Below are 72,089 nucleotides of genomic sequence, written 5' to 3'. Positions count from 1 at the left end.
AGTGTCTTCATGGCGAGAAGCTCCACAAGGTTTGAAGAAGAGTTTGAGATTGAAGAGCACCTTCATTACGTGGCTATCTCTACAGTCTAGACATGTGAATGGTTTGAGAACACTCTCCAAGGGACCAAGTCAATGATAGAACAAATTCCTACAAGGTATGTAAAGTTCAGATCATTTTAGAGATTAATTTCAACTTATGCTACCTAAAAAAATGTTTTCAAGCCTTCAATCAAAGCCCTAGAAGCCAAAAACCAGTAAGTATCTGCCATCTATATTTGTTTTAACCAGGGATATTGATCCATATCTGTCGCTCCAGTTTATTGTTTATTGGCCCCCATTTCTAGTGAAATCAGTGGTAGTGTTTCATGAACCCCTATTAGCTCCTCTCAGTCCCTATGTGATCCATAGTCACCTGGTGATATCAGAGCACCAACTAAGGTAATTCAATTATAAAAATTATTATTTTCTACTAGAAAATGTCATACAAATATTCATACTTCTAAAAATTTAGATAGATTAGGTTTAGTAGAAAAAATAATTTATCATGTCCCAAGAAAAAAATTGAATTTAGTTTTCTTCTTGTTGTATTAAATTATATATAAGCCCTACAAAATCTAAAACTACCTAAAATATCTAAATATTGGGTCTTGGAGTACCTTCTCTCTATACATTTGATCACCGCTCTGTGATGAAATGAAATATATCAGTATTTCTTATGAACCAGAAATTTTAAATGTCATTTTTAACCTTCATTTCTGGTAGATTATGCAAATATGTACATAACACCACCTTGATTAAAACAAAAAATAAAATTATAGCTTAAATAGAATGTGATGTAGTTCGTGATGGAATCAAATATGTCATTCATCGTTCGTTAATAAAATCAATTCATTCATATTGAAGTTTGGTAGCTATAATATAGTCTGAAAGTATATGAAATGATGAGTGAATTGAAAATGATATGCTATTAATCTTACTTAATATTATTAAACACACACCCTAAGTATTATTATTTATATGAAATTTGGTAAGTACATAGAAGTATCTGGATTGAACAACACTACTACCCTACTGTACTTGCAATGAAGAGCTGGAGTGACAATGGGAGACACATCTTGGGTTCCCCTGCCAAACCAGGAGCGGTGAAAAATTTATGGCAACTTGACGAGCTTGTAACTCATCAAGTTGAGGGAAGCTAGAATTTGTGCCAGCCAAAGGAAGACATGAGAGACATACACCAAAGTCAAGGGGCAGTCGCTGATAGTAAACTATGATCTCTTATTCAGTTCATTTTTACCCTTTATCCCTAATTAGTAAATTGAATTCTACAAATTTGTAATTTTAGAGTATCTTTTTATTCAAATTCAGTGATGTATTTTATAAAAAAAATTTACGGCTTATTCAATTTTGATTCAATTTTATGTGATATTTTGTTTGATTTTATATTAAAATATACCATAATTACTTCTCAAATACAAAAATTAATTCTTATATTATTCAAATAAGATAATATACCCCTTTAGCTACTAAATCTACCTATGCTTACATACAATAACCTATCTATCAATTATAAATAATAATAACCGTATTACGTACAATGAATATTATTGTTCCATTTTTTATATTTCTACTACGTTGGGAATAAAGTTCATTGCATCATGAACCTGAAGTGGTCTCCACATAATCCAATGGTGGATGATACCTTTTTTACCACTCGATCGCCTTTGTGGACATGTTTTTGCATCCAAGCTAAGACTGTTAGGAACTCATCGGTCATTGTCAAAACACAACTGTTCATTCAGGTATCAGGTCTCAGGATCATTCTCATAACCATGTCATGAATTAAATGATTGAGATTTAGGAATAAGATCATCAAAGGATTCATACCGATCAATTCACTGAACTATTTGCCCCTGAAAATTGCCAGCATCATGATTTAATATTGTATTGATCGTAATTGGATTATACTTTTTAAAGAACAGTGATTATGGTATTATGATGTGATTATAATTCCTGAATCATTGCACATAGGGTTGGGTTCCTTATCACTTGAGGGTAATGAATTCCCATCAAGTGTGGACGTGCAGCTGCCTTTCAGGCCATACAGCTTCATTAAAGATGTGGGGGTACATGGGAAGCATAGGTAGACCATAATGATAGGTTACGTAATAATGATACAACTTGAGACTATTTAATTAGCATTCAATTTCTTCTTTGCCTAGTGGTAGTATCTAACTACTTTTGGGGCATAGTGAAAATTTATTGCAGTGCATTGGCGAGTATATATTTATAAAATTCAACATCAAAATATTACATGACTTGATTATGAAGTGAGACCTCAAGGCTTGAATTATGTGCTCCACCACAAAACAAAACTGGAGTGGAATTGATACCCTTGAAGGACTCATTTGTCAAATATTGAAAGAATCAGATTATTTTATCTCTATAATTTGAAATCATATTTTAAAAATATGAATAAAGTATAATATCATTTATAAATGTATGCATTTTTTGTTGTTTGGTGTTTTTGAATTCTAGGAAATCAAAAGACATTTATTTGCTATTATCCGATGAATTTTTTTGTATATTTCTGTTACAACCATATCCGCGAACATAATTTTTTTATGAAACAACCAAATTTACCCAAATTCCCATGATTGACTTTGATACCATATTAAACCAAGTTTAGTTCATCATTTTAGACCATTAATTGGAATATTTTCATTAAAAATCGTTTCTGGTTGGTGTTATTCATTAGAATTTGATATTCGCACTTTTATTTTACAAGTTTCCTAGCCATCTCAAAGAGGCACAAATTGGCATAAATTCATTATCAAAACAAATTGGCATAAATTGGGCTTAAAAATTATAATTGTAAAGTATTCTACACTATTTCATAATTAATAGAAATAATTATGATATAAAATTTTCTTTTAAAAGCTTCTTAAAACATGTTGTTTTAAAAGACATTAAGTGCAGACACAACAGTACGACATTTGCATCTAGAAAAACTTTACTGCATCATATCATTGAGTTTCAAATAATTGATTTGATAAATGTTTATTATAAAATAAATTTTAAATAATGAAATAATAATTCTATTAATTTACCATATTAATGATTAAATTTTTCGAGGCATGCTCTTACCTTATATTAACTTGAATTTAAAGGTATCCAAAATTTATGAATTATTGTCCTTCTATGAATAGTTACATTCTTGATCAATTTTATTATTGTTTAAAAAATATTACCATTTTTTATCTTAATCAACATTTAAACTATGTGTTTATGAATTCATTTTCTGAAAGTTATTTCTGGAGTCATATAATTTTCATATTATAAAAAATATTTCTATCCATACAGATATATATGTATGTATTTATCATTTCTATTGTAATACATGATTTACATAAAGTATCTAACTAGCATTTATACAAAAATACAATGAAATAGAAACGCACTTACTTAAATCCAATATATACATATAAATATGATTAAATAAGTATTGGTATTTCTCACTTTCTATGAAATTAATATTATACTAATTTCATTATAACACAGCTACATGAATATAATGATTATACATAATTATAAATGAAACTATGCCATTATTCTTAATGGATGTCACTTGAAGTATCATAAAAGTCGAGTTCTTTAAATGTTATTAGACGTAGAATTACTAGGTTGAATAATGGATCGTTGTCTAAGTGATCCTTAGACTCCATACACAAAATACATCTTATGGATGGAGAATTTTGCTTTGTATATGACATATCTAGGTGATAACAGCATTTCTAGTGCCTTATATTATCATATTAACGTGTTTTTATGCATTAAATTACTCATATTTGCATGCTATCCAGCTTAAAATGATTAAATCTATTTTTAGAACATATTTCTGAATTTTCTGTACTTTTTAGGATTTTTATAACAATATATTCTAAAAGAATATAACTTTTGAGACTGAATATGATTTTTGTAGAATTGTGTGATATTAAACTTGGAAAGATATGATTTTTCTGAGTCAATATATAATTTATACGTATTTTTTTGGGCTTTTATTTTATTTAATATGAAAGTTTAAGTATTTTGGTTTTTTATGGCATAGGGTGACGTGGCACGCCAATGCGCCGCCACGTCAGCCTCCAGAAAGAGATTTTTTCTTTGTTTTTTCCCTTTTGTCATGTGCATGTGGCACAGAATGCAAAAAGCCACGGAATGCGAAAAGCCATGGAATACAAAAAGCCACGGAATACGAAAAGCCACAGACTACGAAAAGCCACAAAATATGAAAAGCCATGGAATACGAAAAGCAATGAAATACGAAAAGCCACAAAATACCAAGTGCTTTGACTTCTTAATAGGCACAAAACTGATGACATTGATGAGGAGAGAGAATAAATTAAAGTCTAGGATTGCTTCAACTTCCAACCGCCATAACTTTTGTTCTTCCCCTCCTCTTTCTATCCATACCCTCTGATCTATAAATAGAGGACTGGATCATTGTAAAAATCATCTTGAACTTGCATCCTAGTCTTGTGGGCTGATTGAAAGATAGTGAGTTTTGAGATCCATCAAGAGTGTTCTTGGTGTCTTGGGTTTGTGTGAAGAGACAAAAGAGAAGAGGGGGAGCTTACCAGCACTCGCAAATCGTTGTGATCTTGGAGGAACGTAAGGATCTAAATAAGTGTCTTCGTCTTACGTTGTTTCTCTCCCAACATCATCGTTGTCATAGTTATAGTTTTTTGTCATCATTTAATTTATCACTTCACTTACGTCCCCCATCTCTCATCTCTCCATCCTTGCCATCGTACAACTCCATATCCAACCACTATCCTCGTTCATACCGTCGTTCATCGTCATATCCATCACAATCACTTACTCTTTTCTTTAAGTTAAATTAGCTTATAATTACGTATCTTTTATCGATATCACTAGCTCACGCCCTCAAATCTTGCTTTCGTCGATCCTCTCGTCCATCATCACTAGTATAAGAAAGTAATTCCTTAATCATAGTTCCCTGTGGAGACGATCCGTACTCATCACTAACTAAGTTTTTTAAAGTACGATTAAATATATTTTATTGAATAATCTCAATCACCAATGATGAATTTCAACCCTAAATCTCAATCATAAAAACACGTTAATATGATAATATAAGGCACTAGAAATGCATGTTATCACTAGGCATGAGATTACAAATGCTCCTATCTCATGTGGAACAGTAAGTCCACAAAGATGATTATATGCCCAAGATGGGATCTTATATCCTTGTTTTAAGATCCGCTGACTCAAGGAAGAAGATGTATTAAAATATCTGGAGAGGCTTGTAGAAATATTAGAGTGTCTTTTGATGATTTGGCTATGCATCAACACTAAATAGAATGACTGATAAAGGTTTGATAATTAACCATATCCTCAGTCATCAATTTGTCTCCTGCAAATGAAGTCTTGTACATAAACAGGAATTGATGATGAAAAATGTTCCATGAGAGATTTGGCAAACTTCATCATATATTCTGGAGCACAATAGGTAGCTTCACACTCCACATATTGACAATGCAACCTCTTTATTGGTTTCAATTGATTCATAATTAATCAATTGATGGATAATAATTAGGTGTCTAATTTGATCATATAATTTTAAATATTAATTTATTTTATAAAAATATAATTTTTATTTATTTAGCTCACTCACAATGTGTATTGATGAGTGAGGTCATCTCCACAAGAACTGGTACATAGAAATGGATCTGATGTATGAGTAAGGAATAGGGGATAATATTATAATATGATAATAAGTAAATAAGAGTTATTGATAACATAATAATCTGACAGACTAAGATAAGAAATATCAAAATTTTGGATTAAGGGCAGGAGTTTTCTAAAATGCTCCAATTAGGCTGTTCTATGAAAGTAGATTCAAAATATTATTTCACATGTGATTGATCTAAATCTTGGCACCAATCTAAGCTTGAAAAGTTAAGATCTATCAAAAGGTTTCTAAGGAACCAGAATTGCCTTGATTCAGATGATCAAATAGTGGTGTTGATCATAGCCCCCTGATTTCAAGGTGCATCCTAGCTCACCCTCCTCCATGCTGCCCTAGACTTGGATATTTATGAAGATTCTTTGGAACCTAACTGAGATTGTTGAGTCACAAGAGGGTTATCACCACTCCTGATGAGCTAGGAAAACTGCAGGGCACATCTCATTTTGTTCCTTTTTTTCTACTCTAGAAGGATCCTCCTACATGAGGAAAAAAACATTTTAGAGCATCATGAACAGCTTATATCATCTAGGTATAATGTGCTCCATCTTAGGGGGATGTTCTAAGCACCATAGGATCATCAGGAAACCTTTCCCTTGCTCAAATCTGGTATCTGACCGATGACCATGATGGCTGATGAACCAGAAGTTAGAGTTAAAAAATGTCATCTAATTATTCTAGTTTATACAACAATGTTTTTAAGTTCTCTTATGACCATAGGGTGGGTAAGGGTTGAATCCACAATGACAAGTATTAAATAAGTGAATTTTAATTTTAATTTCTTTTTTTTGTTTTCTCAGTAATTAAATCTTATTGGATGATACATAGAGATATTTAATTTAATTGGAATGTTATTTCTTCAATCCATTAAACATAGAGGAACACAAATACTGAATCATGTCTAGGAAACATTGTATGTATAAAGAGGAAAAATAAGGAAATAAAAATAGAGGGCCTATCTTGGATAATATTAAGGCAATAACTGGATTTTTTATTATGAAATATAAAAACAAATTTTATTTTTCATATAAGACCTGAAGCTGTCATAGCCAATAGTTTCACCATAATATCAAAGGAAAATGGTAAAGACAATAGGTATCCAAATTCAAAATAGGTAAACTATCAGTTACAGGGAGGGCTAGTTATAGACAGGAATCAGATACCTGTGTTAAACTCATTTTTTATCTGTTTCTAGAGGAGTTGAATGACCAAATTTAAAATTTATGGTGTTTGAATTAGACTGAACTATAATATTTAATGTATTTAATATTTTTTAGGAAGAATACCAACCATATATAATTATCATATAAAATTTTGATTAAATTATCATAAAATAATGTTTAAAATGTGCATAAATTTCTTTAGTTAGAGATGTTGAATTTATATAGATGGATTCTCAGTAATGTCTGGATTATATAGAGATATAAGTGTAAATATATTAGAATCCGGTAGCATGAAGGTTTATAGATGGAGTCAGAATATTAGGCTCTAGAATTCACTACATTTTAAGATTTAAAGTTCTAGGAAGCTATTTGTAATGTTTGTTAAAAAAAATTAATGTAGTAAAATAATCATTGATTCTTATATGGAAGGAAAATTTATCATATTATATGTTGATAGCAAGATATAATACTTTATAATTATTTACTTCTGTTCACCGTATGTCAGGTGATTTTAAACAGAACGTCAATTAAAAAGAGCAATAAAATTCAGGTTTTGTATCTTTTCCATTTATCTCTCTTCATTAAAATACATATTATAATTAATTGATTTTAATTATGGATCAATTCTTAGCCTTAACCAAATTGTGCCTAATTTATCTGTTAACCGGAATGTCATTAGTCTATTTATGTTAATTGTTTTACATTCACTGCAGATTGTAACTGGCTCATTCCCATTATTTTATTCAAGACCTAATGAGTAGGCCACATGCTTATAACTTTCCCTTCCTAACTCATCTTTCAAGTAAGTGACACAGGATATCTCACTTGTTAGCCAGTTACTAAACCAGCTCTAACATAAACAAGAACCTTTTTTTCAGAAAAAACTAGCCATTACTGACGTTCTTCATCAGCATTGGAGAGGAGTATAGAGGAAGAATCAGCATGAGGTTATTCTGAACTGGGAATTATATTATGTAATGATGGTACTTTTTGTGCTCTCTCTAGGATGATATCCAATGTATTTTGTGCTTGATTAAATCACTCTGGATTCTCAAGAGACCATTTTACAGTTCACAGAGAGTGTAAAGGTTCAGTTTCATGTGGATGAGCGTTAACCCCTGTTATTGGTGTTTCTAGTTACTTTTCATAAGTTTAATGGGTATTTATCTATTAAAGAGATATTTTTATGGCATCGTTGATGAATCAGACCTCATCCATCCAATCATATGCATGTTAGGACAATTTATGAATAATTAGGAAATATGTTTTTGTGACTTATTTTTAGGTTCATACTTTGAATTGTGCCACTTTATTTATGAAACCAACCCCAATTAGCTCATCGTAATCAAGCAGATATTTTCTCGCATATTCTTTGAGTTTATATTAAAAATTGGAACTTGGGTGAATCAAATGATAATTTTGGGATATAAATGGGAAGAAAATATAATTGAAGCCATTTGATAGATCGGCACAGAATACCTAAGCCATAAATAAAGTCCAAACGGAGAAGAAGTCCATTTTCAAAGCCCAATTTAGAGCTGGGTAAAATAAAGTCAAGACTTGTAAAACTTACCCATATTGGAATTTGGAGATTCAGTTTCTAAATATTAAAATAAGGGATGCGAATACAGGCTGATGTCAAATAGTCCTAGTCCTCAAAACCCCTTGAATTAACTCTAAAGCTATTGGATATAAGTCACTTCTATTGATCTCTTTCCTCATCTCTGTGAATTTCATCTTGGATTTCTGCTCTCAACATATTTTTGGTGGCCTATTTATTTGATAATATTCTCATTTTAAAAGAGTGTGGGAGTTATATTTTTAATTTTATCAAGATTCCTGTAAAAAAGATATGAATTGACCCTTAGAGGAAGTAATTCTGAGGTTTGTATGATCTCCTATTTTTTTATTTATCTTCCTTTTCTCTATGGAATCATTATACATGATAGCCTAGACAGAAAATATTTACAATACCACAAAAAAGGTCTAAAACATCCGTATGTAGTGCAAGTTGTAGCAAATTTATGACACTACATGCCATTGTCACTCACCACTGCCAACCACCACTCGACCAGCCTGTAATACCTCATCATTATGTTTTAACATGAATTTGGTTGGAAGGCACAACACATCATGTCATCTCCCTTGACACGCGGACGGAGTGCTCATACTCACACTCCTCTCTTGTGCTACTTGGATACCTGCTGTTCATCTTTTTGTATCATACAAAACACACCCTGGAATCATAGGCACAACATTCACACTTAAGTCTCTCTAGATCTGTCACCCTATGCCCAACATCTAGAGGCTTCAGTACTAATCATAGGCTGCAGTACTAGTGAACTCATTGGGTACAATAATATATTTATGTCATTATAATAAAGGAAAGTAGAAAGATGGATAGTGGAATAGACTATTGTAAAGAGGTAATTAAAGGTAATATACATAGTAGGTAACATCTTTATGATGATTATTATTAATTAGTAATTAGGTTATATTTAAGATTTATTAGATAGATATAGTAATTAAATAATTATAAATATTAAAGAACATAATGAATAGGGATATTTTATTTTAGTAAAAAATACGAGGAGCAATTGAGATGAATTTAAGTGAGTAGGAACGGGAAATTAATTAGTTATAAAAATGAAATGAAGTAGGATTATATATGTTCCAGGAGTTAAGGTTTACAGAGATAAGGAGAAGATGGATGTTAAGTTTTATCATAATTTAAGTGATCATAAAGAGAGAGAATACTCGAAGATAGTAGAAAATAATAAGATGGATTAGGTGGTATTTAGACAAATTAATATATTATTAAACACAATAATAGACTAGTTGATTTATGCGTAATAAGTAATTTTTTCTATTTTAAAAATTTGAAATAGGAAGAAAATGAGATGAAATTGGCTAAAATGTTTTTGCCGGTAGGCGTTTAGTAAAATGCCTCAAAGAAGATGTACTAAATTTGATCCAAAATCCAAATCCAGCTTAGAATTAAGCTGAACCATGAATCAAATAATGATAAACACATGAAGATCGACAAGATTTTGTCTTAGATTTCACAAGTTCCACCCTGTGTTGAAGACTACGAATGGGGGAAAATCCAATACCATCCTAAGTCTCTTGAGCTCAGATGAGGTAGTTGCAACCCCAGGACACTCCAAGCTGCTTCAAAAGTATCTCTATATTCTTCTTCTCCTACAATAAGAGATGATAAAATTAAGACCAAAATAAGTGTGCAACAAGATAGAGCTCTCTCAACCCCAGATTACATGCACCTGGTCCAATGACTCTCTGAGGGCTATTCGATTGGAATACAGTCTCCTATTGTCAGCCTCCACTGGGAGAAAAGACAAGGATAATGATCAAGGGGTGGAGGAATACAAGTCTCCCCCCATCCAATTTCTATAGCAAGGGATCCACAACTATAGTTAAGCCTCAGCTATGAACCCCTTTTTTAATTTACTCCCTTGCCATGCCAGCCTCATACTCATCACCGAGCATCAAAAAATGAACTTGCTGCATGTGTCACCTCATCATCCTCGACCAATCAGACTCCTACAAAGGCCGCAAAAAGATAGAAAGCTTAGATGGTAGATCGGACGATTCTATCTTCCTAAAGGTCATCCAATAGTCAAAATTAGATAGTTACTTATTAAATGACACATTATGACATGGGCATTGATAACATCAAATATGTAGCGATAAATATATGTTTTTATGATTTATCTTGCTTTTATATCAAGAATAGGCACAAAAATGATCACTTATTCATGTTGAAAATGAAATTAACACTCAGTTTTGTAATTGGTCCTAATTAATGGGGTCTAACAATTTATGAACTAACCCCACTTGATTCCCTTGAATCAAATATTTTATTTTTCTCATGATTTCCTTTGAGCTTAATTTGTAACACGACTCAGGTAATTGGAATATTAATGGAGAAGAGAGGGACCTAAAGCACAATGAAGCCCACTATGGAGCAGACCAAATCTGGATCCTAAAAGGAGCATACTCCCAGTCAAAGGAGAGGCCTATTATTAAGGAAAAATTGAAGTGGGTGGTTGCTATTTCTTTCCTAGAAAGGGGGGCATGAAATTGACTGGCCAAATCGCCAAATCTTGGCCACACATTCTAGGTTTCTCACATTGAAAATCTAGGATCCATATTTATACCCCTTTTTTTCACAAATTGTAACTATCCTTGAAAAATTGAGTTCTGGCAGCCTTGAGTGCAGCATTGTTTCTTGGATCCACTCTGTTTGAGTGTTAGGTTGAATGAAGAAGGGAATCAGATCATCAGGTTTCGAGGAAACTGAAGAGGAATGCATCCTTGGCCTAAAAGGGAGTGACACCAGAGGCTCATGCATTCTCAGAGGTTGGTTATTACAGGGCGTGATAGCCAAGACCCAGGGCTTTGCAACCCCACAAACGGTGCTAAAAAATTTGCCCTACAGCTCTAATTTTGCATTTTTACTGAACCTAAAAACAGGAGATCCACCACACATTTTTCAACGCCAACACGTCAAGTCTGGGGCGCTCTTGTGGGAAACCTTGGCGCCCTCTAGCAAAAAAATACTTAAAGTTATTCTTAGTAATTGTTAGTTGATTTCTTAATATTACACTATTGAAATAAAGTTTATCTTTGAAATTTATTTAGGTTTTCCTTTATTGCATTTGTGTAAAAAATAATAAAACTATTACTTCTCTTAGGGTTAGTTTTTATTTTTATCTAAAAAAAAATATAAATATATAATCACATGGAAAAATATTCTAATTGATTTCTAGCTCTCTGTGTTTCGACCCTTACTCAAATCTATACTTATAAATTTGTTGTCTAATCAAAGAATTAATGACGACTTATACTCATTTTCCGGGTTATCAGGCATCAAGCTGGGTTAAATCAAAGGACATGTATTCTTTCTATTTGGTTTCTGGAGGCTGCGGTCCATTGGGCCTCATCCTACCTCTGTGGTCGACCTAGCCCATTTCCAACACAAAAATAAGTATGTAAACATATATCCCATATTAGAAGTATTCAAAGTTGTTGTTGCCTTATAAATGCCCCTAGTATGTTTGGGCCCGCACTGCTTGGTTATTTCAACTTCAACAAGATCTTGGGCATTTTTGTTGCCTTGGTCTGCTGTCTGGGCCAGCTAGTGCACTAGTGCTCACTAGCCATTGGTTGGCTTAAGCACTCTAAACTCATTTGCATTCAATCGACTTGAGCACTGTTGTGTTTAGCTAGTGCGACTAGCTAGCCAACATTTTATTCTTTTCTCCTTTATCCTTTTATTTAAATCTAAATTCAGACCAACAAAATATAAACAATGTACTCAAGAGAAGAATTACTCCCAAAATATGTTCCACCTCTTAAAATCATGATGTTAATTATTCGGCACATATATCATGCAAAATCATAAAAAAATTAAAATTAAAAGGTTGACCAATGACTGGATGAAATGTAATTTCATATTAAAGTGGATTCGGAATTAGTCGTAAAAGATGTAGGATTCTATGCATCAAGATGGATTCATCATCACACACCCATGTTGCTGCTATAATTGGGTGATCCCTCCACTTCACATAGAACTGTATTGTTTAATGTTGGAGGTATTTTGCCTCCCCATCAAAATCCTTTTGCCCCCTTGGTATAATTGGGCCCTAATGTTGAATGGCGTCATCTTTGATTTGTTCTGCTCTAGGCCTTTTAGATGAATCTTTTACTTATCTAGGACATATACATAAAGCACCTTATGTACTAGTAGCCTAAGAATACTTTCAAGTGGTATGCCACATGTCCCATGTGTTTGATGACTTTTGATGCCAAATCATATCACGGTATAAGTATCGTATGCCACTCACTCAGTTTGACATTCTTCAATAGTCGAGTATTGAGGTAATACAACACCAGGGGTTTGACTTAGAACTCCACATCTCCCTAGTTCTGATCAGTGCTTGCTTTCAGATGATGAGTTGTGTGCTCCACCACTTCCCAGGCTTTCTCAATGCAGGAGTTATTTCATATACAAATTAAAAGGCCAATGGGTAAGGTTTCTTACTTTTCTACTTCAAACATGTGGAGGGAAGAAAGGTTGGTGGCTTTTCTAATATTGAGTAACAAAATATCCATCGTCGAACTTGAGATGCTGTTGTGGGAGAATTGGGTGCATTCCAACAAATCGACACAATTCTCTTTCTAAGCTAACAATAACGCCTTAGATGCTCCTTGAGCATCTTTTTTACTCACTTTATGTAATCACCCATCTAAGGGGCACATTTGTTGAGAACTTGAGCTTCAAACCCATGTACTTAATAATGAATTCTAAAAATATCCTTCAAACTTTACATCATGGTCCCTAATGATGTCAAAAGGTAGCTTAGTATTTGCAACATTGGTAATAACAAGTTGAGCCTGCCCCCTTCACCTCAACTATCAACTACATTGGGGTAAATATTTCATACCCTAATAAATGGTCGGCGATAAGCACATCAGACTCCATGGGAACAGTGAGGCGGATGAACTCCAGTGCTGGGAGTTTTGCCAGTAGAATTGACCGTAGGAACCTGAGTGGTATTGGCCACATTCATTTTAGTTGATGCTCAATCAACCTACAATGACTTTCTACTTATTATCTTGTCATCTCTATCTTCGAATCAAGAAAAGGAATTACTCAGTATGCTGAGAAAATATATATCCGCCATTGCATGGTTTATTTCTGATGTCAAGGGCATTTGTACATCCATATGCATTCAAAGAACTTTTACTGATGAAAATGCCACACCCACTAAAGAATGCCAAAGAAAATTAAATTCTATCATGTCGGATGTAGTTAGAAAAGAAATATTAAAATGATTAGAAGTTGGATTTAGTTACTCCATTTCAAATAGTCCTTGGGTAAGTCTGGTGCATGTAGTCCCTAAGAAAAGAGGAATTATTGTAAGCTGAAATGATCAAGGGGAAGAAATTCAAACTAGATTACCATCTAGTTGGAGATATGCATCGATTATAGAAAGCTCAATACAATTACAAAAAAAATCACTATCTGCTACCTTGATCAGATTCTAGAGAAATTAGGAGGAAAAAAATATTAATTTTTTCTATATGGATATTCAGGATATAATCAAATAGAAATTCACCTTGAAGATTAAGAAAATACTACTGCTACTTGCCTATTTGGAACTTTTGCATATACGAGAATGCCTTTTGGACAATGTAATGCACCAACTACATTTCAAAGATGCATAACAGCCTTGTTTTCAGATCTAGTAAGAGATTGTATAGAAATTTTCATCAATGATTTTTCTGTCTTTGGTCAAAATTTTGACACATGCTTGGCTAACGTAGAAAAGGTTTTGCAGATATGCATGGAGAGACGGCTAGTGCTCAGTTGGGAAAAGCCCCACTTTGTGTTCCAAGTGGGAATATACATATGGCACATGGTCAACAACCATGCATTAGAGGTGGACAATTCCAGGTGAAGGTGATACAGAACCTTACAATCCCCACCAACAACAAGGAACTTAAAGGGTTCCTTGATCACACAGCCTTCTACAGATGGTTTATTAAATATTTTGCTAAATTATCTATGCCCTTGACTAACTTATTGGCCAAAGATATGAATTTCACATTTAACAATGCAAGAAAGCACGCCTTTCTATAGGGGCAAGAATTTTACATCTCCAAAGGTGAAAGCACCAGCTTTGCAAAATCCAGACTAGAATCACCTTTTTTAACTCATGTGTGATGCTTTCGATTTTGCAATAGGGCGGTGCTTGGTCAACGGGTTGAAAAGAAGCCAATGGCCATCTGCTATGTTACCATGACCCTAGGATATGCTCAAGTACAGTACACTACAATTCAGAAGGTATTTCTAGCTATCAAGTTTGCATTAGCTAAATTTAGTACATATTCGTTTAGTATTAAGACAGTTATCTTTTCTGTTCATGCAGATATTTGGTATTTAATGAATAAAAACAGGCAAAACCCAGGCTGATCAGATGGATACTATTAATGCAAGAGTTTGACCTAAAAATTAAGGATAAACATGGGTCTAAAACAATTTTTTTTGATCATTTATCCCGACTAAATGTTAGTAACCTAATTCTGATTGTTGAAACCTTTCCGGATGAGCATATCTTAAAGATTAGCACTTGAAAAATGCCCTGTTTTGCACACATTGTGAACTATTTAGCTTTAGGAAGAGCCCTAGAGGATTAAACTGAACAAGAGAGGAAAAATAATTACAAGAGGTGTCCAATATTATGTTTGGGAAGATCCTGATCTATTTCATTTAGGGGTGATCAATCTTTTTGGAAATGCGTCCCAGAAGATGAACATATGATAAGCCTAAAAATGCAAGTAAATATGTCGTTGATTTGGCGTTTAGACTTAAACAATAAAATTTGTACTTTCCCTTAATCACTAAATATAAAATATAGAGCAAGCAAGGGGTCGAACCACAGGGAGGCAACAAATAAGAATTTTAATCCAATTTCAATGAATTAATTCAAAGATGAATAAAGTTTGCAATTAATAAATTTTAATTTTGCTTAATAATGTTTTTAATTAATCAAAATCAAGTAAGACTTAATTTTGATTTTAAATATTTCGGTCAGAAAGCTCAAGATAGGAATATTTTAATTTAAAGATCAGATTAATTCAGATTATTAATTTCCCAATTATTATAAAATTTTAAGACAATTTTTATGAATTAAAATTGGGAATTAAATAATCAACAAAGGGATTTTTAAATTGGACTTCAAGATGGATGAATTTTCAAATAAAATTTTATTTTTAGGTTTTTTGTATATTAAATTAAATTCATAAATAATAAAAATCGAAATCTAGAGAGAGAAACTAGACAAATTGATCTAGAGAGAGAAAGTGAAGAATTTGGGGAAAAGATGAAATCTGACCCTAAATTAAAAATCTAATGAAGCAGAAATGTTCTAAATTGATGTAGAATTAAAGATTAAAAATCAGATCTTGAATCAAAATCAAAATGCAGTGCTAATTTCATTCAAAACTAACTTCTAGGGCATGTACATTTTGCCCATGCCTTGGCGTTTTAGAATTGTTCAAGAAGAAGATTGAAATACAAATCAGAAACTTACAACTTTGAGTACAGAATCAAGAACTGTCGAATTCCAAAGCATCCCTTGTGTCCTTCCTGGCCAATTCCTTGGAGAGAGCTTCAAAAAGTGATTTTGCCCTTTTTCCTACCTCTATTTAAAGATCCAACCGTCTGGATTGTAGAGGGAGAAAAGACGAACCTACCCTCAAAATTTCAGCCCAATCGGACGTCTAGATCTCAAGATATCAAGGTTTTAGTGAGGAAAAATCTGGGCCGTTGGATCTCTTTATCTTCTTAAAAAATAGGAATTTTCTATTGGCCGGCATTGATTTTCTTGTTTTCCCCATCCTCGGATCACGTGTCGACACGTTGTTGTCCACGTCGGGCGCCCGCAATGATTGGAGATCGAAGCTCCTTTTGAATTGCTGAGAGGACGCCACGTCACCTGTCGGCGCTGTTAAAAAAATAAAAAATAAAAAGTACAGCGTTTAAAGAATATTTTCTAATCGATTTCCACGTGCATTAAATGCACGCCGAAAACCAAAAAGCTGCCGCCGCCATTTGTTTTTAAAAAACACGTGGTATCGATTACCGTGTGCATTTAATGCACGTGGCTACTCGATTCCGCGTATGAGGAATATGCAGAATTGATTCCCACGTGCATTAAATGCACGCGGTTATCAATTCCATAGTCAATGATTACCTCACCACCCATGCTGCGTAATATATATATATATATATATATATATATATATATATATATTGAGCTAATGATTGGCTTTTTATGGCATCGCGATTTGCGAAGCCATAATTAGCGAATAATGGTTATTATTTTCTCTCTCTTCATTATTTAATAATAAACATCCACTCATTCGCCCGAATTTCGGGCGAATGACGTGGATGCCCCTTAATATATATTATTAAATGCCAAATAAATTAAATATGTATTATTTAAATACATAAAAATCATTTCTTGGCTTTATAATGGTTTAAAAAAGTATATAAAAATATGGAAAAATTCCAGAAAAATTAGGAAAGCCCTTACCAACATTTAGCCAAATATTTATGGCCCTGTAAAAAATATTTCTTCACTGAAATGAGGTTAAATTCCATGTAAAAAATGGCAAAAAATCATAAATAATAGTAAAATCAAAATGTAAGTGTTTTACCTTCATTTTTATATGATAACATGCAAATATAGTCATTAAAACACATAAATATAATATAAAATTCATAAATTAATCATCTTAATTTGCAGGTTATCAACATAGAAACATCTTAGAATTATGTAGCTGGTCATTTATCCTGATTAAATGTAAGTAACCCAATGCCAATTGTTGAAACCTTTCCATATGAGCATATGCTCAAGATTAGCACAAGAAAAATGCCCTGGTTTGCATGCACAGTGAACTATTTAGCTTCAAGAAGAGCTCTAAAGGATTTGACTGAACAAGAAAAGAAGAATTTATGAGAGCGCTCCAATATTATGTTTGGGAAGATCCTGAACTATTTCATTTAGGGGTGACCAAATTTTGAGGAGATGTGTACTATAAGATGAACATAGAAACATCTTAGAATTATGTCATTCATATTTTTGTGGTGGACATTTTGCATAAAAAATACTGCTTCAAAGGTTGTTCAGTGTTGGTTCTTTTGGCCTAGGTTATTTCAAGACTCCTATGATTTTTGCAAAAAGTTGTTAAAAATGTCAATCCATCATTAATCTAAAAAAGAAGGATGATATGCCCTTACAACCAATCATATAAATTTAGATTTTTTAGTTACCGGGCATAGATTTTATGGGACCCTTTCCACCATCTTTTGGACATGAGTATATACTGATGGATGTGGATGATGCATGTAAGTGAGTTGAGGCAGTCCCCACTCGGATAAATGATCATAACGTAACACTAAATTTTTTTACTCAATATATATTCTCTAGATTTGGATGTCCCAGAGCACTAATTAGCGATAGTGTATCCCATTTTAACAATTTTCATTTCAGATCTTTACTTAAGAGGTATGGAGTACATCATAAGATGACCACATTGTACCATCCTCAAGCTTAGGGCCAAATTGAAGAAAGTAATAGAGAAATGAAGAAGATTATGAAATGATAATACGGCCAGATGATAAAGATTGGAGTGAAAGATCACCTGATGCTTTGTGGGAATATAGAACAGCCTATTAGGGACCCGTCGGGATGTCCCCTTCTAGACTCATATTTGGAAAAGCATGTCATCTTCCTATTGAGATTCAACATCAAGCTTATTAAGGAAATAAAAAGTGAAATCTAGTCATGGAAGATATAGGGAAACATCATATGTTGCAGCTTCAATAATTGCAAGAGTTAATAAATGATCGTACAAAAATTCAGTGATTTATAAAGCCAAAATGGAGTTTCATGAATGAAAAATAAATAGAAGAAATCTCCACAAAAAATAAAAAATTCTGGCTTTACAGCTCTCGTCTGTTAATTGTTTCCAAGTAATCTTACTTGGCATTTGAAGGAAATAAAAAAAATTCTTCACAGCCTGGTGGAACCCATATTGATTGTTCTGTAAATGTGGTTAAGGTGGAAGATATTGAATCTATCGATAAGGAGTTGTTCTAGAGGTTGGTGGGGAAATTAATTTACTTGAATCATACAAGTCCAAATATTTCCCATGTGGTTATTTCATTTAGCCAGCTTATGAATCAATATTTGAGAGCCATCTTGATCCTACATTGTGTGTTGGGGCCTATCTAATAGTTATAAGGTACTATTGTCAAGAAATAAAGGGTTGGCTACTGGGAGTTGTGGCCTTGATTTACTCAATAAAAACTTGATTATGCTCTGTAATATTGAATCAAAGATGGATCTGAAAAAAAAAAAACACAGGCAAAACCAAAACAACACCTTCGTACAAATCAAATTCCTGATTTGTTGGTTGTATGAATGAGTATCTTCAAGTTGCTCAAATATTTGACCTCTAGAATTATGCACACAATCTTTTAAGCACAGATCTCCTCTTCTTCCCCTCAAATTATGCTTCAATAAACTCGATTTCCTCTCCATCTAAACTCATTGGAAGGAACAACTAGGAAGAGGAACACAAGAAAGAGGAGGACATTCAAAAATGACTCACACAGGTAAAAAAACAGAGTGAACCCCTCAATTTATAGAAGGAAAGTTTTCATAAAAGTCCTCTAACAATTTCCAAAATCTTATGATTGTGACCATCCAGGCCAATGTATCAGTCTAGTTTACAACTTAGATGACCCAATAACCTTTATTGACCAACCTTATTAATTAACTTTATCAGCATATATATATATATCAATTAATCAAGGCTAAATTTTACCTAATTGATAGGTTGTGTTGCCAACTCCAAGGGTGCCAACCTATATCTCATGCTTTATAAGATACAAAAGGAGCATTTCAGCTCTCTCACTGAACCTTTTGCTGCCATCTTCTATTATGTATCTATAATCCTACATACGTGAGTGATAAACTGAATCTTTGAGTGATTAAGATGCCTTAGTCACTGTCATTGTCAAATTCAGATTATGCAATTCAATTTATAAATTTACCCCAATACTTATATGTAAAGTGTGAATATCAGGGATCGTCCAAGAGAGGCTTAGTAGGTAATGAGATGTTCAATCTGATTAGTGGACTTTGAGCTGAATTTGGGAGAGGAATATATAAAAGATAATAGGATTTCTTGATATTGTCAAGAAGATCAAGAACCTCAGGATAGGGAAAAAAATAAATTAGGATTGTATTTGTGAGAAATCTATTTAGGCTTCTTGATCTTGAAATCAAGATCAATAAATCATAAATAGAGTAGGGACTAAGCTAATGTAAGTGGGAAAGATAATCTATATAGGAGCTGATTCAATTTTCTCAAGAGTTTTAAGGAGCTGTCTAATTTTTAAACTAGAAGGAAATGAAAATCTATCTAATTTTTAGTTCATTTTTATTTTCAGGGCTCAATATTCATCTCAAGAAACTCAGATTCGATTCCTAGAAAGGGCCAGAACATTTCACCCAAGCCAAGGCGATTTAGAAGAATACAATCTAGAAATGAAGACCAGAAAATGCAATGAAATAAACTCAGAACCTTGTTTGATCCAAGAACTTCCTCCTCTGTCTTCTCAGCTGTGGATGGAAGACTCCAGAATGGGTGGAGAGAAAAGAAAAAAAAGGGTTTAAGTACCTTGGGTGAAAGGGTAAAGTCCTTTCCCGTTTGCCCTTGGTCGTCCCTTCATTACAAGAGTTCTAGAGATTTTCTGGCAATTTCCACCGTTGGGTTGAAAGTATATGAAGTTAACAACTCACAATCAAAATTTTAGTGTGATCCAACGGTGGAGTTGCGAGATATGAGGGTTCAAAGTGGGCTGTCTCCCCACTTTATTATTTTCTCTCTCCTCCGCCTCCTCGTGTTCTGTGCTCATTTTGGCTCTTCTTTCTCCGAATTTTTTGCTCCAAAATCATCCAATCTCCTGCTGAAACCTATCACCTAATAAGCCTTTTGACTCAAATAAGCCTTTTGTCAAATGTATAAATATATTCAGATATCAAAATGTCTTGGAAGAATACCCAAATAAAATCAGAAAAATCATATACTCACCGAATTAACTTCATTTTGATTTAGTGCTCAATAAGTGGTTCTAATGCAGATAAATGATAATTCCATATGAGAATATGCATTTAAATCACTTTAGTACCCCCAGATAACACATATTTATATCATTTTACAACTGAATTTGTGTGTTATCATGTATCTATAATCCTACATACGTGAGAGACTCCCAAACAACTAAGTGTATGGTTAATTTTCAGGCCCTAATAAATCATTCTAGTCTTTATGGATGCATTGAAAAACCATCAGAGAACACTTTTCTGAAATTTTAGTACCATGGAACTGATTTAATTACCTATTTTTCCTCTCATACTAAGGATATATGTTTCCATCTCGACCACAAATTACCTTCATGGACTTGTTGAACATGACCTAGGAGTATTTGAAACTCATATGTCATAGCCAAAACTCAATCATCTATCCACATGGTGTCTTTGTTGTCTCAGGTCTAAGGACAACTTCCTCAACCATGACCTAAATCAACCTGGTTAATATCAGGTACAATACCATTCATATGAATTCACATGGATCCATTCTAAGCAACATCTATTATCTTTGAGTATATTGCTATTTCATTTAGATATTTTGGTGTCATTCTTGAAAAAATGTCAAGAACATATATTTAAAGATTAGTGATCACCATATTATGATATCATTATAATTTAATGAGTCATTCCATGGATTTATGGACTTCAATTATAAGCATTGCAATCACATTATTATAAAATTTATGTCATGAGATGTGGAATATGAGATTGGTTTTCATGCCATATAAAATTTCAACATTAACAACAGAAATATACTCGAATTTTGATTACTTTGGACCAGCCATTGATGGAAGATGAACTTGTGGTCACTATGCCTTAATTAGGGGAGTCTTGTAGTAAAGATAAGAAGCAAAATGTAGTAACCTTTTTAGTGTCAACGCTGATTTCAAATGCTGGCCATGGAATACATGAGGCACTAATGGACCAAGGGGTATCTAGAAGAAATGTAAGTATATGTCGAAAATATTACCATATCGTATTAATATATCAATCAGACTACCATAGAAATCTCAAAGACTGGTTCATCATGGTAGAATAAAAAAAATGAGACTAATGGACACTAGATCAATGAGGAAATATAAGCAAAATGATTGAGCCTATGTCGGAGGAAACCATAGAGAATGTAGTAGATATCTTCGTTGAAGGACTACTTGGCCCATGATTTCAACATATGGTTAGCAAGATGAGCATAATTTATATTAATAACCAACTTCTAGGGTGTGTTAATTTTTTTAAATGGGCTAAGCTTTATGACTAGCCCATGTGATAACACCCTAATTCTGTGTTTAATTCTAGTAATTAGCACAATTTTATCCATTTAAAGATTTTAAAATAGGGTTGTTATCATATATTTACATGCTAATTGATATTCCAAGTGAATTCTGATTTTACCCTGATTTCTGTAAATTTATGAATTTTATAGAATTTATTTAAGCTTAGAATAACTCTATTTAAATGGAAATGGCAGGTTTAACAATTAACTTTAATGTTAATTGATGTGGTGATGAATTACTGAATTTTCTAGATTTTTCTATAATTTTATAGACTTTTTTGGGAAATTATTCAAGGACGAAATGAATTTTTTACATAGAATTTTATAGACTTTTTTACAATGAATTTTTCCAGCCAATCAGGAAGCGACACGCGATTGCGTTTAATGCAAAATTTGAATGAAATAAATGAATATTGATCCACCAGCTTTGATTTGTCAATATTGATTTATTAATAACTTGAAGTGAGATTGAGCTCAAAATTCATGGGCTTGCTCATCTCGACCTCCTCTTTCTATCTGTAAAGTTGGATCATTCAGATCAAGCCTACATTGATACATAAAAATTAATTAATTATTGGGGGTAAAATGATAGTTTTACCATTTAACCTAAGTATAAAACATAAATTCAATTTGAGGAGGTCATTCTGGAGGGGGCTCTTTCACAGCTACAAGAAAGAGAGGAGAACCAGCGTGGATCGACTGCATTTGGTATTTTTTACTTCATTGTATTTGGGAATTTTTTAGTGACTTTTTTTATTATTCTTCTTGATCTTGGTCTGAAATTATAAATCCCTTGGCTTGAGCAACATGTACAAGCCCTTACTATGATTAAGAAAAGTGAGTATTGAATTGATTTAACTATTCCACTTGCAAATTAAAAACAAAAATAAATAACAAACTAAAAAAGATTTTAATTTCCATTGAAGATTAGATTATATTTATGAGATAGTAGGGAGTTAGTTTGAATTCCCAGTCTCACTAAAACAAACTAAAACCAATTTTTCTTCTTAATCCCTGTATTTGTCTGCAATGATCCTTTTGATTGGATCAAAGAAGTCAATTTACAGAATCACTAATTCTTCTATTCTTCATGTATCCTCTATCCTCCTTTCTAAATTCTCCATATCATTAGGGTAATTTGATCTTTATCAAAGATTCAACTAAGCCTAATTAGGGCCAGATAACTTAATTGGATAAATAATTGAATTGCCTTACTAGCCTCCTTTGGATGATCCCTATAATCTTCATTATACATCTTAAGTTTAGGGTTTTATAAATTTTATTGCATAAGTTGAAATCAACAACGATAGGAAATTAAAATTGGATAAATTCGCCCCTTATTTTTGGCTTATCACCTTGGTCATTCTTTGATTAAAGATCTTTTGAATGGGCTAGATGATTATAACTAGCAGGTCATTCAAGTAAGTGGACCCTAGATCTATAATTTTTATTGGTACATAAACTATTGGGTTTTATGGCCTTCATTCGGATGAAACTAAAGCGATTCACATAGAGGAAGACTTTGAACATAATCATAAAAACATTCAGAACCTATTGATCAAATTAATTGTGCACAGATTGGATTTGAGATTTCTCGATTTCTCAAGAGAGATGTGATGAGTTGTTGAAGGTTGCTGCCTCTAGGCATTTCCAGGTGATTCCTAGCATCTTAAATCTTCTCCTTAATCTTGACAAGCCTTTTTTTCCCTCTGTCATCATCATTACGATATCCCAATTGCATCAGCAATGGAGAGGAGTAAAGAGGAGAAGGGAGAAGAAGGGTTGGCCCCTGAATAATTCTAGCCTGGGTTAATTTCATTTAGGGCCTTCCCTTATTTATACTAAGTAAGATATTTTTACAAAACCCCTAAACTTTAAATATATCTTTCAATATTTAAAAGACCATTTGTGTTTGACCCTCAAGGCTTATGTATTAGTCTAGTTGACGACTCTAATTGTGTAATCACATTTATTACACTTCAAAGTTAATTAACTTATCATCATATAGATAATTAATGAAGGATTCATTTAAGTCAATTAATAGGTTGAGTTTCTAGCCCGGTGGGTGCCAATCTACATCTCATGCTCTAGAAGATACGAAAAGAGAATATTGACTCAATTATAGAACCTTTCTATCAACGATTACTATGTACATTTATTCCCCCATCTGCTTGAGATTCCTAGGACAGCTTAGGATATGGTCAACTGTAAAAAAAAATACAAGAGTTAGTATTGATGCATTCAAAAATTATTGGAGAAATATTCTGATATTCTACTACCTTGGCCATTGACATCATTGCATCATCTTCCTTGAGTTTTCTCCTTGTACACTATGGGCAGATGATCCCACGTTAACCAATCAATCATTTTTGTGAACTTTCTACTATTCCATAACAAAGGATCTTGTAATTCCATGATTAGGAACCTGTAGGTCATGGTGAAAATACAATGATCTGTCAACAAAACATCTTTGGTGTCTAAAGTCGAAGGACCACTTACACAACAGTGATATGAATCAACATGACTGATAGTTTGGTATTTTATCATTTAGGGTCTCGTACAAATCAATGCAGTGAACTCTTTCTGCTAAGGATCACCCATTATCTATCATTAGTGTTCCCACACTAATAGCTATCGGATGGACCATGCTCATTATCTATCCTTGATGAGTGTCCTTGGAGTAGAAATATCTAAAATACATGCTTAAAGAGTAATGATCTCTGTAGTATGATTTCATGTTAATTCATAAAATCGTATCATGTATTCATAGACTTCATTGTAAGCATCACACATGCATTATAATGAATATATTGTAAAAATGAATGTTGAATAAGACATGGAATATGTGATTGGCTTTTCTGCCACACATATTTCCATCGTAAAACATTTACACAGAAACAAAGAACGCCTTTTGGCTTTTTGAAAAACCCTAGCTATCATTTGTGTTCTCTCTTAGCATTAAAGAGGAGCATACATGAAGGATCCTAATGACATACTTTTGAAGATTAGGCTAAAGCAAATTGTGTCTAATGTTGAGACGAGTACAACCATGGTACATAGTTATTTGATTTGTATTTCATTTCATGATATTTTAAACTTAATCCTTAAAAAAAAATTATGCAATATAAGTATAGTACTGTATGGAGTAACTTTTAGGTGATTTGACAAAAACAAAATATCTTGCCTCTGCCCCAGGCGAGTATCTTAATAATACTAATTATTTACTGAGCTAATTATTTGAGACAATCCTAGCCTGAAACAAAGTGCATCATGGCCAAATTTGATAGACATGAAAGACAATTCTAATGAAATTTTAGTGAAATCTAACTCCATTATATTCTTCCACAAAATTATTCTATCACATTTGTTTTAGTTTTTTTACTTTGTATTTTTTCCCTCATTCCACAATGCATATTCAATCTATATCCATTTCCTTCAAAAGAAAATCATGAATTCATTTTTGGGTTATCACTATCTGTGTACTCAATTGAAGTTAAGCAGAAAAAACACGGAGACTGATGAAAAGGTTGTACTTGTCAGTCTAAATATCTCACTTTAAACTAGAATTCGGAATGATCAACTTGATAAGATAAAAGGATGCTCTCTGTTAAAAAACTAAAGAAGTGGAGATAAGATGAGATGCATGCAGAGATAATTTTTGGTTTCACCAAACCTTATCTATCTCAATGCCAAACTACAATCATTCTTATAAAAAAGCAATGCTAGTTCAGAATGCTATTTATTTATTTTATTTTTGCATCTCAGTATCTCATTCATAGTGATAGTAGATTTAAACTGCACAAATGTAAACATGTAAACACTAAAGAGCATACTCCTCTGGCAATGCCCCCCCCCTCCCGCACAAAGTTTCTACAGAGGATCAAGTAAAATGGACGATTAGGATCGCTTGGACGTAACAACTACTCGTCACGCTCCATCTCATCACCACTCGTCATCCATCCAGTCACGTCCCTTCCGTCCCCTCTGTAACATGCCAAACCCTTGATAAAACATTTAAATGCAAAGGAGCATACTCTGGCAAATCCTCCCCCCTGGGTATCTGGAGATGATGTTGTAAGATGGACGGCCAGGATCACTCAGACTTGGGGAGTTTTGCCACGTGTTGCTGAGTGAGAATCAATCCCCTTCGTCGAAATCTCTATAACACGTGGCCGTCTTATTTCCATGGGCTTTAGTGGGCCCCACGCAGCTCACACGTGTGGGCCCTCCATCAAATCCCCAATGAACCAGCCCACAGAGACAGCCTTCATCGCCGCCAATCTCGAACAGCCCACATGGTCCACCGAATCGACGGCCAGGATCGTACGATCCCCCCTCAAGCATTTTCTCTCACAAGAACCCCCCTTTCTCTCTCTATCTCTACTCCCCGCTAGAGAGAGAAACAAACTGCGTAAGAAGTACAACTACGAGACTCGGGAGGAAGGAGTCATGGCGGTAAAAGTCTTTCTCTCTCTTCCCCCGTCTGTTTCTCTCTCTAGAAATCCCGGGTTGTGTTCAGCGGAGGGGAAAACGAGATTAAAAGACTGGACTTTTGTCTGAGTTTATTCTCTCAGGGGGGTTCTTTTCTCCTACCTGGGGAGACTACGACGGAGGAAGACGAAGAGGGTCGACGTAGAAATCCGTTCTTCGATCTGGGTGAGCAATAATTTGCCCGATCTTGCCTGATTTCATCGATAAAGAGAGGATCTTGGCGTGGAGAGATTTGTGGGCATTCGGGGAATTCGTGGGTACGCGGTTTTTGATTGCTGGGAGAGAGATTTGGGGAGGAATTGATGTCGGCGGCTTGAATGCTGTCCGTCGGTAGCGAGATCGATGGGAGAAGGTCTGTTCTAGGTCGAAGGTTTCGGATGGAGGAGAACGAGCTTGAAGAAGGCGAGGCCATCTCTAGCTTGGAATATGATGCTGTTGTCGATCCGGATGTCTCCCTTTCCTACATTGTATGATTACCTCTTCTATTTCGTGATTGTTGGTTTGATTTCGGTTTGTTTATTTGATTCGTGTGGATTGAGTGAAATTTAATGGGTTTCAGGACGAGAAGATTCAGGTGGTGTTGGGGCATTTTCAAAAGGACTTTGAAGGTGAAATTTCTGCGGAGAGCTCCGGTGAGAACAGTCTCGAGTTCGGGAATTACAGTTTTAATCAAATCTCCGGTCTCTCATCTTGTGAAAATTCGTTCATTAAGCAGGGGCAAAACTTGGTGAATATGGATCATTTTTACCAGTTTATATGCGTTTGCCTCCTGTATGCCCCCAGCAGTCTAGGGTTCCTGCTCGGGTGGCAGACTGGAATACGTCAACATCATCCCAAAATCCTCCTGCCGAGGTTTCTTTTTTTTTATTTTTATGTCGAAATTCAAGTATGTATTCTTTTCTGAATTTGTTGATACTAGTTTTGTCTTCTGCTGCTTCCAGAGCAAAGCAACTTCTTCAAGTCCACCTGTTCCTTCTGGAAATGTGGCTGCTCCTCCTCCACAGCAGCTGGATGATACTAAGAAGAATAAGATTTACAGTATTGAGCTTACTCCGAAAAATGGGGTGACTATAAATTCGAATAATTCTGGAAATGAAAATAAATTATTGAAACTTCGGATCAAGGTGGGCTCAGGAAATCTGTTGCTAGGGCCCCTGGCTGCAATTTACAGTGACATGGGTTTGGATTACTCTCCATCTTCATCCCCTGAAGATAGCCCGGGAACAAGTGAAGGGAAATCCTTGGGAAATTCCCCCTCTGGCTCCCCCATGGCTGCTTTCCAGGTCAGTAGCAGACTTCTGGAAATTGGAGTTCATCTATTATTTTTCTCTTCTTATTTTGACTTTTCTTTGAAATGGTTTGATAGATTATGACATGCTTCCCTGTTCCGGATGGATCTTTTCTCTCTCCTCTCCCTGAGAGTATCTTGCGCTTGGTGGAAAACCAAAGAATCTACTTGAAGAACCCAAAATTGGGTGAACTCAATGCCTTTGAAGGAAAGGGAAATCTCTTAGAAAGAAAGAAGGTGAAGAGTATGAAAGATAAGACGATGTCCGCAGAAGTCCCTGATTCAAGCCAAAAAGAGAAACAGATGTCAAAGCCTGAAGCTTTATATGATAAATCAGAGAAGCAAATGCCGGATCGGGTGGGAAATCAGTCCAAGAATTCTTTCGCAGAGGAGAAGCCTTCTTTGCATGATCTTTCGGATGATGAACTATTGGATGTGGTGGCCAGTCCGAATACAAGACGGATTGATGAGATTGGAGCAGGCTGCCTTGACATTAAAGGCAAAGAAAGCTTAAAAACATCGTCGGCAGACAAGAAGTTGGAGGATGAGAAGTTGAATAAGCAAAAGATAGGTCTATGCATTGATGATCCCAATCTTCAATCTGACAGATCATTACGGCCTCATGTTTCCAATTTTACTGAAGATGGAGAAATGGGTCTTCAAGAATTAGGAACTAAGAGAAAGCCAAAACAATGTGAAATTTCTCAGAAGGAAAGTATTGATAAGAAGAAAATTCACTCGAAAGGAGATATTTCTGCAAAGAAGCAAGCCGTAGTAAAGTCCCAAAAGACTTCGATTAAAAGTCTTTCCAAAGAAACCCAGAAGGATTTATCGTTGGAACCGAAAGCTGCAAAAACAGGCCGCAAGGCTGATCCAACGGAATCTCCATTTGGCGAAAGGATAAAGCAAAGCGGGGCTATTGACAAGTCAAGCGATAATCCGAGCATGAAGAAAGCTGAATATCCTCCTCCATTCAATTCAACTGAGAACAGACAAGAATTTTCCATGACTAGCAATAACCCCTCATTTGTGGATGCCACATCAGCTCTTCACGTTGTTATTGAGGATAACTGGGTTGCCTGTGATAAGTGCCAGCAGTGGCGCTTGCTTCCTTATGGGATGGACCCTGCACAGCTTCCTAAGAAATGGCTTTGCACAATGATGGATTGGCTGTATGTCTTCTTTAATTTTAGCTTATAAGGCTTATCTTAAAATTTTTAAATAGTTTAATTTGTGATTATATTTCCATTTCTTTACTGCGTACAGGCCAGGGATGAACAAGTGTTCTATAAGCGAGGAGGAGACAACAAGGGCTTTGCATGCTGCTTACCACCCCCCTGTGATAGATAATCAAGTGATTTTCAATGAATCTACACGTCAAGTTGGATTCGATGCCCAACCCATCGACAGCCAAACTGAAGCTGGGTGCCAGCTGCCAACAAATTATGAGAAGAAAAAGGGTTTTCTGAAGGAATTCCCCTCAAAAGGAACACAGCCTGCAGAACCTGTGAAGCAACAGCGTGCGGCCTCTGTGGAAAGCTTAATCTTCAGAGAGAATCAAGTTAATGCCAATGGAATCAGCAGAACAAGTGATCCGCTTTTTGAAAACACCAAAGAAAAAAGAAAGAAGAAGCACAAATATGTTGAACAATGCGCAGCTGAAGGTTTTTCCTCGTGTCCTTATTTTTCTGTTTTTGTAATGGCTTGCATTACTTATCCTCCAGACTTGTCTTTGTGAAGCTGATAACTGGTTTCTTTGTAGATGGGCTGGTTTCCAAATCCAAGAGCAAGAGAAGATCTGACCAAGATGATCATTGGGTTTCCAAAAAGGTCAAGTCTGTGGAAGCATGTAGTGTTGGTGAAGATGGGAATTCTTTTCGTGGAAAATCGGCATCGATTACGAGTAGTGGTTTTCATGATGGTGAGGATTCGGGAAAGAAATCCAGAGGAGTTCATGAGAAGGTTCCATTAAATGGAACCTCGAAATACATCATGACTAGCATTTCAAAACCTGAGAAAGAAGATTCGTCGGTAAAGAAACGGAAAGAGAAGCAGCTCAGCTCTGACTATATCGGTGAGAAGGAAGAAATCAGAAGAGGAGGGCCACCAAAAGAAAAGAAGGTGAAAATCTCAAAAATGGAGGAAATGGGAACCCTTAAAATTAAAAGAAATGATGAGATTGATCCAAGGGACAAAGGTATGAAACGCCCACAGAAAATGACGGAAATTACCAAAAAACACATCACTCAAGAGCAGTACCACGGATTTTCCGAACCTGAACAGCCATGTACAGCGGCGACCTCGAGCTCGTCCAAAGTTTCAGGTTCTTCGAAGAACAAATCTAGCTTTCATGAAATGCGGGGTTCGCCTGTGGATTCTGTTTCTTCATCTCCCTTGAAGATTTCAAATGCTGGGGGATCAGATGCCGCGTTGAGCACTTTGTTGGAGAGTCAAAGAAGACGCTCCTATGGAGAAGTGTTTGGAGGAATCGATCAATCCGTAAACAGTGATGCTTCGAGAGGAAAATCTGTTTACAAGGATAAGAAATCTGAATTTGAGGAAAACAAGACAACAGCCGGTGATGATCTTCAGCGTAAAAATGGATCTGGGCTACAGAAACCATCAAGTTCTCTTTCACGATCTAAGGAGGAACCTAAAACTTCAAAGTCTAGTGTGGAGCAATATAGAGACAAGAGCTATGATAACCTGGGATCATCGCACGGAAAGAAGAACATCAGGCATGATTCAGTTTCAGATTTAAGGGATTCAAATCTTAAAACGTCGGAAATTAAATTGCCTAATGAGAGCCCCAGGGATATGAAGCTAAGAAAATCAGAAACCCCAGAAAAACTGGAGACAAATGAGAGGGAGCTCAGATTCAGAGAGAAAGAAGTGGCCTCAGATTCTTCGAAGATGGGCAAGATTTCTCCTTATGTAGATAAAAGAGCAACAAAACCAGATTACTCGCCTAGTTTAAGCAAAAGTTCTCGCGACAACGGGGCTGCTGTTACTCAAATAGATGGGGACAAAGGGAAACTACTCGAGCAGCCAAAAAATCTCAATCCTCAAAATGGAAAGCATCAAAATTACTCTGCTGCTAGCGTTCTGAAAGAAGCCAGGGACTTAAAGCATACGGCGAATCGATTAAAGGTTTTTGCTAGCTTATTATCTATTATTTAGGTGATGTTGAATTATTGAATTAGGTTACCCGAGAGCTTATTGTTTTTTGCAGACGGAGGGGCTGGAGCAGCAGAGTACTGCTTTGTATTTTGAAGCTGCGCTGAAATTCCTCCACGTGGCATTCCTTCTTGAGTTATCCAGTGCCGAGAGCGGAAAACATGGTGAAGCAGTGGCGATGTACTCCGATACTGCCAAACTTTGCGAGTTAGTTAAACTACCACACCTTACCAAATCGTTCTTTCCTATCTGCATGAATGAGGGCTTGCCATCACCAAGAGGAGGAAGAGAATTGTCATTGTCCTCATCCTCGTCATTCATCCTCTGTCTTCAAATTGTGGACAGATGACGAAGACGACTCGTCATTGTTCACTTGTCACTTTCTCTATTTCTACTCTTTCAAATGATGCTGACAATGAGTCTTCATCGTCCTTGTCATTTGTCTGGTGGTCAGATAGTGAGGATGATGATGATTTAATCCTCATCATTCTGGTTCCTGACGACATGATGAGGATGGCTCATCATCATCCCTGAAAGATGACAAACACTTCATCATTGTCTTTAAACACGTCGGGGAACCCTGACTTGAGCAGACTAGGCATTTCATTTGTTTGGATGGACCATTTTCGTATGGTTTTATATCTTTATATAAAACACTGGAAGTCTTTATCTGCTATTCTCTTCTGTGATTTGTCCACTCGTGTCAGATTTTTGGTTTTTTTTGCTTAATTCTTTTTAATTTCATGGATCGGCTCAATGGGATGCAGATTTTGTGCTTATGAGTACGAGAAGTGGAAAGAAATGGCAGCCGCTGCATTGGCATATAAATGCATGGAAGTCGCATACTTGAACGTTGTTTACTCAAAGCATCCCAATGCAAGTAAAGATCGTCATGAACTGCAGGTGGCTCTTCAGATGGGACTGTCAGGTATTGAACCATTCTCCTCTTCAGGTGGCTAGTTCTTATTCAGACCGAGAGAGGGACCGGCAGACAGACATACATAAGGAGTTAGACAAAGGCACAGACAGGCAGTGGGAGAGAGAGACACAGAGAGAGAGAGAGAGAGAGAGAGAGAGAGAGAGAGAGAGAGAGAGAGAGAGAGAGAGAGAGAGAGAGAGAGAGAGAGAGAGAGAAATTGAATATGAGGGAAATGATTGTTGTTATTGTCATTGGGCGACAAGTTCTTGTTGAGAGAGAGAAATAATGATGATAAAGAGTCATCATTGTCCCAGTTGTTGTCCCCGTCGTTCGTCCTCTCTAGGATGATGATGACAATGATGATGACGACTTTGTCTTGTCATTGCCACTCGTCACTTTCCTTCTTTTAAACTTAATCAGATGATGAGAGAAGATGATGATATCATCTTCATCACCATCGTCACTCGAGCTGAGGACCTGGATGATGACGATTTTCATTATCTTCTGCGAACACTGTCAGGGGAACTTTACTATTCACCACAGCATTAATTTCAAGAGCGTTTTTTTATGTTTTGTCTAGGGCCCAGGGAAGGTTATGTTCTGTATTCAATCATTTTAACGCTTTGATTTAAATTTATTATTTAACACGGATTGAACAATGTTTCCAGGGGAATCACCATCATCTTCAGCCTCGGACATTGATAACTTAAATAACCAAAGTACGATTATCAAAGGTGCCGCCTCAAAGGTGGCCAATCCTTCTCAAACGCTGGCCACTCACGTGATAGCAGCACGCAATCGTCCGACTTGTATGAGACTTCTGGACTTTGTAAGTATTCTCTTAGCGGAACAAGGGAAATATAATTTTGAATATAATCTAATATTTATTGGAAATTATTTCCAGACCCATGATGTAAACGCTGCAATGGAAGCATCAAGAAAATCACAAAATGCATTCTCAGCAGCTAGTGCCTGCCTGGAAGGATCAAACTATTCTCCTGAAGGACTTGCTTCTGTGAAGAGAGTTCTGGATTTGAGCTTCCATAATGTGGAGGGTCTTTTGCGTCTCATACGGCAGTCGATGGATTCCATCAGTCGTTGGCTTCACCATTCCTGACGGAAACATAATCCTCATCATCATCCCTCTCTATCATATCCAGCTGCATCTCTCTCGACAACTATTGATCAGCTTTTCATCCCGGGCTATAGATCAATAAATTGTCAAGAAAAACCAAAAAAAAGGTTAGTTTCTCAAAATCTTGCATGGTTTCAGCAAAATACAATTTTATCATCTGCCGAAACTGGTTTTTATTTATTTTCATACTGATTGTGTTAAAGCTGATTTCTGGATTTTATATGTTTTCGGATGGTGTTGGTCAGGTGGGTCGATCAGGCTAAAGCTGAAACATGGATCAAAGTCAGTTCTTACAGGTACAGCTGCGGTTAGCATGATCTTTGGCAGTCTGATAAGAAGCCCATGATCAATTGGTTGGATGAATCTCATTGGTCCTTTTTGGGAAATAAGTTTTCGCAGTGTTCATGAAATCTGGGAGAAGATGCAATAAAAGGCAGCGGTTTTTAGAGCTGTGGCTTGAAGTCAAAGGGTGCTTCAAGGGCAGCTGTATGCGAGGATTGTGTATATAGCAGAGTTTGGAGGCAGGCCTCTTAACCCGTCTAACCTCCCTGTGTATGTAACATGTTGGACGGTGGGCATGTCTCTCTGATCCCATGTATGAAAATTTTGGTGCTTTTGAAATTTATGTCATTATACAGCTTTCCCACATTTTGTAATTCAGTATGTGAAAGTCAGTGAAACTCAGACTACTTGTGATGGAGAGAGGGTATCTGTGAGATCCAAATTCAAAGATAACGCAAGATAGAGATGGCAAAGATGCGTGTGTGAAAGAGAGAGACTTGAATTCTCACTGGAGATTCTCAAGCTGCCAGCTGCCAATTTGGGTTGGACGATGTGAAACACAATAAAATAACTTTTGGTTGATGAACAGCCAGTATAAACGCATATGTTAGTTGGTGGGACTGGCCCACTTCATCCCATTAACAGGGTCCCTATTGATGGGATCATCTTATCTTAAGGGAGTTTAAGAAATATTATAAATAGAAAGAGGGACTCTTTTACTAAATAGAAGAAGAAGAAAGCTACATCCAATACCCCCTTGACCACCAGCTTCTGGAACGGTGGCCCTGGTAGTCCTTTCGTGAAGCTATTGGCCACCTAGTCCACAGAACAGACAAAGTGTGGGTTTATGATACCAACTTCATTTTATCCTTGATGAAGTGTCTATCAATCTCGATGTCTTTTATTCTCGTAGCTGAGGTGTATTATTAGCTATGGTAATTGCAGACTTGTTGTCACAATATAACCTGGCTGGTTTTAACCTTCCCACCTTCAGTTCCTCAAGTATATAATTAATCCTCGACTATATTCCTTGTGCTAAAGCTATAGATTCGAACTAAACATCGAACCTGGACACTAATTGTTTTTTTACTTGTTATCTCCGATGAATCCGTAATAATTAAAGGGTCATATAAAAAACAGAACCAGCATAATCTGCATCAGTATAAATGTCATTTGATAGATCTAAAGATCTTCTAAACAGGAGTCCTTATCCCAGTGCAGCTTTTAGATAGGCCAGTCCGTGATGAGCAACTTGAAGATGAATTTCCCTTGGATCATGCATGTGCCGAATATTTACCCCAACTGCATAGGCTTTTAATGAGTATTGTATGATTCAAGTAAATCACCTTCCGGGTCAACCGCTGGTAGTCTTTGCTGTTCACTGGGCCACCATCATCCCCTCTCCTAAGTTCCGCAATTGGGATCCATGGAATTTACTGCAAGCTTACACACCAACTTTCATGTCTCTGTTATTAATTAAACCACATATTTATGCTGAGAGATAAACATTCCATTTTGTGAGATAGTCAACTTTATGCCCAAGAAATACTTTAGTTTGCCGGATGGCTTTAATGGCAAATTCCTTAGATATGTTGTGAATCAGATATTCATCCTCCTGGATGTCACTGCGTGTAGTAACAATATCAGTAGCATATAAAATCAAGTCTAAGGAGATCTATGATTATAACATGGTATGATCTCTGATGTTCTGATGATATCCAAGGACATTCATGGTTCTTGTAAATCTCCTGTGCCAGGCCTTGGGTGATTGTTAAAGCCCGTATAATGTTTTTTTTTTTATAATTTCCGTACCAAGTCATTCTTACCAGAAGGCATGTATCCTTGAATTGGTGATATCTACGCTTGACTCATCCAACTTTCTTTTGAAGGAATCAATTGTAACTTCATTCTGATGTCCCTCCCAATTAAAGTGGGCCACTGATGCAATTAAAAATTGAATAGTATTGAGATTTGACTCTGGATAAAATACCATATGCTTCGGTAAGACCCTTCGCAATCAATCTAACTTCATACCTCTCTAGGGTGTCATCAGAATTTTACTTTAAAGTTAGCAAATTTTAGTATTAACTTAATTCTTTGGAGACAAAGTCACTAGCTCCCAAGTCTTATTATTTTCCACTGTCTTCCTATCTTGAGCCATAGCTTCCTTCCACTCCCTCATAGATAGTGCTTCTTCGATTGTTTTTTGGAATGGTAATACTGATTAACGGCAAATGTCATCTGTCACGTCACGGTGATGGATGACGTCTTTTTGTCCCATGACAGTAACAGTGACGTAATACCCATGATTACTGGCAAAAGTTTTGTCACGTCACCGTCCCATCACACGTCCGAGGACTTCAGAAAAATCCGTCACGTTCGCGTAACCGTCATGGTTTGCGCCGTCTCTGTCACCTCTCCGTCACCAGACGATGTCACTGTCACGTGTGACAGGAAAAACAACCTTCCAGAGGAGAGAGAATTAGAGGGCCATAAAAAAGCTTAAATCTAACGATTTCTAAGCTTTTTGGACATTTTTAAAAATCCATCACGACCGTCATCCGTGACAGCCATCCCGTCACGTCACTCGTCCGAGTCCCCCGTCACGTCCAGTTCGTCGTCCGTCACTGTCACCATCACTGGCCTCTAATTTCGTCACTGTCACGTCATCCGTCACATTGCCGTCACCGTGACGTGTGACGTGATGGATGACGGCTGCCATTCCCTACGTAGGACATGACGAACTTCTCGTCGCGTCCCCATCCGCCACCACACGTTATCTACCCCGTCACGTCGGGGCCATCACATCCCAGACGTGTCGTTCCCTATTCCAGGAAAACCCACCAACTTAATGGGAATTTTTTTTTTGGCCAAAAGAAAAGAGAAAAGCTAATATCTATGTAATTAATTGTAATATATGCATATATTAAGATGGGTAAGTCAGAACTTCAAACATGGAAGACATGAGAACTTGAGCTTCTCTCAGAAGGTGGCGCAACTGGGGTCGCCGCCGCTGCTCGCCCTCCTCACCCACCACCTCCGCCAGCCCCATTCCCTCTGCTCCGTCCTCTCCACCCACGCCAAGCTCTTCAAATCCGGCTTCTACCCATCGACCACCGCCTGCAATCACCTCATCAACGCCTATCTCAGCTTCGGGGCCGCCTCCCCCGCCGAGCTCCTCCTCCTCGAGCTCGGACCCGCCTCCAATGTCGTCTCCTGGACTTCTCTCATCGCTCGCTCTCACAACCCCTCCAAAGCTCTCTCCTTTCTCCGACCCATGCTCGCCGCCGGCGTCTCCCCCAACGCCTTCACCTTCTCCGCCTCCCTCTCCGCCTGCGCCGCCCTCGCCCTCCTCAATCCAGGCCTCCAGCTCCACGCCATGGCCGAAATCTCCGGCCTCTCCTCCGACCTCGTCGTCGCCACCTCGCTCATTTCTCTCTACGGCAAGACCCATCTCCCCGAAAGCGCCCGCCAGGTGTTCGACAGAATGCCCACAAGAAATATCGTCTCCTACGGCGCTGTTCTTGCGGCCTACACCCAGAATTCCGTCATGGCCGAGGCGTTGGCCGTCTTGCGGGACCTCCTACGACGGTTCTCTCCCAACCAGTTTATCCTCTCCAGTACGGTCAACGCCTGCGCCGGGCTCGGCATGCTCGGGACCGGGAAGGCGGCCCATGCCGCCGCCGTCCGCGTCGGATACGCTGAGAATGACGTTGTCCGCGGCGCGCTGGTGGATATGTACGCGAAGGCCGGCTGCTTTGAGAGTGCCCAGAGGGTGTTCAGGCTGGTTAGAGCCCCTGATGTGGTTCAATTTACTGCAGCAATTGGCTGCGCTGCCCGGCATGGGATGGCGGCGGCAGCACTAGACTTGTTTGAGGAAATGCTGCAGCGGGGGGTCGAGCCGAATGCGGTCACCTTCTTGGCTGTTCTCCATGCTTGTGCCCATGCTGGGCTTGTAGACCAGGGCCTCAATTGGGTCGCCGCCATGGCCCCGGCCCACGGTGTCGAGCCCGAGGTCAAGCACTGGACGTGCGTCGTGGACATGCTGGCCCGGGCTGGACGTCTTGATGAGGCAGTGCAGGTTGCACAGAGAATTGCGGTGTCTGGCGGCGATGCAGCTCTGATCTGGACAGTGGTGGCGGCGGCAGCGGCGGCGCATGGTCGAACAGATATCGGCGCTGCAGCTGCCACTGAGGTGCTAAGATTTGGGCAGGACGTCGCCGGGGCCTTGGTCTCTGTGGCCAATGGATATCGTGCCGCCGGGGATCCCGACGGCGCCGCCGATTTAAGAAGGGCAATGGCAAGCCGGGGAATTTCCAAAGATGTGGCCTGCAGCTGGGTTGAGGTGAAAGGCCGGGTTGAGGTATTCTTTGCAGGAGAAACACATGATATGGTGATCAGGGTCTTGCAAGAGTTGGAGGTGAAGATGAAGGCCATGGGGTATGGTTTGAGTGTGAAGGAGGAGGATGAAGAGGACAGGAGCAGGTTCCACAGTGAGAGGCTGGCCCTTGGGTTTGCTCTAATTGCTCTCCCTGGAAAGTCAACCATCAGAGTGATGAAGAATCTAAGGGTTTGCAGGGACTGCCATGAGGCTTTCAAAGTCATAAGCCTTATTGTTGGGAGAAGGATTGTGCTCAGGGACCTGAACAGGTTCCACCACTTCTCTGATGGGTCTTGTTCATGTGGGGATTATTGGTGATGTGAAAGAGAAATAATTAATTAATGCAGTTACTGTGTATACTAACATCCAATTAATTCACTTGATGATGTCCCTTAAGAGATTATGTACACTTTTAGTTTCTATTACTTCTATAATGTGTTTCATAAAAAAATACTTATACTGTAAATGGGCTATGTAAATGGGCCACGGGTTATAAGTGGCCCGCTATTTCTATTTTATATAATTCTCTTTCGATGGGGACATGCCCGATTTGTGTAAACCAATATTTCTTTTTGGTATTTCTGGTGAAGGCAAAAGAAGAATATACTCTTTGTTGTTCCTTTTATGGCTGTGTCAAAACCTAAAGGACAGGAGTCTAAAGAACATAGGGAGAAAGAAGCTGAATAAAGAACATGGTATCAGAGTTCAAGGCAAGGTCAAGCATCCTTTTTGTGTATTTCTCCACTTCCTGCACATTATTTCCACTGGTCGTCAATCATCTGTTTTGAGGGCATACATCTTGTTTTTAAAATACAAACGTTTATCTCTCCTGTTTTTCAATAGAAGCCTTTCTGCACATCATCTGTTTGTGTATTTGCCTCTCTATAATTTGACACTGCAAGAATCATTTCCACACACCAGCTTTTTGTCTATTTGCATCTCTATCATCTGAGCTTTCTAGAAGCCTTTCTCCACAGTGGCAGTACAGTGATGCTTCCATATATTTAGGTCAACTTTGATTGCCTGAATATGTTTTAATGGAGCAAGATGGTTGAGCTTACCCTAGAAGGTCATAGATTGGGAGACCACTAGAGACAGGTGAGCCAACTCCCCAAGGAGATCATCGGCATAAGACATGGAAAACAAATGAGGCGCTGATTTGACAGTAAGGTGAGAGCTTATATATGTGGATACCGTCTAGAAATTCTGGGATGAGGTTCATAGAAATAGCAATAAACATCATCATTTGTTGCATATCTGTGAGTTGAATACAAAGGTCGCACAAGACAGATTGTGGGAGGAAAATATTATATGACACATGAATGTAAGTTGAATGGTATATGGAGGGAGATGGACTACTTGTGGCCATGTCAACTTGGGGAAAGGAGTGCATAGTCTAGCAAAGGCATTACCTTTCTCAAGGGTATTAACCTTAGGTATGAAAACCTCAGAAGTCAACTTTTGCATATGAAAAGAGAACCAACGCTTGACGGTGGCGGACTTCAGGGAGTTGGGAAAACTGAAAGAGCAAGTCAACCAACTACAGGGACTGCCAATTTTTGCGTAGTCTAGCAAAAATTGTTGCCAATTCTTGCAATTTTTGCAATTGATTCAGGTGAGGGTGTAAACACATCGGAATTTAATCAGATGCAATGGATTGTGGACTCTGGCGCAACTGACCATGTGTCTCTTCCTAGTAATGTTTCATGACATAATCACCTATTAATGAGCTGCGCAAAGTTATTAGGGGTCTCATATCAATTGATGAGGTGCAATTAAAAAATATTGGAGCATTGAAAGGTATTCTCCAGGTGCCACATTTGAGCATACACCTCTTATATCTACAAAAAGTTAGTTTGTGATATGGAATGACAATTTTATCATTGATGATCATAATTGCTTTTTATATGAAAAGGTATCCAAAAATATATTTAGAATAAAGTGTGATTTCCCCATTTTTTAGGATTTTTATAGAGTTCCCCAAAATTAAACTGTTAAAGAATTTTTTTTGAAGTCCTACTATATATTTTGGGACTTATTTAAATACGTGTTTATTATATTTTTATGATGACATTCTGATTTTTTGAACTATCTGGTATTTTTACAAAGTTTTTTCCTTCTGTAATATTCCAATATTTTCATTCCATGCTGGAAATCTACAACTTGGATCAAGGAGGATTAGGGAATGACGGTTTTGGTCTCGGTATCCATTTTTGGCCAATACATAAACCTATACATAAACTTTGGTTCCATCTCGGTTTGGTTAGAGTTTAGTTTCGGTTCGATAAAACCTGTAAATTCGGCCCCATGACTCTGAAAAAAATCCTAGGAAAGTTTAAAAATAAAACTCAAATTTTTTATAAGAATACTAGTTAAAAGAGTTAAAATAAACAACTGTACGACGTAAAGATTCCATTTTTTCCACGGATTCATTGCATAATTAAAGGCAAAACTGTATTTGTGAACATTTTTATATATTTATATTTTGTCGCGCACACTCTCTTTCTCTCCTCTTTCTTTCGCTTTCTCGACTGCGTAAAGCTCTCTTTCGCTCTCTCTCAACTCTCGCTCTCTCTCTCTCTCACACACACACTCTCTCTCTTTGTCACGCGGTCAAATCCTGAGCTAGGTCTCTTGCTCAAACCTGACGTGTGTCGGCCTCAGTGCTCGGAGTAAAACACTGAGCAGCCTTGATCTCTTGCATCGGAATTCTTTGCAATTGCTTAAGATCGCATAGAAGGGGTTAGAGGAGATGGTGGGACGCAGCCCCGTTAGGGAATAGGGTAATTGCATTCATATCATGAAAGGTTACATCATAGTTGGGACAATTAAATGGGGGAAGACGAGGGGTGATACAAAAAAATGAGACGCACCGCCTTGTGCTGAGGTAGTGTCGCCTCTCCGCCTCGAGGCCGCCGCTCCGTGTGCGCCTGCTTTGCCGCAACACATGTGCCCCGGGCTGGGTGCCGCGCGCCCGCGGGCGTGGCGATCACACGCGCCACCCCTGCCTTGACGATCACACACGCCACCAACAGCCGCGCTGACACTTTCGCGCACAGCCTGCGCAACACTGCCGCATTCGGCACCTCAAGCTGGGCGATGCGCGCCCAACACTACCCGTAGGAGCGCTTCACGCCCTCTTTGCCACCTCGGTGCTCTCAGTGCGCCACATGCCTTAGTCTCCTGGCGGGATCTCTCCCTACCCCGTGGCCTGCACACGCAATGTGCGCGCTGGCCGGCACCCCTCACAACGGCACACTGCACCCGCGGCATGCTGCCCGACTTGCGCGTCCCGCGCCCCCGCAGCATTTCCCGCTCTCGCCCGGCGCTTGGCGCTCGCGCATAGCATTGGCGCCTGCGCGTGGCACTTGGCACTGGCCTGCGTTGCTTGGCGTGCGCACGCTCAGGCCTGTCAGCCCGCACACCCAACACACGCAGACTTCACCTGATCCGTCCCGCCTTGGGCATGGACGGGCACGCGCATTGTCTGTGGTGTATCACCCCACATAGGGGCAATGACCTAAAAGATCAGGTTTGGGCATCGGTACCCATAATGACTCAGTCCTTTAATATCGTGAGTCTAAACGCGAACATGCCCTCCCAATAAACGCGAACACACTAGGCAGGGAATGCCGCCTAGTTAGGGGTCTAACACTCTGTCATACACACACACAAGGTGTCTCTCACCGTCTCACTCTTTCTCAACCTTCCTTCTCTCTCGCAATCTCACTTTGTCTCTACCTCTCTTTCTCTCTCGCAATCTCACTCTCCCGCCCTCTCTCTCTCTTGAGCCCTTTCTCTCTCCTGCAATATCACTCTCCCTCTCTCTCTCTCTCCCGCAATCTCACTCACCCTCTCTCTCTCCCTCCCTCTCTCCCGCAATTTCACTCTCCCTCTTTCTCTCTCACTCCCTCCCTCTCTCCCGCAATCTCATTGTCTGTCTCTCTCTCTCTCTATCGCACGCTCACTCCTCTCTCTCTCTCTCTCTCTCTCTCTCTCGCAAGCTCACTTTCTCTCTCCCTCCCTCTCCCCTGCAATCTCACTCTCCAGTTCTCTCTCTCTCCCTCCCTCTCCCCTGCAATCTCACTCTCCCGCTCTCTCTCTCTATCTCTCTTGCAAGCTCACACACTCTCTCTCTCTCTCTCGCAAGCTCACTTTCTCTCTCTCTCGCAAGCTCACTTTCTCTCTCACTTTCTCTCTCTCTCTCTCTCTCTCAAGATCACTCTCTTGCAAGCTCACTCTCTCTCAAGTTCACTCTCTCGCAAGCTCACACTCTCTCTCTCTCTCTCTCTCTCTCTCTCTCTCTCTCGCTCGCTCTCTCCTTCCTCTCCCTTGCAATCTCTGTCTGTCTTTCTCTCTGTAAATTTCGCTCTCTCTCTCTCACTCGCTCTCTTTCTCTCTGTTTCTCTCTCGCTTGCAATCTCTTTGTGTCGCTCGCAGTCTTAATCACTCTCTTTCTCTCTGTTTCTCTCTCGCTTGCAATCTCTTTGTGTCGCTCGCAGTCTCACTCGCTCTCTTTCTCTCTATTTCTCTCTCGCTTGCAATCTCTTTGTGTCACTCGCAGTCTCTCTCGCACTCACTATCTCTTTGTCGGTCTCTCTATTTCTCTCACCCGGTTTTTCATTATCTCCTGGTCTCTCTACCTGTCTCTATCTCTCCCGTTGTATATATATATCCTCCTCTCCTTCCTTCGCCATTTCTCTTTTTCTCTCCTCGGCTCTCTTTCTGGATATTTCTCTTTTTTCCTCTGTGACTCTCTCTCTAAATCTCCCTCTCTCGCGCGCTATCCCTATATCTCTCCTTCTCCATCTCTATCTAGTCGCCAATGTCGAGATGTCGATGTAGAAAGGTCTTGACATGTTGGATACCCATGCGATCACTGCCTGTGATGATCATGTCGTCCACGTAGATGACGAAGATAATGGAACTAGCTGAAGTAGTCTTGCGGAATATGGTGGGCTCCACGTCACAAGCCACCAGTCCACAGGTCGAGATGAGTTCACTGAACTTCACAAACCATGCCCGCGGACTCTATTTGAGGCCATAAAGAGTGCGACGAAGAAGGCATACCTTATCATTTTCCCCCTCAACCAAATAACCAGGAGGTTGCTCCATGTAGACATTTAGAGAGGTCCCCATATAGAAAGGCGTTGGAGACATCAAGTTGGTGCAACTGCCTGTCAAAGTTGACTGCCATTGAAAGGAGGATGCGGATGAAGTTGGTCGAACCACCGGAGAGAAGGTTTCCTCATAGTCCATGATGTGGACTTGCGAGAAACCTCGAGCAACAAACCGAGCTTTTTAGCAATGAATTGTGCTGTCGAGATTATAGTTGAGGGTGAACACCCGGCGACAGCTGACGACATTAGTATGGGCCGATCAACCGACAAGCTCACATGTACCTCGACGAACAAGAGTAGAATACTCTTCATCCATAGCGGATTTCCAGTGAGGAATCAATAATGCAGTCTCAGGAGATTGAGGAATACTTGTAGCAGCCAATGCCACAGCAAAAGGCACGATAGGGCGCATATAGTATGTCATAGGAGACCATATTAGAGTAGGGATGAAGAGAGTAGGAGCATGTACCTTTTCGAAGTGCGATCGGAAGATGAAGATCATCTGCTGATAGAGTTGAGGAGGGCGCAGATTGGTCTTCATTGGGGAGCTCGGGGGGCAAAGAGCCACAGCCGGAAGGGCATGAAGAGGTAGATTTGAAAGAGGAGGCTATAGGAGGCTCGGGTAACGGGAGTAATGCCGCCAGAGGAGTGGAAGGTAGTGGAAGGGGCAAATCGAGCATAGGAGATGGGGCCATCGGGCCATCAGGGCCATCGGGAAGCAGTAAGAGGTGAACCCAAATTCTCCCAAGATGGAGAGGTTTTGGAGAAGTAGGGCGTCGACTGATGAAATGTAACATCGGCCGAGACTATGTATCGCTCACTGTTGGGGAGTTAGATCCGGTATCCCTTCTGCGTGCGAGAATAACCCACAAACATGCCTCTGTTCGCTCGAGGGACAAGTTTGGATTTGGTGGCCGAATGGTCGTGAGCAAAGGCCACACACCCAAATACACGGGGCGATAAGGGAAATAGCTCCTTATTTGGATGAAGACGATGAAGAGGAACATCGCCGCCAAGAGGTGTGGAAGGAAAGCGATTGATGAGGAATGTCGAGGTCAATATAGCATCAGCCCAGAACTCATGTTGAACATTCTCATATAAGATCGTCCTAGTCATGTCAAGAAAATGACGATGCTTCTCCATTTTGTTGAGGACACGATGTTTGATGAAGAATACCAACAGCGGCGCACAATTCTTGAAATTCTTTTTGGACAAGTTCTGCAGCATTATATGTACGAATAATCTTTGGAGTACATGAATATTGAGTCAAGACCTCCTGAAGAAACTGGTGGATTGTCATAAGAGCATCGATGCGGTCGGTCAAGAGATAAACCCATGACAAGTGTGAGTAATCATCAATAAGAACCATGTAACACTGAAAACCAAATTTTGATGGAAGACGTGATGGCCCCCAAATATCACAATGCACTAAATCAAAAGGTTTTGAACTAATAGATTCAGCACATTGAAATGTGGCACGATGATGTTTGCCCATTTGACATGACTCACAAGCAAAATCCTTAATTTGGACCTACGCGAGAGCTTGACAGAGCTAATACCGAGATAACAAAGTCGACGATGCCACTCAAGAGAGGTGGAGAAATTTTGTGAAAGGAGATAGGTCAGGCCTGTGGATGGAGTATTGGACAAGAGCTCATAAATGTCACCCCGAGTCTTACACCCCAAACCAATCTGTGCGGCAGTCCTCAAGTCTTGAAATACACAATGATAAGGAAAAAAAGCCACCGAAAAGAGGAGAGCTTCAGTCGATTTGCTAATAGAGATAAGATTGACTGGAAAGGTCGGAATATAGAGGACATCATGAAGCAGAAATTGAGATGTCGTTGATGTGGTGCCTTTGCCCGTAACCAAATTGGGGCGTCTGTTCGCAACAAACATGGATTCAGGGTTGGCGAGTTTGGAATGGCGATAAAGAATGGTGTCATCTGATAAGCCTAAAATTGCGTGTAAATATGTCGTTGATTTGATGTTTAGACTTATACAATAAAATTTATAAATACCCATAATCACTAAATATAGGATATAGAGCAAGCAAGGGGTCGAACCACAGGGAGGCAGCAAGTAAGAATTTTATCCAATTTTATTGAATTAATTCAAATAGGAAATAATTTTGCAATTGATAAATCTTGATTATGCTTAATAATGTTTTTAATTAATCAAAATCAAGTAAAAACTTAATTTTGATTTTAAATATTTTGGTCAAAAATCTCAAGATAGAATTATTTTAATTATAAGATCAGATTAATTCGGATTATTAATTTCCCAATTATTATAAAATTTTAAGACAATTTTTATGAATTAAAATTGGGAATTAAATAATCAAGAAATGGATTTTAAAATTGAACTTCAAGATGGATGAATTTTCGAATCAAATTTTATTTTTAGGTTTTTATATATTTAATTAAATTTCCAAACAATAAAAATTTAAATCTAGAGAAAGAGACTAGAAAAAATTAACCTAGAGAGAGAAAGTGAAGAATTTGGGGAAATGATGAAATCCTAACCTAAATTAAAAATCTAATAATGCAGAAATGTTCAAAATTGATGTAGAATTAAAGATTAAAAACCAGATCTTGAATCAGAATCAAAATGGAGTGCTAATTTCATTCAAAACAACTTCTAGGGCATGTACATTTTGCCCATGCCTTGGCATTTTTGAATCGTTCAAGAAGAAGATTGAAATACAAATCAGAAACTTACAAATTGGAATGCAAAATCAAGAACTGTCGAGTTCCAAAGCAACTCTTGTGTCGTTCCTGGCCAAATCCTTGGAGAGAGCTTCAAAAAGTGACTTTTTCCCTTTTCCAGACCTCTATTTAAAGATCCAACCGTCTGGATTGTAGAGGGAGAAAGGACGAACCTACCCTCAAAATTTCAGCCCAATCGAACATCTAGATCTCTAGATATCATCATTTTACTATAGATTAATCTAGGCCGTTGGATCATCTTGTTATATTAAAAAAAATAATTTTTCTGATTGGTTGACACATGATTTTTCTCGTTTTCCGCCTTCTCGGATCACGTTCTGACACATGATTGTCCGCGTCGTCGGTGCGCAATCATTGGAGATTGAATGTCCCTTTTGAATGGTTGAGAGGACGCCACGTCGCCCTGTGTATATAAAAAAAACAAAAAACGACAAAAGCAGCAGCAATTGTTAATTTTTTCCACCCATGTGTGTCGGTTGCCACATGCATTAAATGCACGCGGCTAACCGATTGCAACATAATGATTAAAATCACGGCGCAATTATTGCATTTTTAACTTTCGTGCGTCGGTTGCCGCGTGCATTAAATGCACGCGGCGAATCAACGCTAGATGTGCATGGAAGCGCGTACATTAAATGTATACGCTTACGACTAATAAAAAATAATAAATGCACAAAAAATATGTACCTTTTGTCCTTTGCCGGTGCCACGTCGCATTCTCGAACTAATGATTGGCTCGTTATGGCATCGCGATTTGCGATGCCATACTGAGCCAATAATGCTCATTATTTCCTCCCTCTTCATTATTTAATAATAATCATCCACTTATTCGCCCAAATTTTGGGGAATGACGTGGATGCCCCTTGATATATATATATATAAATGCAAAATAAATTAAATATGTATTATTTAAATATATAAAAATCATTTCTTTGCTATATAATGATCAAAAAATTATATAAAAATATGGAAAATTTCCAGAAAAATTATGAGAGCCCTTACCAACCTTTAGCCAAGTATTTTAAGCCCTGTAAAAAATATTTCTTCAATAAAATGAGGTTAAATACCATGTAAAAAATGATAAAAAGTTAGAAATAATAGTAAAATCAAAGTGTAAGTCATTTATCTCCATTTTTATATGATAACATGAAAATATGGTCATTAAAACACATAAATATAATATAAAATTTATCAATTAATCATGTTAATTTGCAAGTTATCATCATCACCCGTCACATGACGTGAAGCACCGAAATCAATAATCCAAGACTCCGAAGAAGAGGCTAAGGAGGTAGTACCTTGGCTAGATGATGGAGTACCACGAGTACTGGTGGTAAGTGCGACGAAGTTTCCCAGAAGCTCGGCAGAAGAAATATTTGCCGCATAAGGAGTGGCCACCGTAGAGGAGGGCTGCACAAACCCTTGAGACGGCAGCGGTGGAGTGGCCGATGAAGAGGGGACATGATGAGGATGTCCGTAAGGATAGCTCCACTTCTGATAGCACCGAGCAGACGAATGCGTCGGACGAGAGCAATGAATGCATGATGGACCAATATATTTTCTACGACGACGATCAGAAGAGCGATCACCAGAGTGTGGAGAATTTTCAAAGCCTTTTCTAGTGACAGCTAGAGCCGCAAAATTTGAGGTAAGAAGTGTCAAAGATTTGGATGAGGTGACAAAAGTGACCGAAGAAGGTCCCTTGATGGGGTGAGGATGTCCACTTGTTGAGCCGCATTAAAGACATTGGCCAAGGAGGGAAGAGTCACGCCACTAAGAATAGATCCACGTGTCTGCGTACTTATGGCATTAAGAATAGAGTTGAGGAATAATGATACTTGGAGCTCTTGTCGATAACATTTTTGCACCACAAGATCTATAGTATATGGCTGATACACTTGTAGGTGAGAATCACATCCACGAAGAGTAGCATAGACCGTCTCGAGTGGACCTTCAGAGCCTTAAACCTTGAACATTTTCTCAAAAACGTCAATAGTAGAAGCTATGTTACTTTTGGGACCATAGATCTGGAACAGCTCGTCCCATATCTTCTTGGTTGGAGAGATAAGTTGTTGTGAGTCGTGAGATCTGGAGAGAGCATCTTGAGATCCAGTTCGCATAATGAGGATCATCAGAAGGAGGTGGTTCTTTGGTGAGATGAGAATCGTGCTGATGCATCTATAGAAATTGACGAAAGCTTGCCGACCAGGTGATGTAATTGGAACCGCATTCGGAGAAGATTGAACATGGGGCTTGCAAATGGGAAATAAATGGATTAACTGGTCCAATGTTAACAGGTGCAGGCATTTGAGTAGGCATATCAGGAAAAGATGGAGAGTCTGCAGAATAGGCCATCGCAAATGGAGATGTCGGGCGTGGAGATCGACAAACACAACATGGTTTGGGCAGAGCAGACTGTAGATAGGGGTAGCCTGGGCATTGATATTCTCAAATTATGATGTTTTTACTGGTTTTTACTAGTTAGTCGTGTGAGTATTTGGGATAGTCAACAATAAAAATTAACCTCACAGCCTTAGGGCGAGTAAGGTGTCAAACCACAAGGAGCAGGTAATGTAATAGTAATTCCTTTCAATTTAATTTATGTTATCAGATCCCTATAATTTATTCTAACAATCAATTCAAAGAACTTCAGTAAAACTCTATAGCATATTCTTCAGTAAAATCAATTTAGCAGGAACTCCAGCAGATAAATTTAGTTTAAATAAATCTTAACTAACTTCTATCAGGGTCTTTCTTCAGAAGATTAGACTTGGAAAATCTAATCTTCACAAGAAGGCTGAAGTACTCTCGGCCTTACTTAGTTACAAGCCCTCGCTTGTAACTGCTCGGTTAAAGGCCTGCGCTTGTAACTTTGAGCGAGAACCGACCTCGCGCGGTGCCTTGGCTGCGCGTAATCTGTCTGCGCGCGGCCTCAACTGCGGCACGGGCTTGCCTGCGCTGGGGGCAGCGCACGGTGCTTTCTGCGTGCAGCTTACGCGCGGGCTTGCCTGCGCGCGGGGCAGCGCACGACGCTGTCTGCGCGCAGCTTGCACGCGGGTTTGCCTGTGCGCGGGGCAGCGTGCGGCACTGTCTGCACACAGTTTACGGAGCTGTGCACAATGCTGGCTTGCGCGTGGACTAGCCTACATGCGAGGCTGCATGCGGGCTTGCCTGTGTGCAGCCTTCTGCGCGTGGTGCTACTACTGGCGCAACTCGAGTCAGCTATTGAGCTAAAAAACAACTGTAAAAACAGATAGATCAATGGAAATGGGGGAATCACAAGATCACTGCTTAAAAAGAAACTTCAGATTAATTAGAACAAACAACAATTTCAGCTGGAAAATGCTGGAAATACATTGATTGATGCTTTCCAACCCAACCTGGATTGTCTTAGAGGGAGAAGTGCACAATCTCTGAAACCAAAGCAATCACACCAGCCTTGTGTCACGATCCTTACGGCGAGGTGGTGATCGTCTTGCTCTGGTTATTCCTCAGCTTGCTTCTTCTCCCCAACTCCAATGCTCATCAACTCTTGGAGGGTCTGCAGAACTCTTCTCCTCCAAGCCCTAACCTGTTTAGGCAGAAATTCTAGACAGCCCTAAAACGACTCTTTGAAGGACTGTTTATAGGTTTCCTCTCTTGGGCTTCTTGGGCCTTTTGGGCTTCTTGGGCTTTTAGGCTGGCCCAAGTGAGTGACCTTCAGTATTTTGAGAATTTGACTTCTTCTTTTAAATCTTGTAAGTAAGTATTGCTTAATCAGGTGCCTTCTTTGTTGGATTTCATCTACACCTGTACTCATTTAAATGAAAGATAAGATCTAATTGGCTGACGCTGAGAAGCATCACCCGTCATGTTTAGGATGACCCAATGTCCTTACGCTAGATGTGTGATGTCGGCACCACCCCCTCAGTTCCTCCAAGCATCAGATCGTGTCCACATCGACCTCCAAGTCTACCATGGTAACACATCGCCCTCTTCTCGGTGTGCGTTGCTCTGGCCACACAGCATATCTTTTTGAAATCCATGTCGTTGTTCATGGCCTTAATATCAGTCCTTCAACCACGAGATGTTTTTATTCCCATTTCACAAGAGGCAAGACTATTCAAAAGGAGGCCACGAGGGTGTGCTGCTAGATCTTTCCCCCACCCCATTTTCCAACTACCCCCATCATCAAACCTATCCCTTTCAGTGTGAGTTTACATGGATGCTTGGCCCCGAACTCTTGTCCCCTCTAGATCCCAATCTATAGAAGCCCATGCCACCTACAGAAATCATCTGGGCCTCCATATTTCTCATCTTTGTTTCCCTGTCTTCTGTTGCCACCCCCCAAGTGTCTGCTTTACCATGGCCGAGAAGACAGAACTTGTGGCTACCTTCTTGATACTAAACCTGGTTTTCTTCCCAATTGCATCTGCACAGCTGCTCACAGCTATTACTAGTTGTGTCGGCGGCCTCCTCCAAGTTGTCACGTGCTGTCCTGCACTCAACCTCATCAAGATCAGTGGAATCACAGACGCGGTCACGAGCACCTGTTGTGCGTTGATTGTAACCCTTACGCCTATGCAGGCCGGTAAATGGCTCTACGCCGTAGCGAAGATTACAGCTCTTGGGCTCGTTGTCGATGTCAACCTCCCAAGGTACATTAGCCTGTTGCTCAAGGCCTGAGGCCAGCAGGTTCAACTCCTTGGTTGCTAAGGGAGCTGCCCATGATGTTCTGCGCAACGATTTCATGCCCGGATGTTCCACAACTTTGTATCGGCTCTCATTTGCCACAATCCGCCCCATCTTTCCTAGTCATCAGCCATCTGTTCATGTCTCTCCCTTGTAACAGCCTCTGTCTCAAGCCCCTTCCACCCCGCCCGTGTACGACATCTTGTTTAAGGTCTGAGCCACTATGATGGGTCCTCTGATAATAAAAACGAGGCCTGCTCTCTTCTCTGTCTCTATCTCAATCTCTATCCCTATCTCTATCTCTATCTCATCCTCTATCTTTATCTTTATCTCTATCTCTATCTCTATCTCTCTCTACCTCTACCTCTCTCTCTCTACATATTTAAAGAGTCATTGATTTATATATTTATATATTTAAATATTTTGGTATTTACGCAATTACATATCTAGGTGTTTACATTTTTGTTTAGTTATATATTTGCATATTACCATATTTATGTCATTTCTGTATTTTTATTTATATTATTGTGTATTTTTATATTTTTGTTATTTTCATATGTATGTATTTTGTATATATGGTATTTGTGTCTTTATCTGATTTGCATATTTATGTATTTTTTGAAATTTTGTTTGTATATTTATGTATTTTCGTAAATGGTATTTCTATATTTATGTATTTTTTGTATATAACATTGGATAATCGAGAACGATTCAGCTAAAAAAGGAAACATCTAGAATGTGTTTCAGGGTGAAATTTTGAGGTTAATTTCATGTCTCTCTCTCTCTATCCATCCATGACCACCGAATTATAATATAATCTCAATAGGTTTTTTAAAAGGAACTCTTGGATCTGTTCGTAATTACTATTGGTGAACTTATTTTATCATTCAAACTCCCTTTTGGATCTGTTATTTTGAGTATCAAGAGTGAAGGATAAAAAAAGTGATGTTCTGATTAAGACACATGAACATAAATCAATAATCAGCCCGTGAAACATGTTACAACTAGGTTGGTGTAATCTTCACCTTTGTTAGGCTCATGTTTTATGTCATTTTTCCCAGGTTATCATCATCATGAATGGGCAAGGTTTTCACCTTTATACCAGCCATCAATGACTTTTGTGACTAGCTGGTGTATTCACATTTATCTTTGTCTCTACCAATGATAGTGAATCTGCATCACTCAATCCGCTTGACCCCTTTCTAAGGTGTATCAGCCGCCATCTCGACCTCAATTTTTGATGATAAAATAACTTCACTCCACTTAATAACATCATAGATGGTCATCAAATCTCCCCTCACCCAACACTCCTGAAACACCATTTTGAGAGAGTTAATTATAGTGAATCATTACTTTTCACTAGAAAATTTGAGAAAAAAATTAAAGTTATTCTATAAATGGGATAAATTAGGGGTAAATAGGATTAATATTTCTCACCTTCCTAGACAACTAACTTTCAATATTTTGGGATTTATTAATATGGATTTAATTTCTTGTAAAATATAAAACTTAAATTTTAGTTATTTAATACTTTCATGCAGTGGACTTGACCCCGACTTCATCTAGGATCTAAGGAACATTATAAATATTTTTGTATTATTTATAAAACTTAAATGACAAAACTAACCCCAATTTCTAGTTTCTTAGAGGCCACTTTTTCTTTTGGCCTTGCACCGCCAACAAGAGGGATGTATTTTAGTATTAAAATGCATTTTTAAGTTCAACTAAAATGAGACAAATATATAAATTCATTTATGACCTTTTGGAACATAATAAAAATCTAAATTTTTATAAATTTCTGAAATTTCTTTACAAAGTCTCCAAAAAATCATTTCTTTTATAGTTATGTCAAAAAATTAAATTTGTATTCATGTTCGACAACTGCCACCTCTTGGACCCATCAGTTTTTCATCCTATATTTTTTACATAAATTGATAAAAATAAATTTAAAACTATTAGTGCATAAGTCTACAAATTAATGACATACTGAATTCACATCAATTTAACTCAGTTTTAAGCCTATCAGTAATCGTTGACTCATGGCTGTGATAGTTAGTGATTATATAAAAAAACTCGTTAAATTTAGCTTTAAGATATCATGAAGCTCAATATTTTTATGTATTAATCATTCTTGAAATTATTTTATCAAACATCTCTCAATCTATACTAGAATAATTTTACAATTTGGAACATAATATTGAGGATCATGTTTTAGTTTATTAATGATTCAAAGTATTCTCATGTGCTAGAATCACTAGGAAAATAATTTTGAATGCCGTCCCTTGGACCAAATGAAGACTTTTTTAATTTTAATATTAATGATTGTATACAGAATTCAGGATATAAATGGGTAATTGATTTCTCATTATTTATTCAATTCATCTTCACTTTTAGTTCATAAATATCAAGGTTGATTAGATAAACGTTGTGACTATCTGAAAGCCTTGTCATCTCAAAATCTCTTGGTATGTGTATTATAGAATTACCTTGTGGGCTTATCCTAGTGTTTTCCAACCATCATAAAAGAAATTTGAATAAGAAGATGAAATTCCAGATTATTTAGGTGAATGTATGCAATAATTTTGTGATATATGAATCTTTGTAGAAACCATACTTCATTCAAAAGGGGTATGAATCTAATCAATATTAATCTTATACATAGTAAATTCACATATTTTAGGGAGATTATCTAATCATCTTCTTTAGTACTTTATTTCCCTAGACTCCACTCTCTCTAAAGACCTATCAATATCATATACCATTAAATAAGTAAAAAGATGTATCATAAACAGTCGTCTCCAAGGAAAATATGAGATTCAGTTAACTTACATAAATGTCTTAAAATTGAAAGAACATAAATGACTTCTCTTAATGAATAAGGATGGTTATACAGAACAAAAGGGAAGAAGGAAGAAAGAGGGGGCGCCTAGCTTTGGGTGGCCTGGGTGTCAGAAATGGGTGGCCCTCCCTATTTATACTTTGCTTAATATTTAAAAAAAAAACAGTTAAGTAAAACTATATCTACCAATGCCCCTATGATCTTATGAGTGTGACCTTGAAGGCCCACATATTGTTCTAGTTAATAGCTTTAGTGGCCGAATAACATTTGTTAACGAACCCTATTAATTAGATATATATCAACATATATATATATATATATTCCTTTACTAAGGATTGTCTGAACCCAATTGATAGGTTAACTTTACAGCTTTTGGAGTGCCAATCTACACTTCATGCTCCAGAAGATACAGAGTATTGTTTTAACTCTCTCACAGAACCTTTACCATCATCAGTGACTGTATATGTATAATCCTTCATCCGCGCAAGACTTTTGAATGACTTGGGGTATGATTAATTGTCAAATCCTAATATGTCATTTGATAAGTATTGATGTGTAATGTCAATCATTGGAGAACACATTCTCCCACATGCTCACTACCTTGGCCATGGATTTAGCTGTATTGTCTTCCTTGAGTACACCTCCTCTTATGATGAGGGAAAATGATCTCGTCTTGACCACTCAATCACCTCCGTGTGCTTCTTATTATATATGAGATAACACTTGTTTGAATCCCATGGTTAGGGACTCCTAAGATGTACTCGAACGATAATTATCCATCCATGAGATGTCCTTGGTGTGTCAAGTCAACAAATCACTCATACAACCATGACATGAGTCAAATTGATCACAGGTATTATACCATTCAGGGATTCATACAGATCAATTTAGTGCTTATCTTGACTATCCATAAAGTAGTAGTATTTAGAATACTTGTTTAAGTACTAGCGATCGTTACATTATGATCTCATCACAATTCACTAGGTCATTGCATGTATTCATGTAGTTCATTATAAACATCACACTGGAATAATAATGAATGCATATTTCATTTAATGAACTTGAATATAAAACATGGTTGTGTGATTGGTTTGACGCCACATAATATCCATTCCCTCTGCCATGAATGCTTCCATGTAAATATTTGACTTATTACGCTTGTTAAACTACCAATGCCTTCTTCGATATTAGCATTCATATAATAGTTTATCTATGTTATAAACTTAGCCAAAAAATCACTGATGGCGCGTCACCACCGGACGTCATCGAGCCAGCAGCAGAGGAGCAGCAGGACTTCCCCGACTCAGCACCCGAGGAGCCGGCACTACCCAGCTCGCCACCGAGACGAGTCCAGCCACCACGACGAGCCGCCGCAGCAACACGGGATCCCGCATTCCGTTACTCGGCATGACGCGGACGCCGACCACCGGAGCACACCGTTACAGTCAGTTACTTTATCTTATAGTTTTCCCTTTATTCGTATTGTCGTGTAGCGGGGGAAGGGCCCATAGGAGGAACCCTTTTCCCCCCTTTTTTTCATGTTGGGCCTGACAAGCCCGTTTCCTATTTTCCTGCTTATTTTCTCTCCCTTTTATTTTGTGTTATTGGACTTAAGGAAGGGCCATCTTCACCCATATATAAGGGGAAGAGGTGGGCGCTTCCCTTACCTTGACCTAAATTTTTGAAGAATTGCATTTTGAGAAAGAAGGGTCAGGTCGTGGAGAAGAATAGAAGAAAGAAGAAGAAGAGGAGAAAGAAGAAGAAGAAGAGAGGAAGAAGAGAAAGGGAGAGGAAGGAGGAAGGGGAGCCGCCGCCGCCGCCGCCGCGCGCCCGCCGCCACGCGCCCGCCGCGCCGCGCACGCCGCCGCCGCGCGCCGCTGCGCTGCGCGCCCGCCGCCCGCGCCGCGCGCTGCGCCACGCCGCGCCGCCGCGCGCCGCGCCCGCCGCGCCGCCGCGCGCCGCCGCCCGCGCCCCGCGCACCGCCGCCGCCCGCCCGCGCGCCGCGCGCCGCGCCGCGCCGCGCGCGCCGCGCGCCGCACCGCCGCTGCGCCGCCGCGCTGCCGCCGCGCCGCCCGCCGCTGCGCCGCGCCGCCGCATCACGCCGCCGCTCCGCTCACGCCCTCACCAAGCTGTCGCTCCGTGTCGCGCTAGCCGTGACCGTCGTCGTCCGACCGCGGCAACATCGCCGCCGTGCTCGTGACGTCGTCCCACCGCCCTGCTGGCCGTCGACCCTGCCACCCTGCACCGCTCCGCGCCGACCGCGCGCAACCGCCTCCGCACCAGTCAACCTCCGCGCCCGACAACTCCTCCTCCGGAACCAGTTGGTACGAAGATCCCGTCGCCAGCGCGGCGAAGGTACTCTGCTTCCTCGCCTCTTTACATCATTTATTTCCTTCAGTATTCTTTATTTGCCTCCACCGCGCTCGGGTTAGATAGGTGAGTGAGACAGATTGAGAGAACGACGAAACAAAGACGAGCGTCTTGCCTGCCCGGTACGAGTCGGGACGCCCCGACGCGCGTGAGCATTCCAGTGGGAGTTACCCCCATTCGACGGCGTGCGCGCCCTCGACCCGCCTCGGACGACTTGGAGGGCTGGTTCAACCTAGCTAGGTGACCCCGTCCCCGCTCCGGATCGGCTCTCGTAGCTTGTCGGCGCATTGCACGCACCATCGTAGAACCATCGTCCTCGTTATCGTCATACATGCATTTCTGTTCTCCGCATATCCATCGGTTGACGTCGTGGACGTATCCCGATTAGTTAGTGATTCGACACCGAGTTCCTACCCTCGGTGACGGTCGGACACCGTTGAGACGTCGTCCGGCATCAATCACCAATGCCATATTTTCAAATACAGGTTCCAATTTCAAGACTTATAATCCAATAAAAATCTCAAAAATCTTAAGAATCTAATGCAATCACTAAAATATGTAAATATATTTTATTCTGTTTTTTTTTCAGAAGTTGTATCATAAATTACGAAATGAATATATTATACATGAAAATAATGTTGCAATCCTGTTTTTGACTTAGTTTATCACAATCCCTTTGACAGTTCAATTTATAAAATTTGAACATTGTTTTTTATTTTCATAATGTATATGCAATGTTTCTACATTAGTGCGTAAATATATCTCTGTTTCCCAAATTAGCTCTCATCATATCTCCCTATATGTATTTATACGTATTCTATAGTTTTTTATTTAGGCCATATTAATAAATGTTCGTTTAAGTGACCAGGCAATAACCTAAGGGGGTTGAGTTAGGTTTTTTATCTATATTATGTTTTTATTTTTAATTATCTTAGGATTTTTCTACCTAAGAAATGAGGTTTAGGAAATGGGAGACACAATTAGTTTTTTTAGACAGCTTGGGCTAATCCTTAATGCTGTTCGGGGGTATCTGTCCTGTGATGATGTGCCCTAACCATGTTTGTGTGAATGCCCCCCAAGCAAATCACCTGGAAATAGGGCTGAACGAGGATACCAAGAAATAGAAAAATTGATGAAGCTTTGTTATGGAGGACCATATAGCTTTGAAGACCCAGTCTCAACCACTTCATTGAGTGAGGGCTGACGAGCGATATCCGACCTTCAAAGTATCCAGCCTAGTTAACAGTCCCCAGAGGTTTGACGTATCTTTCGCTTATTTTCCTTGCTTATTAGGCCTTGTATGTCGGTCGCGTATGTGTTTGTTTGTTTGCATGTGCTTGGGCCGTTGTACGGACCTACACGTTTGTGCATTTGTGAGCCCCTAGAACCCTTTAATTGGGCCTTTCTTCCCTTTATTTCTAAGGGTGAAGGCCCATATTTAACCCCTATAAGAGGGGGGCACCCATCGGATGAGAGAGAAGAAGATATTTGAGAAGATGTGATTTTTTAGGTTAATTTCCTTTTAGTTTTAAGTAATTATTTAGTTTTTTATGTTTTCCACTTATTTATGAAACTGTCATTGTGAATTTGGAGTTTGAGAAACCCTAACTTCGCCGCCGCCATCGCCTCCGGCCTTCGTCGCTTACTACTGCCCTATCTGCGACTACGACCACCCGCGCAGCCCTTTGGCCACCGGCGCTGCCCAACCTGCGGTCGCCAACATGATAATTCAGATTTTGGGGTAATTAGTGATGAGCTAACTTCACTAATTAGTGTCGTTGGTTTATTCGAATTAAAAGAACAAAAATTTATAATAACCTTACTTGCGTAGGGAGAGTAAGGGTCGATCCACATGGAGCAAGGGTTTTTTTCTTAGGAATTTGTGCTTTAGTTATGTATTTTTTAATAATTTTAGAGGTAGGTTTACTACATATGAAGATAAATAACTAATGAAATAAAAATATATAACAAAGAAAAATAAAATATTATTATAATATTATAATAATATTAATAGGCAGAATATATATATATATATTTTTAGGAGTATTTTAAAGCTAAAACAAAATAGGAAATGAAACAGTTTGGCGCTCTGGACTTAGTCAAAATTTGGCTAAGTCCGGATGCCAAATGGGGAAGGTGCCTTGGTGGAGGAGAGAGAAAAAATGGATTGTACTGAAATCACTCTAGAATGAGTTCTAGAACGAATTTTAGAGCGTGGTTGGATGCACTGGAACCGTCTGGATATTGGCTAGGTGATCCAAGACTCATCAAACAACAAAAGACGAACAGAAAAGAATGAAAAAGGAGAAATAAGAAGGTAACCTCTTTGTCACACCCGCTAAGGTCCAAGGGACTTCTTCTTCTCCTTTCCACCAGCTTCTTCAGCCCTGGATGCTTCCTGCTCAGCCTGGCACTCACTGAGGTGAATGGATCTATGACTCAATTGCAGTTAGGCCACCAAACATTACTTTGGATTGAATCACAAGATGAATTTTACAATAGGGTGAAGGGGTTTATATAGGGAGAGAGAGCAAAGGAGAGCCGTTGGATTTTTAATACAATGGATGGCCAGATCTTCTTTTCAGGGTCATGATCCACTTCCATTATGGTCCTCCAATCAGCATTGAGACCTTTGAAATACCCCCTGGACGTTCAAGGCTTCTTTCCTTAATTAGCATTAAAGGTGCTATCTTTAAGTCTCCACCCTTGGATGTTTTGTGGATTGAATGGCTGGATCTTCTTCTCTGGCTTGGATCCACGTCCAAGGTTGTCCTCCAATCATCATTTAAGCCCCTGAAATATTCATAAATAATCATGACTGGACCTTCCCCTTGCCCTCCTTTCTTTGGCCCAACATGCCTCTCATAGTGGGCTTAGTGGAGCTTCCTTAGTGGGCCTTTAGACTAGAGCCAACTGTCTTGCTTTGGGCCTTCTTTCTTGGCCCAGGGTTGTGGCTGAGCCTGCTCCTCTGGTCCAAATAGCTTCCTCTTCATTTAATTATCCCCTTTATTCATGAAAGTTTCACCTAATTCCTGCATCTTCCACATAAACTAAGAAGAGAGTGAGATTCATTCCACTTAACTCATTGAGTTAAGTGGGGTTAGTCCCACAAATGATAATAATTAACTCCAAATTAGAAAAAGGTGATTTTGTTTCATGATGTTTCACAACTTAACATAAATGTTGATAATATATCAAGATAAAGATAAAGAAGTACATAAATTAGCTGAAATTGCACATATATATTACTATCATTTTGGATTTATCAGTAGCTGATGACGAGCTGCGAACACAAAGAATTGACGCAGTAGCCAATAATGGGTCACTAACAGAAAAACTTGGAAGAGGTGGAATTGTAGAGGCCATGTCATAACTTGAGGAATATCATGTTAAAGGCAAAATCAAAGTGATGATTATGGATGGTCTCTCTCACTAGGAAAAGGCAAAAACCAAAGAATCCTCTCTCTCACTTTGTGACATATGAGCACTTGTACTCTGAAATTCAAACATTTATGACTCAAGATTAAATATAATGATATTCTTTAATGGGGTAGTAAAGCATTGGCTGATGACAAGTGGAGAGAGGCCATGAATGTTGAGATGGAGGCATTGATTGAGAGCGGAACATGGGAGATTGTTGACCTTCACCTAACACAAGTCTGCTTGGGTGTCAAGGGTATATACAATAAATTATAGAGCCCATAGAACTATAGAGAGATCAGAAGCCAAATTTTTAGTCAAAGGGTATACACAATGCCATAATTGATTATGAAGAGACGTTTGTGCTAGTGGCAAATTTGAATACTCTGCACGTAGTACTTTCAATATCAATGTCTATTAGGTGGAAACTTCACCAACAGGATGTAAAAATGCCTTCTAACATGGTGATTTGGAAGAAGAAATTTATATGGAACTCCCAAAAGGTTATTACTCTCATGTATCTGAGTCGTAAGTTTCAAAATTAAAGAATACCTTATACGGGCTTAAGTAGCCTCTCCCGGCAAGGTTTTTGAAGTTTTCTCAGTCACTAAAGAATATAGGATACCTACAGGGTAATGGTAATTATACTCTTATTTTGAAGCAGTCTCAAACAGGACATGTTTCAGTTCTCCTAGTGTATGTAGATGCAATAATCATGATGGGCGGCGGTGAGGAAGAAACTGAATCTTTGGGCAATCGATTAGCCTAGTTTTTTGAGGTTAAATTGCTGGGACAGTTAAGACAATTTCTGGGCATTGAGGGTTGTATACTCAAAAGATGCAATTTTCATTTCGTATAGGAAGCATATCTTGAATTGTCGGAAGAAACTGGGATGAGTAAGAATAAACCATCTTTAATTCCACCTAATCCAATCTAAAGTTGGGTCTAAGTGAAGAATCACCTCCAATAAATAGGAAGAGGTACAAGAGATTAATTAGAAAAATTATCTAGTTGAATCATAAAAGGCCAGATACTATTGTCTTCGTTGTTTCACTTTCGAGTCAGTTTCTGCATAGTATCTACTCAATGTATTATCATTCTTAAAAGGTATGGTAGGACACGGGCAAATGTTCAAGAAATGTGGTGGAATAAATCATAACATCTATACGAATTCAGATTATGGAGCCATGAGTCATTCATAATCTTTACCTAAAATTTGATATTATGTGAAAACTAGGACAAGCAAAGTGTCTTTCTTCTAGTTTCAGGTAGAAAGAAAGTTAGTGAGGGAGACTAAGCATCAAGTAGCCCTTACCCGAGAGAGAGTGACCTCAATATGAGAAATGTGAGGCTCACCACACATAGAGATAAGTGAAACACCTTACAATCATAGTGTCATATATAGAGAAAAGCACATCTTTTTATCTCACTTCATTAGCTCTGCCCAAACCAAGAAGGATGGCCCCAGCATTCCTTAAAAGGTTAGAATCCAAAGTGTCATGGGGAGTTCTCATTCTTAGCATGTAATTGATATATCTAATACTTAATGCAAATGTCTTTTAGGTTCAAGGATGAAAATGTGACCTAAAGAGAGCTAAAAATACATTGCTAAGGGAATAACAAAGATTTAAGTAGGGGGTATGATAACATGCAAATTATTGTAGAAATATCGTGCACAATCATAAATATCTGCATCAAAATGTCCATATTTGCATATTATCATGCATTAGACTGATTAAAATTTCTTTTTAGTGTGAATTTATGATTTTTTAAATTTTCTACAATTTTTACAGATTTTTTAGACTTTAGATTGGTGAAGAAATTAATTTTAGAAGACAGACTACTTATTAGAATTGCTAACGGTATTCCCTAATTTTTATCAAATTATTTCCCCATTTTCTCACACCAGATTCATAGAGAGATTCATTTCTTAACGTGGAAGGAAAGATGAGAAGGGAATAACTAGAGGAGAGAGAAAAATGAAGAAATCGGATGGCCATATAGTGCACAATCATCCAGCATGAGGACAAAGGATGGGATGGGATGATAATCATCCCATCTTATGTCCTATTTTTTAGAGATCTGTCTGCATCGTCCCATCTGAAATTTGTCCATCCTAGAGATTATCATCCATGTCCCGTATGGGGGAGTATTGTCCCGTCCGACGTCGTGGACGATAAAACAGGTTACAGTTGGTAGTTACTATGTAAAAAAAAGTTCTTGAATTCCCTCATACAACCCATTCCTGCCACCTCCGAGTCGTCGGACGATCAACCTCTCTCTCAGGATGATTTTGCTTTAGGGCGATCAACCTCTTTTTCAGCTCTTGATTTGCTCTGCTCTCTCACCTAGGATCCTCTACTCTCAGATTTAGGCTATCGGAGAGTAGCTGTTACCTTGTATTAACATTGAGTTTAGTGCTATCTGTTAACTCTTGTTAGTATTGATCTCATCGGTGATCTGATTCTCTTGCTGCACATTTTGTTCGTTGTGCATATGTATTTCTCTTTGCACTTCTCTCTATCTCCATCTCCCTTATTGCATCTTTCTTTTAGTTTTTTTGTCGTCAGTCTCTCTCCCTCTTATGGTATGTCTCTCTTGCTTTCTGTAGTGCTCTTTAACCCTCTATATCTCTCCTCAGAATCTCTTTTTGTTCATATGTCTCTCTTGTTCTGCACCACGCTATCTCTCCCAGCAGATCTCTCTCTCTCTCTATACATCTCTCTTTCTTTTCCTGTATATCTCTCTATCTCCCAGGATAGCTATCTCTCTCACCCACTGAAAAACTCCCTAGCCCTCCATTTGAAAATTACCTCTCTTACCCACTACACTGAATATAAGGAATTATTTAGGATTCGGGATAATAAGAGGATGAGATGAGTGATTAAATAAATTGAGTATATAATAAGATAATATAACAGATGAGTAATAATAATAGAAAGCGTGAAAGCGTAAAAAATAAGCGATTAGTAAGTGAAAGAAAATAATTAAAAGAAGAGGCAAGTTAAGATTATATGTACTAATAAGTAGTAGTGGATGATGTTAGGGAGACTAGACCCAAGGGGGGCATAATAAAACATATTATTTATATTACATTTAAGGGTAATATTTTCATAGATATAAAACGTAGTTATGAAGTAAGGTATTGAAATGAATTTATGGTATTAGAGTTGAGGCTGGTATTCATATGGGTAGTAGAAGAATTATATTTTGAGCTTTAATTAAGATGTAATATAAACAAGGCAAAGAGAGAGATTAGTAAGTACACAATGATTAGTAGGTTGTATGTAGGGCAGAAGAGATATACTTGGTAAGTGAAGAGATTGAATTTTAGGTAAGTAGTGAATAGGAATTTTGTTTTAGTGAGATGTAAGATAGGGAAGAAAACATAAAGGGAGATAAGAATTAGGATAGATAGGGGAGAGATGTTATTTAAATATGTGTATCTTAAAGAGGTATAGAGAGTAGTAGATGATAATAGAAGGACTTAGGAGGAATTAAGGGTCAATATTTATAAGATTATATTATTAATAGGTATCTTATAATAATAGAAAGTGGGTTTATAAGTATAATATTTAAGGCAAAATCGTTAGGAAAGTCTGATAAATTGGGGGAAATGCCTTGATGCCAAGTATATATTCGATAAAATGCCTCTATGAGGCTGCAATAATGAATTCTGATGACACCTGATCAAACTCCAAATTGAATCAAGATCTTCAAAAACATGGAACCTCCTAAACTGATTATCATCTAGATTAACTTATAAAGTTATCAAATCCACCCTGATTTGAAAAGTAGGGGCTGGGGATGCCGATTGCCGCCCCCTAACCTCGGTGTACAACTTCCCCTTCTCTTCTCCTCTATGCTGGCGCAGATCTGTGCCTTCTTGCTTCTTCTATGGTTCCTTCCTGAATCTTGGTTTCTCATCAAAGGCTGTGATGACCTCGGATGTGCTAAGGAGAAGCTTAAAGGGTCTTTGCCATTCCTCCAATTCCTACAATGAGACATGACCCCTTAAGCATCAAAATTGAGATTAAAAGAGTAGAGAGATAATCTCTATCAACCCTCCCACAACCTACCCCCTATCCAATTGCTCTCCCAGGCCGTTGGCTAAGGCTATGGTTCCCCAGTTGATAGCCTCTATTGGCCAATTGACGAGAATGATGGCCGGGAGTGGAGAAGGATGGGTGTACCCGTGGCCTTCTGACCCCCCTTGGATGGATCCGACAGCTGCGTTTAAGCTGCAGCCGTGGACCCATCACTTTATAATTAATCCCTATGCCACATCGTTAGCCACCTCATATGCCCCGTCAGTCATCCCACCAATGTTTCACATTCTGATTTGCCCTTTGGGTTGCCCCATTGTTTACGTCAGCTATCACAACCAATCAACAACCTAGAAAAAGAAAAGAAAATACAAATCTAGGTTACAAGCCAATAATCAGACCTTTGTTCCAAAGAAAGGATGGTCGAGATCATAACCGCTGACTTAAATTGGCCTGTCATGACTTGGGTTGCAGCCTGAGTCGACTCAAAGCCTGGCCATGCTTTTTTTGTCATTTACATAAGATGGCAGCCTGTTGGCTGAAATTTATCTCTCATGTTGTCATCCCAACCCAGTTCAAAACTTAAGAAGACTACTATTGATAATCCCATATTGAAAGAATTAAAAAAGGACTGTTACATAAATGCCATTTTAATATAACCTTGGGATTAAAATACCATCTTCCACGTCATGTGTGTGAGCTCTCTTCCAGTCAGCTTCTGTGGGCTATTTGTGCAAGCCTTGTGTGGATCCTTGCATGGTGGTACTCACTGACTGTAGGCACACTTGAGTGTGTTGCTCTCGCCTGCTTGCGACTGGCTTGAGCGCTGCGAGTGCTTGGCTCTACTGCTACTGATTCTTATCCCCATATAAATTATTTTATTTTTTTAGTTTACCCGGGACTAGGAAAATAAAAAACCCCAACTTAAAAGAAAATGGACTCCATCATGAATGACTCTTTTAAACCACATTTTGAATGCGACTTTATGGGACTGTAAATTATGTATAAGTTATATATTAACAGGTGTTATTGTAACCCAATGTGAAAATTATTTAAGACATGATAATTCATGCAAGAAATCAAGATAAAACCAATAAAATGATGCAAAAATTAATCTTTGAATGTATAGCATTGAGAGCCTTATGTTGGAATGATGAAATGTCAGCAATTTTTTCTTTCGTCTCAATGAACAATCTAGTCATGAGTATATTGATAAATTTACCCTCATACATGTTTATTTTTATTCACCATTCACCTAAATTGTATTTCAATCTGTTAAAAATTTTCTGGAAATAAATAAAAAACTATGTTATATCAAAGACAAAGAGAAATATATACTAATAAATCATGCACAACTAATATTCTTTCAAATATTTTGTCATATTCTTATAATACCATAAGAAAAACAAAGATGGATCATGGGGAAGAGTCTTTGGACTGAGAAAATTTAAATCAATAATAATATTATTATTAAATTGATTGGCATTTACATTCAACTTGGGAATCAACAACTGTAATTATTTCTAGATTTCATAATGAAATATTTATATTTATTGAAGATTAAGCTTTAAGGACATTTTAGTACAATGATTTAATGTGTGTTTTGATGAATGCTCAAAGTAATGCATGCCTCAATTAGAGTTGTGATCAAAGCATAATAACTCCTCAGTCAACAAGTTGACTAATTGTAATTGAAGATAAAATAGCAGCCTTAGTTATATTGAAAGCCTCCATAGTTTGACCATACAGTGAACAAGTCAAATCATTTATTTAGGGCTTGTATTTTCTATGATGTGAAAATAAAAATATTTTTAACGCTGTTCAAATATTTCTCTAAATTTGATTTGTTTAATAACTTATTTAAATTCATAATTACTACCTTTGTGTATTTAAGGCTCAATTTTCTGATGATAAAATGAAAATTTATTACATAAAGATATTATTATCAAATGTCGATATCTTGATTAAAATTGTGTGGTAAACATACCTAAAATTTTAAGATTATTTTAAAGCTGAAATCCTTGGCGTAACAGCTAGTTTTTTGCTCTCAACTCTTGAAAGGTATTTTGAACTTCTCGCAAAATTTTAAATATAAAAATTCAAAGTTAAAATGATTATTGTTTTATATTGCTTAGTCATAATCAATAAATATGAGTGTTGGACTTCTGAAAAATTACCATCACACCCTGTCGGATTTCTAAGTCCATATATACATTTTTTAGCCCTAATTTCAAACTCCCTACTCCTTGCATTTGAAAATCGTAGTCCAAAAGCTAGAGAGATCTCTCAGTCCCTGAAGCAAGTTTGAAGAAGGTTTTGAGCATTCTTTGAAGATGTAATTGGTTGCTAACATCAATCCAAGTCCATAGAACTTGGAATCGTGATTTTTGGTCCAGGGTCTTTCAAGATTCAAAGAAAAGAAGGCTGGCCTCCAAACATTGCACATCCTTGACCCTGTGATGAGTTTACAATTTTTGCGTACCTTTTATACTGATTTTGAGATTTTTTTCACCATATGAATAGTTTTTAACATCCATAAAAAAACCAAAGAACTTTGAATCAGATCATTTGGTTGAGTTTTTAAAGAGTTATAGAGGTTTGAAGTTGGACACAAAGGTATCAAGCAGTTAGCTAAGAACGTGGAAAGATTGATATTTGGAGATTCATCAGATTTTATTATGAACACTTTGTGTGGGATAACAGTTGTGAGAAATTGTGTTCAAAAAGTGTTCCAGGTGGAATGATCAAATTTGGTGCTGGAATGAAAAAGATAGTTGAGTTTTAAGCACCAAAGGTCAAACGCGAATCAAGAATTTCATCCTAAGAAAAACGTGGAGGAGAAGAGGACTGAAGAAAGGACCACAGACAAGGAGGTATTACTGAAGGGAAGTCATAGTTACATTTATGAATCTTTATCTCTGAATTAATAAATTTTTGATATAAAAGTATCCTCGTTAAAATACATAAAATTGGTCCTTGTCTTGAATAGTATTTAAGTAGTTGTCATACTAATGTTGTTGAGGTGAAGACATTGTTCAGAAATATATTGTTATTGCTAGATCTTTGTGATCAGTCAGGTTAAGACTTTGGGGGCGTAAGAAGAAGGCTTTGGGGGCCAAGTTATAGTATATCATGCAACATCATCTCGTGGAAGCCTTTGGGGGAGAGGACGACAGAGTGATGTAACACGACACACGCCAGGATCGAACGGCTTGTGTTACACAACAAGGAGGGCAGGGGCAGTCATTTCATATAGTGGAGAAGAATAATGCTGAGGTAATGCAAATGATAATGCGATGATAAAATCACTGAGAAGTATAAATCCAGCATCGATGGACTCCAATGACGACTAGGTTATGGAATGTGTGACCTGGGAATGACACTAGGCTCACGATGACCCGGATGACGGGTTGAGGACCCACAGTGCAAGTACGACTATTGCCACTTGTGCGTGCACCATTTGACGCACCAACCAAGGTTGTACCATTAGAAACCTATTCCCCTAACATATCCTTATCTATCACTAACCTACCCCTGTAGTGGAGACACGCTCGGGAGGTATTGAAAGAAATAACTGAACTCGTAAACGTGAAGAAGAGCGAGCGTATCAGATTCATTATGGGCCTCACGTCTGTATCAACGGCGGGCGACCATGGGTGTGGCCAGGCATTGACAACAGACGACGGGTGTACACGAGAAGTGGCCCAGACATTGACGAGAGGCGGCGCGGGCATTGACCAGCGCTCGTGGTGGGCGCTAACGTGCGCGGCAACAGGCACTGACGAGCAACGATGGCAGTCTGTCAAGTGGTGGCGGCGGGCACGGTGGTGGGTATGGCGCAGACGCGACAGCCAAACTGATGGCAGGCGCGGCGGTAGGCACAATGATGTGTGCAGTGACGGTAGGGCGTGGTGGCAAGGTCGGCAAAATGTGATGGCAAGGCACGGCGATGCGGTAGGGCGCAACGGCAGCAATGCGCACTAGGGGAAGAGTGGTGGCAGGGCTGAAAAGCCTAAAATAGTGGCTGAATTTTACAATTTTATAATCCCTTGTCGTTATTGATTTTGGCTTATACAGTAAAATTTATAAAACCCTAATGATAACACCCTAATTTCAGTCTTTATTTCATGTTATTAGCATGATTTATGCATTTAAAAGGCTTAAATTTGGGTTGTTATCATATATTTACAGAAAAATAATGCTTCCAAGTAATTTCTGATTTTTCCCTAATTTTCTGTTAATTATATGAACTTTTAAGGATTTATTGAAGCTCGAAATAATTATTTTTGGATGAAAATGGCACATTAAAAAGTTTATTTCGACATTTATCAACATGGGAATTAATCAGGGAATTTTCTAGAATTTTCTAGAATTTTTTAGGAATTTTTAGGAATTGTATGGGATTTATTTCAAGAAGAAATGCATTTATTCTATGAAAAAGGGCATATTTATAAGAGAAAAAAATGTATTTATGCAATTTCTAGACTTTTGGGCCTTTTGCAACGTTTCGTTGCAAAAGACCCTGAAACAGCTCTCGTTCGCCACGGCAGGCGTAAAGATCCTATTTAAAATCATTCAGGGTTTTATTGCAATTTTTAATATATATTTTTAATGTTTTAGGAGAAATCGGAGGAGAGAGAGTGCGCCAGGGGCATATACGCAATTACTTTTGGGCGGCATCCAAAAGCAATTCCAGGCTTTTTAAGGACTTTTCTGCAAAAAGGAGGATTCAAAATCGCCAGCCAACGAGAGAGCAACACGTCATTGCGTGTTTAAAAACGAAACCAATAAATAAATCAATTTTAAATCCAATGGATTAAATTGGTTTAAAACTGATTTATTAACAACTTTTGATCCAGAAGTCCGATTGAGATGATTTTTATGGATTTGTTCGTCTTGATCCCCTCTTTCTATCTGTATGGTTAGATCATTCAGATCTAGCCTACATTGATAGATAAATATTAAGTACTAAACGGGGGTAAAATGGTGATTTTTACCCTATAACCTAAGTATAAAAGCTAAATTTCGAGAGGGGGAGCTCATTTTGGATGGTGCTCTATCACAGCTGCAAGACAGGGAGGAGCTCTAGCTTGGATCAAGTTATCTGGTACTTTTTTTCCTTTATTGTATTTGAACTTTTATGCATTTTGAATGAATTAGGTTAAGTTGTTTGTTTCTTCATCTCTATTCTGATCTGAACTTCTAAATCGCTTGGCTTGAGCGGCATGTACAAGCCCTGATTAGGATTGAGAGGAGAAATTGAGGGATTTACCTTGGCATTCAATTGCATTCCAAAAGAAAACTCTAAAAAATTTAGTTTTAATTCTTAGGAGATTAAGATTTCCCTTTTTATTTCTGATTTAGCAAATTCTCAAAACCAACCAAAACTTAAATCAAAAATTTCTTCCAACCTCTCTAATTGAATTCTTTGATCCATCCAATTGGATCAATTAATTCAATCTAGAGCCCACATTTCTTCTTTTCATCTCATCTCTTCTACCCCCCTCTCTAAATTCTCACCTAATTAGGGTGACTTGATCCTCATTGAAGATCAAATTCACCAAAAATAGGATCTAAAACACCAAAAATAAAATCAAATTGAAAGTCCTACTTGCCTCCCTTGGACGACACTCATACTTATCACTATACATATTAAGTAGAGTTTTATAAATTTTATTGCATAAGCCAAAAATTCACAACGACAAGGGCTAAAAATTTTGCGTAATTTTCACCCTTATTTTTGGCTTATCACCTAACTTAAGATGTATAGTGGTAAGTATCGGTATCGTCCAAAGGAACCTAGCAAGGTATTCAATTACTGATATGCTTGAATAATTTGACCCTAATTAGAGTAAATTTAATCTTCAATGAAGATCAAATCACCCTAATTGGATGATGAGTTTAGAAAGGTGAGTAGAAGAGATGGGAAGAGTAGAAGAAGGAGCACTAGATTGACTTCTTTGATCCAATTAAAAGGATCAAGGGGGTCAATTAGAGGGGATAAGAAGAAAATCTGATTCAGTTTTAGTTTGATTTTGGGGAATTTGGTATCAAAATTCACTCACTATTAGATCATAAAGGCAATCTATTATCTCCTAGATATTAAACTTACAATTTTTTTATAATGCAAATGGAATAGCTAGGTAAATTTCACAATCTCTCCTCTCAATCCCATTAAGGGCTTTTACATTCTGCTTAAGCCTGGTGATTTAGAAATTCAGACAAATCATCTAAATTACACTAAAAATTCAAATACAAGGAAATAGAAGGCACCTAATAGGGTTGATCTAGGATGAAGCTCCACTCTGTCTTGAAGCTGTGATAGAGCCACCTCCAGAATGACCTCTTCATCTCAAATTTCAGCCTTCATACTTAGGTTAAACGGTAAAAATTACCATTTTACCCCCAATAAGTAATTAAATTTTATCCATAAATGTGGGCAAATCCATAACAAATGATTTTGACCAGCCATACAGATAGAGAGAGGATGTCAAGATGAGCAAATCCACAAAAAAATTGCCTCAATCAGACTTCATGATCAAAAGTTATTAATAAATGAATTATGACCAATCATAGCCATTGGATCAATATTCATTTATTTAATTAATTTTTTTCATACATGCAATGGCGTGTCGAATGCTGATTGGCTGAAAAACTCAAGGTCATTTGGTGCCTCCTCTCTCGGTGCTCCACGTACCCCCTCCTATAAAGAAGAAAAAGTAAAAAAATAAAAACATACATAGCGCTGTGCACGTACCGATACGCTTGTACTTCAGCGAGCCAAGCAGAGGGCGCTACGTCACCTCCCGTGCCCGCGCTATGTATGTGTCACGCAGGAGGTGAACTTACCGCCTAGAGAGAGAATTTACTAGACGTTTGTATAAACGTCCCTAATTAAATGGGGGCGCACAATTAGACGCCCCCCAAAAACTAGGTGTGTTTATGCCCCTCGCTTTCACTCTCCTTCATTTTTACCTAAAACCATTAAAAAAATCCTGATTAATTGCAATAAAACCCTACACCTATTTTAGTAGTATTTGTACGCCTGCACACACAGTTGAGAGCTGTTTTAAGGGCATATTTGCAACAAATATTTAAGAAAAAACCCTCTAGCTTCAGAAATTGCTTTAAAACTCATTTCTTCCTATATGATTTTTTTATAAATATATGATTTTCTACTTAAAAATTCATTTCTTCCTCGAATATATTCCTAAAAATTCCAATAAAATTTCAAATAATTCTAGAAACTTAAGTAATTTGTCCCCACATTAATTAACATCAAAATTCAATTTTAAACCTGCCATTTTCATTTAAAAATAATTATTCCAAGCTTAAATAAATTACAGAAAGTTCATAAAATTAATAAAAAATTAGAGAAAATAAGAAATTACTTGGATACTAATTACATATAAATATAGGATAAAAACCCTATTTTAGACTCTTTAAATGCATAAAATTGGGCTAAGTACATGAATTAAATACCAATTTTAGGGTGTTATCAAGGACGCAATGGTGTAGTGGTGCGGTCGTGCAATTGTAACAGGGCATGATGACGCGGTGCCTGCAAGGCTTGGTGGCACAATGGCAGCAGGTCAAAATGGCGTGGCGACGGCAATGCATGGGGGTGCAGGCGCGGGCATCAAGATAGGTGATTTGGGCGGCCGTAGAGACGGTTCACGCAAAGGCGGAGGAGGTTTTGGGAGCCACGGCTACGACGCAGGTGGCCGTGGGTGCGGCCTTGGTGGCTGCACCCAGCCGCAAGGCGGTAGTGGGGGCATCCGCGGGAGGCCTCAAGGGCGGCGGTGGGAGGCTTCAAGGGCGGCTGCGGGAGGCCGCAAGGGCAGCTACAGGGAGGGCACGGGGCGACTACAGAGGCCATTGGAGAGGTGAGGATGGCTTGGGGCTGTTGTGGTGATAAATCCAAAATGATAGTAATATATATGTGCAATTTCAGCTAATTTATGTACTTCTTTATCTTTATCTTGATATATTATCAACATTTATGTTAAGTTGTGAAACATCATGAAACAAAATCACCTTTTTCTAATTTGGAGTTAATTATTATCATTTGTGGGACTAACCCCACTTAACTCAATGAGTTAAGTGGAATGAATCTCACTCTCTTCTTAGTTTATGTGGAAGATGCAGGAATTAGGTGAAACTTTCATGAATAAAGGGGATAATTAAATGAAGAGGAAGCTATTTGGACCAGAGGAGCAGGCTCAGCCACAACCCTGGGCCAAGAAAGAAGGCCCAAAGCAAGACAGTTGGCTCTAGTCTAAAGGCCCACTAAGGAAGCTCCACTAAGCCCACTATGAGAGGCATGTTGGGCCAAAGAAAGGAGGGCAAGGGGAAGGTCCAGTCATGATTATTTATGAATATTTCAGGGGCTTAAATGATGATTGGAGGACAACCTTGGACGTGGATCCAAGCCAGAGAAGAAGATCCAGCCATTCAATCCACAAAACATCCAAGGGTGGAGACTTAAAGATAGCACCTTTAATGCTAATTAAGGAAAGAAGCCTTGAACGTCCAGGGGGTATTTCAAAGGTCTGAATGCTGATTGGAGGACCATAATGGACGTGGATCATGACCCTGAAAAGAAGATCTGGCCATCCATTGTATTAAAAATCCAACGGCTCTCCTTTGCTCTCTCTCCCTATATAAACCCCTTCACCCTATTGTAAAATTCATCTTGTGATTCAATCCAAAGTAATGTTTGGTGGCCTAACTGCAATTGAGTCATAGATCCATTCACCTCAGTGAGTGCCAGGCTGAGCAGGAAGCATCCAGGGCTGAAGAAGCTGGTGGAAAGGAGAAGAAGAAGTCCCTTGGACCTTAGCGGGTGTGACAAAGAGGTTACCTTCTTATTTCTCCTTTTTCATTCTTTTCTGTTCGTCTTTTGTTGTTTGGTGAGTCTTGGATCACCTAGCCAATATCCAGACGGTTCCATTGCATCCAACCACGCTCTAAAATTTGTTCTAGAACTCATTCTAGAGTGATTTTAGTACAGTCCATTTTTTCTCTCTCCTCCACCAAGGCACCTTCCCCATTTGGCATCCGGACTTAGCCAAATTTTGACCAAGTCCAGAGCGCCAAACTGTTTCATTTCCTATTTTGTTTTAGCTTTAAAATACTCCTAAAAATATATATATATATATATTCTGCCTATTAATATTATTATAATATTATAATAATATTTTATTTTTCTTTGTTATATATTTTTATTTCATTAGTTATTTATCTTCATATGTAGTAAAC

The 72,089-nt window shown here is 38.4% G+C and overlaps 2 protein-coding genes across 4 annotated transcripts; both read left to right on the top strand.

The window, feature by feature from the left end:
* Positions 1 to 26,401: 26,401 nt before the first annotated feature.
* On the top strand, positions 26,402 to 33,626 carry LOC144706320 (CW-type Zinc Finger). 3 transcript variants are annotated; one of them, XM_078579219.1, is made up of 13 exons: positions 26,402 to 26,918; positions 27,011 to 27,083; positions 27,164 to 27,303; positions 27,393 to 27,734; positions 27,818 to 28,911; positions 29,006 to 29,403; positions 29,502 to 30,889; positions 30,972 to 31,123; positions 31,684 to 31,844; positions 32,504 to 32,664; positions 32,740 to 33,077; positions 33,216 to 33,266; positions 33,361 to 33,626. In XM_078579219.1, exons 1-11 carry the CDS (start codon positions 26,769 to 26,771, stop codon positions 32,950 to 32,952), a joined length of 4,272 nt encoding a protein of 1,423 aa, XP_078435345.1. In that variant the 5' UTR covers positions 26,402 to 26,768; the 3' UTR covers positions 32,953 to 33,077; positions 33,216 to 33,266; positions 33,361 to 33,626. The 3 variants fall into 3 exon arrangements, with proteins under 3 accessions (XP_078435345.1, XP_078435346.1, XP_078435344.1); XM_078579220.1 differs by having other exon boundaries at positions 27,167 to 27,303; positions 33,216 to 33,626; XM_078579218.1 differs by having other exon boundaries at positions 33,216 to 33,626.
* Positions 33,627 to 36,169: 2,543 nt separating this feature from the next.
* LOC144707105 (Tetratricopeptide repeat (TPR)-like superfamily protein) lies at positions 36,170 to 37,951 on the top strand. Its single transcript, XM_078580226.1, has one exon. The coding sequence runs from the start codon at positions 36,170 to 36,172 to the stop codon at positions 37,949 to 37,951; it is 1,782 nt and encodes a 593-aa protein (XP_078436352.1).
* Positions 37,952 to 72,089: the final 34,138 nt, after the last annotated feature.

This window comes from Wolffia australiana, chromosome 8 (assembly GCF_029677425.1).
Source record: "Wolffia australiana isolate 7733 chromosome 8, ASM2967742v1".
NCBI classification, from domain to species: Eukaryota; Viridiplantae; Streptophyta; class Magnoliopsida; order Alismatales; family Araceae; genus Wolffia; species Wolffia australiana.
The sequence above is the reverse complement of the archived record's forward strand: the minus strand, read 5'-3'. Positions and strand labels throughout refer to the sequence as shown.

What these genes read in the sequence shown, in the direction of transcription:
- LOC144707105 (XM_078580226.1), top strand. Translation starts at nt 36,170, where the DNA reads ATGCATATATTAAGATGGGTAAGTCAGAACTTCAAACATGGAAGACAT.
- LOC144706320 (XM_078579219.1), top strand. Translation starts at nt 26,769, where the DNA reads ATGCTGTCCGTCGGTAGCGAGATCGATGGGAGAAGGTCTGTTCTAGGT. An exon ending in CCCAAAATCCTCCTGCCGAG is followed by an intron (nt 27,304 to 27,392) that starts GTTTCTTTTTTT and finishes TGCTGCTTCCAG; the next exon opens with AGCAAAGCAACTTCTTCAAG. An exon ending in GTATGAGACTTCTGGACTTT is followed by an intron (nt 32,665 to 32,739) that starts GTAAGTATTCTC and finishes AATTATTTCCAG; the next exon opens with ACCCATGATGTAAACGCTGC.